Raw genomic sequence first — 55,228 nt, 5'->3', positions numbered from 1 at the left:
GGGCCTCCCCTCGCAAGATGGCCGCCTTCACCTTCCCGTAGTCCTCCCGGTCTCCAGCCTCCAGGCTTCGAAAGGCCTGCTCGGCTTCCCCGCTCAGTGCCGGCAGGAGCCGGGCCGCCCACTCCACTCTAGGCCACCGGCAGGACTTGGCCACTTGCTCGAAGGAGGCCAGGAAGGCCTTGGTGTCTTCCCACGGGGTGGCCTCTGGCATCCCTGGGTTTCCACATGTTGTGTGAACGGGGCACCCTGTCCGCAGGAACTCCACTCTTTGGCCTTCTCCACACTCCTCTTTTGTCCTTGAAGATTCCCTCTTGCCATCTTGTGATGTTCCCCATCCTGGCTGGTCTGCAGTATTTTCTGGCTGAATTGCAACGGTGGCTTTTCCTGTTCTGACCAGTCCTTCTTTGAGGTTTGGGCCTCTAGGTTTTTCCTCCTTCATGGCTTTTCCTCCTGATTCTACCCTCTCGAATCTAAAGTTAAAAGTATTTTCAAGTTAGATCACCTTATGCTGACTGGAGATAACAAACATCTGAGAGACCTAACAAAGTTTACAACAGCAATTCTGAAAAACAGCAGAAATTTACGTTTTGATCTTTATAATATTGAACCAGAAGAACTGAAAGATTTATGGTCAAACAGGAGCAAAATATAGGAAAAATAATCACAGGTTACTTAGAAGTATATTTGGACCAGGAGTCACATGCAAAGTAAAGGGGTGAACGATTGAAGGAAGGACTGCCTATTAACACAGATTGTATGCAGAAGGCCAGGGATTCAAATGATCAGATCAGAAGGAAGGGCTGAAAGCAGTTTTAATTAGGTCTAATTTTATTTAAACATCTAATTTTAGATGTTTGAACTGTCTTAAATTTTGTATACTGCAATTTTAGACTGTTAAATTTGCATACTGGAGCTTGTATACAGTGTTTTATTTTATCTATATTTTAGTTCTATATTTTTAAAATTGTACTTTGAACAAGTGTTGTGAACCTCCCAGAGCATTTGAGCTACTGGGTGGCATAGAAATAAAATAAAATAAATCTTGGCTTCAATTTGATAAATTTGGTAGAGATAACCTTTCATGCATTTGATGAAGTATGCCCTAGTGTTTGAAATATTCGATCACAATAAAGGCACCATAGTATTTTAGACAGAAGAAACACCAACAAATGTTAGCATGGCCCAGTAAGCTATGCCCCAAACTGGGGGGGGGGGGGAGCTTATATTTCCCAGCATGCTCCAGCCTGGCTAGGGCATAGTGGGAGTTGTAGGCCTTTGCTCTGTCTAAACTGGAATACTTGAATTTCTTAGGCTGAAATTTTGCATACATGCATTTGAGAGTGAAGCCCACTGGATCCCAAGAGTCATACTTCCCATGGCAGGGGGTGGACTGTGATTTGAAGTCGCAATAGTAGGGAATTATCCTTAGCAGTAATATCTGAAATATTGCCTGTTCCTGTATGTCCCATTATTAAAGTTTAAATTTTAATAATGCTTTGCTACTGCTGTATTGTGTGGCTTTAAATTTTTATATGGAGTTATTGCTGCTTGTATTTTGTAGTGATGTTTTTAGCATTTCATGTTTTATCGGAGTATTTTATTGTTGTATATTGGGTTTTCATGTTTGCAAACCACCCAGAGTGCCCTCTGGGTTATTGGGATGGTATATAAATGCAACAAGATCAATAATGATGATGATGATTATAATTTCTACTGCCTTTTTCTGTCTGAAGGTGCATAGGATTGCACCTTAAGTCTTGGAAGTAGAAATTCTCCCTAAATTGACTGTAATAAACCCAGGCAGCTGCTTCTCTGGGAATTTTATTCTACGCAAAACAAAAAGCAAAGGGGACATTCCTGCATCCCCAGTGTCAGATGCCCTTGAGTGGTAATAAAATATTGTTTTCTATCACAATGATACTAAAATGGGGGTGAGGGAATGGCCACAACTGAGAAGCAGGTACTCTGGATCCAGAAGGATCTGGACAGACTATGGAAGTGGGCAAGGGACAACAGGATGGCGTTCAATGTGGATAAATGCAAGGTCTTGCACTTGGGCCATAGGAATGGGTGTCATAAGTACAGGTTAGGGGACAAGTGGCCAGAGAGCAGCACTTGTGAAAGGGACCTCGGGGTGCTGGTTGACTGCAGGCCAAACATGAGCCAGCAGTGTGACACAGCAGTCAAGAGGGTGAGTGCCACCCCTGGTTGCATAGCCAGAAGTGTGGCTTCTAGATCAAGAGAGGTATTGCCACCACTCTACACGACTCTGGTGCGCCCACAACTGGAGTATTGTGTTCAGTTCTGGGCTCCACATTACAGGAAGGATATAGCCAGGTTAGAGTCAGTGCAGCGTAGGGCCACAATGTTGGTGGCCAGTTTGCAAGCGATGCCGTCTGAGGCGAGACTGAGGGAACTGGGTCTCTTCAGCCTGGAGAAGAGGAGACTCAGAGGGGATCTGTGGGCGACATACAGGTACATGAGGGGATGTCACATGGAGGTGGGTGGAGACCTGTTCTCCCCTGCAGAGGAAGGCAGGACCCGCTCCAGTGGAGCCGAGCTCAGAGAACCAAGTTTCAGTTTGGATGTCGGGAAGTGCTTCCTGACCCTAAGGACCCCAACGGTTTGGAACGGGCTTCCACGGGAGGTGGTTGCGGCCCCGTCGGGGAGGGTGTTCAAGGATAGGCTGGACATGCACAAGGTAGGCATGTTATGAGAGGAGCTGGCTGGAGCCAAGGGCCAGGCAGGATGGCCCGAGAGGCCCCTTCTGACTGGCTTTGTTTCTATTATTCCAAAAACCTTCCCTGCAGCAGGGGTTGTGCAACTGGCCTGTCCAGTAGCTTCATATTGCAGAAGAGGAAGACCAAGTCACAACGACCCTGTCGTGTAGGCAAGCCTTGTTTTTTTCCTATTTCAGGCTGCAGGGGGAATGGGATCGGCTATACAGAGCATTTGGGTTACAGGGCGCCTGTATTAATAGCTGCATATTGCACGGGGCAGGCTGAAGAAGGAGACTGGGCCGACGTGGGACACGCCTGCAACGCTAGTCCGGCGTTGTTCCCTGCAAGTGGGGGGTGAGTCGGAATCACTTGCTCTGCAACGCGGGGCAGGTCAGGCTTCCCCGCTGCTGAGAGTACGGGCAGAACCGCAGCCGCAAAGCAAGAGCAGGCAGCCTTGCACGGCAACATAGAGCTAAACGGAGATGTCGCATCATACCGGAAGTGCCGAGGAGTCCGGTGTGACTCTCGGCTGGCCGGTGGGTTTGTTGCAGCTCGGCTGCTGAGCTCTTTCCAGGCAGATGCGCGCGGTTTAGTCCGAGGGGGCAGATCCAGCGGGAATCTCTCCTTCTTTGCCGGCTGGTTCGCGGCAGCACCAAGCTGCAATCGCTTCGGTCCCGGTTTTCTCCTCCTCCTCTTCCTCTTCATCCTCTGTGGTTGAATGGTGGAGCTGCCGGGGGCGCCCGCTGCTGGATGACTCCATATTGCAGCGCTGCGGGTCCAACATTAGCTGCAACGAGGATGCCCAAAATCCTGTTGGCTCGCCAACAGATTTATTCTAACAGTTGAGCTTTCCTTAAGTTTATGAAGATATCTGAGGAAGCTCCTGCCCAGACTAAGGATGTTAATAGGCCCTTAAGGCACAATCCTGTGCTAGTTGAGAATGAAGGTCTATAGGATTAAGATCGGTTTACATGCCCTATCCAGCTTTAGTCTGGAATAAGTCTTGGAATCCAGTGGGAGTTGGCCTATTTCTGAGAAAACACTAATAGGATCAGGGACACACCACTGAAAAAAATGCTGGGAGCTGTAAGGCTTTTTTTCTGTCTTAAACCAGTTGCAGCACCCCAAACATAGCTGGCCAGAGGGAGACCACATAGTAACTTCTTTTATATCTTTTATTTATTTTATATTGTTAATTTTAATTTTATATTGTTATTTTTGTATTTTATTGTGTTGTAAGCCGCCCCGAGGCTTTGGCAAGGGGCGGCATAGAAATGTTCTAATAAATAAATAAATAGTGAAAACACCACAGCCATATTGAATTTCATGTCCCAGAAGGGAGGGGGGATAAGAACAAAAATTGACTTTGTGTAACCCGCAGCTAACAAGCTAGCTTGACCTCGAATACAGTAATCAAAGGGACAGTGGAAACCAGTTATAGCTACCATAAAAGTTGCAAATGTGCAGGGAGTAAGAACATGGCAAGCCTGTGTGAATCTCAGATAAGAAATAGACACGGGAAATATCTGGTCCTTGACAGAAGAAAGAACTCTTTAAAGCTAACAGCAGGGGCCGGGGCTGCATAATTTGATGCACTGGTGTGTTAAATGTGCATTAGGTGACCTGATTGCTTACATAGAGTATTAAACACCTGTACTGGGGTGCAACTTTTGAGACGCTGATTTGGGAAGTCTATTCCCTTCTGTATCAGTTTATTCTACAGTGCACTAGAATAAAACTGTTTTTTGGCTCAAAGTCTCGTCTCAGCCTCCTTTTGACTCAGGGTCTAGGGTCCACCTGGGCTTGCTCTGGCTGTTGCCTGGCTGAGTCCGCTAACACATGGGTAGGATTGTGCATTGTGAACGTAGGAATCAGACACATCTGAATAAACGATTGCTGTAAGTATTGCATTACATTGGGAAGGTCCCAGACTACATCAAGGATCACATGCATGTCAAACTCTTGTGCAGATTTACTTTGGAGTAAATCTTTGAATCCAGTGAAAGAGGAGGCAGTACTGAGAAAACTTTAATAGAATCAGGGCTGCATAGTTGAAAAGTTGAACGTAGTTTTGTGCTGTGTGAACCCAGACTGCTAACCCAATAATTGTCCCTGGTTTCTTGTTGGGTTACCTCTGGGTTGTCTAATATGAGACATTTGTAGGGGACAGGATAGAAAAATCCTTTAATAAAATAAATAAATAAATAATACAGGATTTCAAGATCTGCTTTGCTCACTCACACAATTATTTAGCTAAATCATTTAGGAGCTGCTACCGAGACATACGAATCAGGTCATAGTTTAATGTGCTACTGCATAGATAGATGCCCAAGAGTCACTAGAGAGACCATCAGCTACAGAAAACAATTCGGACTTGGAATGTGTTAAAATAATACTTTAATATTAGCTTCCCAAAAGCTCATCTGAAATAGCTGTACTGCTTCTGCAAAAAGAGATGTTCCCAATATGAATGTTTGCATGCTTGTTCACCTTTCATTGTTCATTGGCCTCTGCCTTCACCCTTCACCCTTTCCCCACCTGCTTTTTTGGAAGATGAAGAGCTCAGTTTCTGGAAAGTGAGCACTTTTCCCTTTTGACCCTCCAGTTGGCCTAATAAATATTCCAGAGATCTGAATATTTGCATTTTTCTTTTAGCCAGCCCAGCTACCTTTGCATTTTGAGAAGCAGAGAGTATCCTTGCTGAGGCACCTCCTTTGCTGCTTGGAGAATATTCACTGCATTCACAGGGAAGAAAACCAAATAAACCATTTCATTTTACCCGTAATTTTGAAATGACCAGACTACAAGGCTGCATGGCCAGCTGCGGCCTGGGAGGGTGCCAAGCTGGCGAAGGCTGCACCAAGGAATCCGTGAATTCTTCATGGAGTTAGAGAGGTACATTTCATTTTCATTTATTTTCCATCTGTACTCCTCTAGAAGAGGTTGCAGACCCTTTTTCTGTTGCCAGTCGGGACGGCTTTAAAAGGGAACTGGACATATTCCTGGGGAAGATTGCCAATGGGCTCCAGATCTGGCCAAATGCTACCTGCCACATTGGTATCCAAATGGCTGCACACACCAGTTGCTGAGGGGCTTGGGCAGGGGGAGGCCTTGCATCTGTCCACTTAGGGGATCCTGTCGGCAGCTGGGTTGCCACCATGTGCACAGACTGCTGGACTAGATGGACCCTTGGCCTGATCCAACACGGCTCTTCTTACGATAATCCTTTATTTAGCTACGGTCTCTGTGAAGATGCCCTTCTTGTCCATCCTGGATTTCTTTCCATTTGGGGTTCTAGTATTCCCTTGGTAGGAGAGAACTTATTTCTCTATTTCCTTTATTTAGCTACGGTCTCTGTGAAGATGCCCTTCTTGTCCATCCTGGATTTCTTTCCATTTGGGGTTCTAGTATTCCCTTGGTAGGAGAGAACTTACTTTTCTATTTGCCCACTTTCTTCACATGGTCCAAAATCTTACACACCTGTATCATATTCCCCTTTATTCACATTTCATTCTAAGCTAAAAAGGCCCATACATTCTAATTTTTCCTCACAAGAGAGCCGCTGTCGCAATTTGCTCTTGCTCAGTGCTATTCTTTTCCAACTCTACAATATCCTTTCTGAAGGGCGAACACAACTGCACAATTTTTCCAAGTGCAGACCAAAAGCACGCTGCCTTCCATGCATTCATGATGTTATTTTTAATCATGCTTTCCACAATTTAGCTAGAACAGATGTTGAGCAGCCCGACGAGCTTGGCAATGAAGACAGACGTGAAAGATTCATTCAGGTTCTTTGCCATCTCCTTATTCTCCTTGAGAAATGCATTAGCTGATGCAGAGTAATTGCACCCTGTTTTCATTATTTTCAGTTAATAATGGAGCGACTGCAGTTGCCATTTCACCCGTAACTTCACAGGGGTGGAAGCACTGGTAGTATGCAGCAGAGTAACTCATCTGTGTTAAATGAGCTGGAGGAAGAGTCTGTATCTGTAGAGGCAGATCTGAGTGTTTCCTGGAATGGACAATCATGACTCTGAATGGATTACATGGATTATTCCCGCTTCCTTTCTGGGGGAAATTATGAATGAATTTCCAGCATCCACTGAAGGCATCTTGGACCTCTTCAGCAACCTCTCCAATGGAAAATGCCCTGAACATGTCAACAGGGAATGCCTCGTTCTCCTAATGTCCACCGACTTCAGATTTCTCCAATGATCTAATTCCTAGAATTCCATCCAATGACATGACCCTGAAAAGTAGACCAGATCAACCATCCTGTTTTGTTTTTTTGGTCCCTCATGAAAAATAAAATCTGAAAGTTCTCTTGAGACAGAGAACCTCCCTTTAGTCCTCCTTCTTAATCTTTAGCATTCTCTGTGCACTGGGAACACTTTAGGGCTGCTCTCCTGCAGGAGGCAAGGGGGAGAGTGAACTCAGGTCCCGAAGACAGCAAAGGACAGATTTAAAGTAACTCTTGTGGAGCTTATGGCATCTGGTCCTTAGCACTGAAAACAGCATTGAGCAATATCAAAGTGCCACTTCCTGGCAAATAGATGGGAATGAAATGGAGCTAGTGACAGATTTTATTTTCTTGGGCTCCAAGATCACCGCAGAGGGGGACTGCAGCCAAGAAATTAAAAGATGCTTGCTCCTGGGGAGGAAAGCTATGGCAAATCTGGACAGCATACTAAAAAGCAGAGACATGACCCTGCCGACAAAAGTGCGTATAGTCAAAGCTATGGTTTTCCCAGTTGCAATGTATGGCTGTGAAAGCTGGACCATAAGGAAGGCTGAGCGTTGAAGAATTGAGGCCTTTGAATTGTGGTGCTGGCGGAGAGTCCTGCAAGTCCCTTGGACCGCAAGGCGATCCAACCGGTCAGTCCTAGAGGAGATGAACCCTGACTGCTCTTTAGAAGGCCAGATACTGAAGATGAAACTCAAATACTTTGGCCACCTAATGAGAAGGAAGGACTCCCTGGAGAAGAGCCTAATGCTGGGAACAGTAGATGGCAAAAGAAGAAGGGGGCGGCAGAGGATGAGGTGGCTGGATGGAGTCGCTGGGGCAGTCGGTGTGAGCTTGGGTGGGCTCCGGGGGATCGTGGAGGACAGGAAGGCCTGGAGGAGTGTTGTCCATTGGATTGCGATGGGTCAGGCACGCTTTGCGACTAAACAAAAAAAAGCTGTTGTGGCAAAGACATTTTCCTGAAGAGCTAGAAATGCACAGGCAAAGCAGAGCAACATAATCACTGTACCATTACAGTAACTGATAATCATGCCATTAAAATGCAAAACCAGTCTGAGAGTACACCGTGTAAGGAATGGGAAAGACGCCTGCTTTGGGCACACATTCTCAAAGGCTGCTGGCTGGTCTTAGGAATCAGAATCAGAATGGGGGAGACGCTCAGCTCAAGGCCAGGCTCCGTCCGGGGGGACAGGCAGCTTCTGGGAATCACGAAGATGTGCAGTTAGGGGACTTGGAGAGGGGACTTTCTCAGACACGGGTGAGATGGGCATAGCTCTTGAGCCCACGACTCTTCATCAGCAGAGGAGGGCAGCCCTATTAGAGGACGGCCATGCAAAGAGGAGGCATTGTTTTCAGAAGGCCCCTTCCAAAGGGATGGAGCCCAGGCATTCGCATCAGGAGAGTTCCTGGAAGGGAATACTAGACTGGGTTCAGCAACCACTCTGTGCATGCTCAGAGAGTCACTGTGTTTTTGTGTCTGGAAATTTGTGTGTCTGGGTGTTTGTGTGTCTAGAGAAAGTATAAAATCCTGAATGATTAAAACCAATATTATTTATCTTCTGCCTACTAAGTTTTAAAATTCACATAATACCAACAGGACTTAAAACATGGACTCCAGACAGAGACTTTCACAGAGTCAATTAACACTGTATTCCAGCAGAAACTCTAAATGAAAAAAACGTTATGGGAATTTTAAAGCACTTTCTTCAGAACCTTTGCAATGATTGCTCATAGATAATAAATTGGCTTTGGAAAGTCTACGTTTCCCCCTGGAGCTTGAGCTTCACCCTTTCTGAACAAAATGCTCCCCCCATTTATAAGATCTTTAGCCCTTGAACAACCTCTGACGTCCCACAACCACGTCGGCCCACAAATTCCAGGCATCTTCACTGTTCCTCTCCTGTGGGGACTTGTTCAGGATCATTCAAATGCCTTCTCTGACTGAAGCATTCCTCACATCGAGAAGTGCCGTATGGTCAGGGTGAATTTTCTGATGTCTCCTCAACATTTTCCTCCCAATGAAACATTTCCCACAGTGAGAACATTTGTACGGTCTCTCCCCAGTATGAATTTTCTGATGAGCCATTAACGTTCCTCCCAGTCGAAAATACCTCTCGCACTGAGAACATTTGTATGGTTTCTCTCCGGTGTGGATTCTCTGATGACCTGTAAGGGTTCCCCTCTGCGTGAAGCTTTTCCCGCACTGAGGACATATGTATGGCTTCTCTCCAGTATGGATTCTCTGATGTCTCTTCAATATGCCTCCCTCACTAAAGCATTTCCCACAGTGGTAACATTCATATGGTTTCTCTCCAGTGTGGATTCTCTGATGACCTATCAGGGACCCCCTCTGCGTGAAGCTTTTCCCGCACTGAGAACATGTGAATGGCTTCTCTCCAGTATGGATTCTCTGATGCCCCACCAAGTTTGCTTTCTGTGTGAAGCATTTCCCACAGTCGAAACATCTGTATGGTTTTTCCCCAGTAGGAATTTCCTGGTGTCTCACTAGTGCATGCCCAAAAGTGCAGATTTCCCCAAACTCAGGGCATTCATGCTTTTTCTCTCCAGAACAGAACTGCTGATCGGTCAAATGTTCTTTTGGACTGAAGCATTTGCTACAGGGAGAAGATGCACACGGGCTTGCTTCATTTTGAAATCCATGATCGTCTTTTAGCAATTTTATATGACTCTTCCCACACTCAAGCGAGTCATGAGGTTCTTCAACTGTGTGGTCACCCGGATCTTTGTTCACATTAACCATTTTCTGAGAATCAGACAATTCAGATTTACTTTCTCCAGTTATCATTCCCTGATGTTTCGGGGAGTACGAGTCTTCCGGGAAATATTCTTCTAACATGGGATGGTCATCGTAGTCCTCTTCGGTGTCACTCATATCAAGTTCTAGCCTGTAGCAATACTTTCTGCCGTACTTGGAGAACAAGGGCATTGGATCCCTTGTGGGCACATTGGAAGGCTGGCTAATTTTGGCATCTGTGGGCTCTCTGCATGCATCTTCTCTCTCCAGTGGCTGCTTCCCTTGTTCCTCTTTGGTCTCAGGTCCTTCCTCTTGCACCTCAGCTGCCTCCTGAACATCCACTTGGCTTATTTGTGGGGCTGAACTGGTTTTGTGCTCCAGTTCATTTTCCCCACACACAGATTGCTCCACCTTGGCTTGAAGGCCTTTCTTGACTCCTGAAGAAAGACAAAACGTAATTTTGCCAGTGCTCTGGAGCTTCTTGTCAAGACACCAAGAACCCTTTTCCTTTCCGAGTTCTTTCCCATTCTGCTGCACTCCTCCTCTTCCTCATCTCTCTCTGCCTTTGTTGACTTGTGCTGAAGTCAACCCTCTCCTTGCATTTGGGGTGGTCATTTTTAAATTATACAACATCAAACACTACTGCACAAATTTTAAGATAAATTAATTTAAAATATTAATTGCAAATAAGGGCTAGAAAGTGTATCTGCAGTTAAGAAACCTGCTATTGCCTTCCATGAACTAGAAAGATCCTCTGCAGGACTGCGGGGCATATTTGGTTCCTCTGCACAAATATTCCTCTGTGTAACAGCGGAGGTTGCCTTCTTGACAATAAATTCTAATTTTTAATCTCTAAACTCGTCAGTTCTACAGATGGTAAACTAATCTTTACTGGATTTACTGGACTTGGGAAAAGAAGCTCCTTACCCGGCAAACTGACATTTCCCCCATCCTCTTGCAAGACTTGCCAGATGACGGCAGGTTGGTCTGGCTGGGTCAAGCTTGGCTTGAACATCTGGAAGGGCAGGGCAGCTCCACTAGGGTCCACTGGCTCCTGCAAATAAGAGAACAGACATCCCTTCAGACTGAGTTGAGGAACAGAAGAACATCAGAAAAGCCCTGCTGGATCAGGGGAAGGATCCATCAAGCCCAGCATTCTGTTGACATGGTAGCTGGCCAGCTGTCCACATGAAGACATAAGCAGGGCGTGAGTGCAACAGCATCCTCTGGCCCATGTTCCCCAGCAACCGGTGTACACAGACTTCCCTTCCATGAAATTCATCCAATCCCCTTTTTAAGAGGTCCAAATTGGTGGCCATCAATACATTTCATGGAAGAGCATGCCATCGTTTCACTATACACGATGGGAAGGCCTTCCTTTGATCTGCCCCAGATCTCCCACCCAAGGGAGGACCGCTTTGGGTTCTAACGTTATGAAAATGCCTCCCTCTTCTCATTCTCTGCATCGGTTATAATTCTGTACATCCTTATCAAAGGAGGAAAAGCGAAAGAACCCCAGATGTTGCAGCTGTTCCTCACGGAGTGGCTCCAACCCCATGATAGCTTTAGCTGCCCTTTCAGAAGACCAAGTGTTAACGCAAATCCTGCACACACTGGAACCATTATTTCCCAAGGGTCAGTCCATGCCTAAATTCACTGAGACAAACAAAAGGAGAAAATTGTCCTCCCAACCAAACATTTACAAATATTGCTTTGCAGACCACCATATTTCAGAATACAGGCTCACAATGTTTAGTTTGGGCTTCTGGCTGCAATCAGCAATTCTGTGCTGACCGGGGAACATGCTATCCCTTAAACTTTCTCCCAGCTGCTTTAAGACGAGTAGATCCCACACTAAGGATACCCGGATCTAATGGAACCGTGTATGGCAGCAGCCAAGCGAGTATCTGCCACCTTGACTCCTTCATTGCCCCAGTTTCGCTCTTAAACTGACTGACTTGTTTCACAAGATCGTCACAGCTCACTGTGGGCTGCTTTTCGTTTGGGGGTGTTTTGTTAACCATGGTAACAACCCACCCAACATGGGTTTCGGACAGCACAATAAACCACGGGTTGGATATTCACAACTCACTGTGCCTGCAGCCACCGTGCAAACTGGCCCAAAGACTCACCACGGCGTCACGTACCTCTTTCAAAGCTGTCTGGACCATGTCCAGTTCGTCAGCGGGAAGTACTGAATTGCCTTGGCCGGGGTATTTGATTCCACTGCCTGCAAAGGATGAAATCAGGATTTTAAAAGGGGAATCAGTCCACCCCTGCATCCTTAAGGTGACTGCTTTTTATTGCTGATTTCTCATATTATTTATGAATTGTCCTTCCAAAAAGACGGCAGAATTACATTCTGATGCCTGGTAGGAGAAAAAGTTAATCACCCCTTGTGCTCCCACTGGAGGAATTCTCTTCAAAGAAAACGGCAGGTGGATTCAGCCTGGGGCAGGCGACTGGCAGGTGGGACAGGGAACAGCTACATGCCCATCCCTGCAGGTAGAGGGCAACTGTACCTGGGGCCTCTCTTGCCCTCCCCCTCCCCATCCTGAGGCATTTCCTTGCTTGCTTTTCTGCTACAGAATCATAGCGGTCTAGTGGCAGAGCAAGAACGCATCAGTAAAAACATGATTTCTTTCATTTTTACAAGCACATTCCACATTTTCCCTGCTGTAAAAAAGTGGCTGAAAGTGCTCTTTAGGCACAGAAACAACACGGCAGGGTCATGACTGTCTAAGGAACTGACTGGCCCAAAGTCACACAGGGAATTTTGTGGTCAAGTGGGGATTCCAACCCAGATCTCCTGGATACTAGTCTGACACTCTAACCAATATGCTACGCTGCCTCTTAGTAGAAATCTTCTTCCATGCTTCTTCAATCCTGGAAGCAGAACACAGTCCATGGTGGAAAACCCAAATACAAACACCAAGTTTGCCTTTTATAGCAGGCTGCACACAGACACAAAAACCACCTCCTCTCACAGAAATTCAGTGTTCCCAGTGCTCCCTCTCTCATTGTACTTGTTATCTTTCCAACACACTTTGCGATCTGCCGCACTTTGCTGTGCATGTGTAACCTACACTTCCTACTCGTTTCCCATGCGCTCTTGTTTGGACTGACGCTGAGGGGGCTCTGCTGACCATCCCTTCCAGCTGACTGGGGCCAACCCTACAGGCTCGCTCCCCGCACACACAGTGTAAGTGACCTGCTGGTGAAGAGCTTGGGAGTGCTGGCTAGCTTACCTGCATTTTGCACACAAATAAAATCTTGTAAGTAAGCCTGACGCTTCCTTGGAAGCCCCCTGCAAGGGCAACTCAATGGCATGCTTGGAACTTTTGGAAACAGGAATCATTGCATGGGATCTGCTTATCTTAAAAAGTTTATGGGATACGATGACCCCAGGTCTGCATTAGGATTACAGCCAGAAGCCCAACTAACCCTTGTGAGAAGCAACCTTTGTTCTGAAACAGAGAGGACTAGGAAGCAATATTTGTAAGTGTTTGGCTGGTGGGACAATTTTCTCCTTCTCTTTGTTTCAGTGAATATTTATCCATAGACTGATGGTTAGGAAATTAATTGCTCCCAGTTTGGGAGTGTGTGTAGTGTTTGCTTTAACACTTTGTCTTCTAAAAGGGTAATTAAAACTATCAAGGGGCCGAATCAACTCCTCTGTGAGGAATGGCTGCAACATTGGTGTTGGTGTTTAGCTCAGAAAAAAGATAAGGAAGGATAAAGGTGTATAGAATTATGCCTGGTGTGGAGAAAGTGTATTATGAGGTATTTTTCTCCCTCTCTCATAATACTGAGGGGGTCACACCATGAAATTGATGGGCGGGAGATTCAGAAGTGATTAAAGGAAGGATGTCTTCACACAACACATGGTTAAACCACGAAACTTGCTTCCATGAAATGAGGTGATGGACAACAGCCTGGGCAGCTTGAAAATAGGATTGGACAAATTGATGAAGGGTAAAGCTGCTAGTCCTGATGGCTGTGTGTGTCCTCAGTATGCACATGCTGGGGAACATGGGGCCAAGGTGTGCTGGTGCTCTGTTTGTAGCCACCCACAGACTTCTGGCCAACCACTTTGTGAACAGATTTCTAGTTTGGACAGATGCTTGGTTTAATATAGCAAGGCACGGGTTGTTATATAAAGATTCTGGATTTTTCCATTGTTTTCTATGGATGGAAGTCATTATTTTGCAAGAAGCCAAACAACGCCCCCAAACCAGGAAGTCCTTATATAGACACTAATCTCTAAGGTCAAATATTGGTCATGGCTGTGACTTTACTCACTGGCTAAACATACTGCCACACATCTCTGGTTGTACTAAGAGGTGGAGACCTTTGTTTAAAATATGGGGATCTGGGGCAGGTAATGGGCAGCCTGAGATGGCGAGCAGGAGCTGCAGCCCCCTTATTACAGCCATGCAGGAAACTCCCCCTTGTCTGTAATGGTTCCTTTTCACAATTTATGTGCCCCACAGCTGAATTGGAAGGAGCTTCTTTTGGATCTAGCTCTTGCAAAGAATATGTTATAACCTTGCTGAGGAACTGCCAGAAATAATGTTCGCGGAAGCCCTGACCAGGGCAAAATTGCTTCCAGAAGTGTTACAGAGAGCTAGTCAGCTGAATTAATCCCCAAAAGAAACAGAAGACTGTGAATCCGTACCCAGGACGCTGATCTCCAAATCACCATCTGGCTGGGCTTCTTTGTAGATCTGTCCCTTCGCAGCTTCAAACGTATCTTCTTCTGCATCCAGAGAATACACACCCTCCTCCTTCAGTTGCTCCTGAAAGAAAGGAGATGTTCCTACTCAAAACAGAAGGCAGAGATAAACTGCAACAGGCAGGGAAAACTCCCTAATCTTGTAGGTGAGCATGGATTATATTATTTAAGATATTAGAATAAAATATTTGCCATCATTTCAACCCATGATTAGATGCAGGGCGTGTGGGATGCGTGTGGTCACCATTCTGAATAAGCAACCACTGAATGGTGCCAGCAATGGGGAATTGTAGCGTGACATGTGGGTGAAGCCAGGGTTAAGCAACCCACACGTAGCACAATCATTCATTAATCCATGATAAATGTCATATAAATGGGGGGTCAATAAAATGTTTGCATTAGGAAAGGCATTCTGCACATGAAGTTCATCTTCATGTGCAGAAAGTAATTTTTAGCCTTTAATTTCACTTATATGTCCTATTCACAATTTTTTAACAGTGCATTTATATCACATTTGTTGAAAAATTGCAGGTGATTTACAACTCATTCTACATCTTTTTTTTTTTACAAATTCTGGGGATTCAGTATTAAACTCTCACCTGCCAATTCCCTCCTTCGGTCACTTGCTGGCTTATCAGGAAGTGCTCCGCCAGGGCCACCGCCTGGGAACAGGAGTCCGGCCCTCCCGCTCGGATCCAGCCCTGGAGGTCGGGCGGCAGGCTGGCCAGGAACTGCTCCAGGATCAGCAGCTCCAGGATCTGCTCCTTGCTGTGCCGCTCCGGCTTCAGCCACTGCCGGCACAGCTCCTGGAGCTGCCGGTGCAGCCGCCGGGGGTCCTCCACCTCCTGGCAGCAGAACTGCCGGAAGAGCTGGCGCTGCATCTCCATTCTCAGGGCCTCCCCTCGCAAGATGGCCGCCTTCACTTTCTCATAGTCTTCCTGATCTCTGGCCTCCAGGCTTTGAAAGGCCTGCTCGGCTTCCCCGCTTAGTGCTGGCAGGAGCCGGGCTAACCACTCTTCTCGAGGCCACTGGCAGGCCTTGGCCACCTGCTCGAAGGAGGCCAGGAAGGCCTTGGCATCTTCCCATGGAGAAGTTTCTGATATCACTGGGTTTCCCCATCCGGGATGAATAGGCTGCAGCGTCTCCAGGAATTCCTGCCATTGGGCTTCCCAAAGCTCTTGAATTCGTTTGGATGGTTCCTCCTTCTCCTCATGTGCTTCTCCCCATCTAGGTTGGTCAATCATATTTTCTGGCTGAACCGTACTAATGGGTTTTTGTGCTCTGACTGGTCCTTCTTCTGGTTCCTGTCTTCTCAAATCTAGAGTTTATTTTCAAATTAGATCTATTAAAGTACAATATACAATACACTAGATCACTAACATTTCAGAATCCTAACAGAGTTTGGAAATATTTAATTTTGAAAAACAGCAGAAATTTACTGTTCTCTCTTTACAGACTATTTTTAAAAATGTATTTTCAGTGGTACCTCGGCTCACGAACGCCTCAGTTCAAGACCAAATCGGATCATGAACAGATATTTCAGAGAAAAATTGCCTCCATTCGCGAGCTCCGCATTGGGTGACGACCACGATCGCGCCTGTCTCCCCCGCCCCAGCACGATCGCTAACACACGATTATGGTTTGGACTCTCGCTCCAAACAATAGCCTCCCTCCCATCCAGGTTAGTGTTCTCTACTGTACTGTACTCTGTTACTTTGTTTCACATTTTTGTGATTTAAAAAAATATTTACAGAACGGATTAACCTTATTTTCATTGAGCCTTATCGGGAAATTTGACTTGGCTCACGACCAATCTGGGTCACGACCAGAGTCCTGGAATGGATTAAGTTTGTGAGCCAAGGTACCACTGTATATGATATTAAAAAACTAGTCATTTTTAATCTTAATCAACTGAGAAAAAGACTTGGCAACTGCCAGTGTAATATTAAAATCTACCCCTGCCAAAAGAAACCTCAATTTATCCAAATCACATCTAGAGTCTGGAATATGAGGTTTTATCCAACTGTCTTTTGCCACATTAAGCAGGTTGCAATCAAATCAAGTGTTGGAGAGAATCTATTTGACCAGAACCAAATTGACACCCTTGCTCAGAAGATGGCACCTTATTTATGCGTCCGCTCTCAATACACCTATTGATAGTGCTTTTTTTGTAAGAAAAATGGTGCTGGAACTCATGAAATTATTTACCTTTCGCACATAGTCAATCACTGTACACACACCCACACACGTCAGTTGTGTAACGAACCATGATGGTCGCCGCCCACAGTAAGCACTCAGTGTGCAACCACACGACCAACCACAAGCCGAGCAGCGCCATCACAACCAGTGTGAAGTACGCGTGCATCGGATTCGACACACAAGCAGCCTGCATGCACCGTTTTAATGATTTTGCCGCCGACCTGCTATGCTCGACAGGGCGATTCAAATCCACATGGAGCAAACATCAAATTTTCAAAAGTTACTTTAAAAACTTGGAAATTCTGTCAAAAAAAGGTGCCGGAACTCCGTTCCAGTGCGTTCTATGACAAAAAAAAGCACTGCCTATTGATAAACCTTTATCTTTAGTCTTAATGTGACATTGCTCAGAGCAGAATTGGTTGTATTAGCAGCATCTTTAAATTACAGTAAAATACAGCAAGGAACCAGAGCAAGTAAAGTAAAAAAAACATCCTCAAATGAGTGAAAAAATAACCCTATAGCTATTCTTTGGACTCTTTGGAAGTTAATTCACATGCAGTCAGATAAAACCACTCAAACAAATATTCATGCAATCTCCCTTATGAATGGTCTTTCTTTGAACATCACTATGTATGTTCAAGAAGAGAGAATCTGGCAAAGAAACTGAATCAGAGCCCATGCTTCAAAATATACCCCCGCCCTTCAGTTTCACTTGAGGCTTTTAGCAAAGACACTCAACCTTTTCTTTCAAGAGGCTCAGGAAAAAATGGAAGTTAAATGAGAGCCAGTGTGGTATACTGGTGAAGAACATGGGACTGGGACTCAGGAGATTGTGGTTCTAGTTCCCACTCGGCTATGGGGCCAACTGGGCGACTTTAGGCCAGTCGCAGGCCCTCAACACAACCTACCTCACAGGGTAGTTATGGGGATAAGTTTGAGAGCAGGAGGAAGAGTATCATGTAAGCTGCTTTGAGTTCATTGTATGAAAAAACCAGGATGTGCATCTAATAAATAAATAAAATCTAATTTAAAAATGAGTGTGTCCTGTTACATCGCTGCGTTTTCCTTTCCAGCAGCAGGCCAAGTTAGGCAAAGCTATTTTTCTCAGGGCCTGCCTGAGGAAGCCCTCAGCTTTGCAATGACTTCTGACTTTGGCTTCTGGCGGTAGATTCAGGGTGGTCTATACATGCAGACAAGGAAGGGGTGTATAAATGGGGCTTGGAGAGGAAGAAAGCAGAAGGAAAAGTTTGTTGGGATGCAAAAATGGGATTCTAGGAGGCAATAGCACTTGAGTTTATTCTTATATTTAATTCTCAAGAGTGCTTCAAATACGTTACCCCCATAATCCTTCTTGACGCCTGTCCGGTGGGATAGTATATTCATCATACAAATGGCAGATTGATGTTTAGGGCAGAGACAAACTTGGGCCTTGCCGGAGCTCTTCTCAGGGTGAGTCACTCAATTAAAATCACGGAAGCATGCCATCGTCTTCATATTGTGTAATCACTAGCTTGTCCATTTAAAAACTGGCTAAGCAGCTCTATGCTTCCCTAGCTAAACACCCAGGGGAAAAAATGTTCTTCCCATCATTTTCTTTCCGCGTTGGGGAAAAGCTACACCGACTGAGTTTCTGCCTGCCATGTTAAGGGCCTAGAAGCTTCGTCAGAATGTAAGATGCCTCCTGCGAGTGCCAGTTCAGAAAACTGGCAATCCCAAATACATATCCAGGGAGAGTATTTTTTCAAGCATCCTAAAGTCTCCTTGTCGTCCCGAGATATTTGTAAGCTTACTTGTCTGAAATTGGTTTTTCGCCGAGTAAAGGACACGAAAAGACGGGTATTCCTGCTCTCCTGTCTTTCATATAGGATTTTCAAAATAGCCCGGAAGTAGTTTGCACTGGGGGAAGAGATTAGACTGGCCAGTATTATGATGCCCGGCAGAAGGGAGGCCGAGACTTTATTAGGATTCGGATTATTCCCACAGCACAAACCACACAGGGAACGCGACGCTTAACTCGGAGGGGGGATTTATAGCGAGCTTGCAAGGCGGGGGGAAAGTGCCGAGCAAGCTGTTTGGAGGCACCGCTGCAACCCAAGCCCGGTTTCGTGCCCCCCGTGGTGCAGGCACAGAATGCCTGACCGAGCAATCCTGTGCATGCCTCCTCTGGAGCAAGTCTCCTCGCGGGAGTGCAACCTTTGGGGCAGCCCTGCACCCGCCACGGCGACGGGGCTCCCCGATCCCCGCGCCCGGCCTCAGAAGCGACGGGGAGGCCGGTGAGCCGCCTCGCTGCCCCGTCACCCACCTCGCCTCCTACCTGGCTGCGGCCGGAGCTTCTCGGATCGAGCCGCAGCGCCTCGCGAGGTTGCACATGGCCGGCCCCCACCGACGCGATCCTCGCTGCGGCTCCTCCTCTTCCACGATCCGCCCGCGACTCGCCCGGGCGCGCCTGCAGGGGGCCTCGGAGGCGCTTCCGCGGCGTGGATCGGGCACGTCGGGGCTGGGGGGCGCAAGCCTCTGATCGGGTGTGCCGCAGTCACAGCCTGGGCACCCCGCAGATCCGATTTCTGGCCCCTTCTGGGCCAAAAAGCCCAATGGGCGACTTTGGACTCGCAGCCCCACCTCCCTCACAGTGGTGGTGGTTGTGAGGATGCAGTGGCGCTTTGCAAGCCGGCTTGGGTTCCTCACAAGCAGGATATAAATACAATGGGATGATAGTAACAAAATCCAAGCCTACACAGGTCTATTCAGGCATAAGTCTCATTGCGTTCAATGGGGCTTACTCCCATGTACATAATCCCATGAATTAAGTCTCTTAATGCAGTTGGAGAGAACTCTGAAAAATTGCTCTTTCAATCAGCTCAGGTATTATGCACTGTCAAGATGCTTCTTATGGCTCAGGTATGCTTGTATGTAATTAAGGAGTGATTATATAATAAGTGACTTCCTCACACTCAGATGAATTGGATCCTGTGGTGCTGAAGGGGCTGGAAATGGCATTCTGTAACCTCTGTCCATCACCTTTTAAGAAATCCTATGAAAAGACTTCAAAAAGGAAGATCTGAAATAAATACCTGGGAACATGTAACACGCTTTACGTGGGGCTTCCCCTGAAGACGGTCCGAACACTTCAATTGGTGCAAAATAGAGCTGCCAGGTTGCTGAAGGGGACGGGGCATTATGCTCACATGACTCCAGTCCTCCGTCAGCTCCACTGGCTCCCCATTGAAGCCTGGGCCCAATTCAAGGTGTTGATTATGACCTATAGAGCCCTAAACGGCTTGGGTCCTGGCTACCTGAACGAGCGCTTACGTCTGTATTTGCCCGACCGCCCTTTGAGATCTGCGGGAGAGTCCCTTCTCCGGGAACCCTCCATGAAAGAAATTAGGAGAGTAAGTACTCGGAGGAGGGCTTTCTCTGCAGTGGCGCCCAACCTATGGAATTCACTCCCCAAAGAGGTCCGCCTGGCACCGTCGTTACTGGTTTTTCGGCGCCAGGTAAAGACCTTTTTATTTAAACATCATTTTAATTGTTAAAACATATGATCTGGCCAGGGCAACTTCTTCTTCCTTCTCTTTCTCCTCCTATATTTTTATTTACTTATTTTATACTGATAATTTTATATTTGTAAATCAATGTATTTTTTGTATTTTTTATTTAATGGTAATTTATTATGTACTATTGTATTTCAATGTATTTTATTGTGTTGTAAGCCGCCCCGAGGTTTCGGCAAGGGGCGGCATAGAAATGTAATAATAATAATAATAATAATAATAATAATAAAATAATAATAATAATAACATTCCAGAGCAGACTGTAAAGCTGTACTTCTCTATGTACCTTAACAGGAGTACAGCAACCAGCAGAAGCTGGAAGGCTTGTCCATATGTCCTTCCAAACTGATCTTTTTTCCTTTGGGTACCATGTTTCCCCAAAAATAAGACTGGGTCAGGGATCGGCAACCTTTAACACTTAAAGAGCTATTTGGACCCATTTCCCACAGAAAAGAAAACACCGGGAGCCACAAAACCCTTTTGACATCTAAAATGAAGATAACACTGCGTATATCGTTTTTTACCTTTATGCTATGTATAAAAAAACTATAGTGTGTTGCATTTATGAAATCAATGAACTGCTACAGAGAAAACAATTTTTTATTTCTGCATGCAACTAAAACATTTTGAACTCCGAAAAAAAAGATGCCGGGTTGAAGGTTAGTTTCAAATAAAATAGTCAATGTCTATCTGAATCCTCCTCGTATTTATGATAAAAAATAAGTTATCCACCGGCAGCAAACCAAACACGCCACCGGCAGCAAACCAAAAATGCTTTCTGCTTCTGTGTGCCCTCATCCTTTTATCACGTGTCCTGGATAAAAAAAGGACTAACTGATACTTTCATATAAAGTAGAGTTTCTGCAATACAACAAATATAAATAATAGTCTGGTGAAATATTGAACAAGCATCCCTCTCCGAATGTGATAATGTCACTGGAATTTTTATAAGAATCTTCTTAAAACAAGGAAGTAGATCTATATCTTCATTATGATTTAGCTGCAGCTCTTGTTCAGTCACTAAGAACGGTTATTTTTAACCTTGCATTATAAACTAGTAGGACTCCGTTCATATATTTTGAATAGGAGAACTGCTTCCTGCAGAGTCAAAGTCAGTGCTAAAGGGCTGCATGCATTAAACAGCAAACCCCAGAAGTTCGTCAGCAGTAAAAGCAAATGAATCTTCGGTTTTCTTCAGAAACTTTTCTTTTCTTTGATTTATCCATGGTTGGCCTTGGTGGGGAGGAGGGAAGCTCAGTAAATTGGCGCGGGTTGCAAATATAGGTGCGTTTAGTGACTGATTACCAGATAAACAGTCAAGTGCTGTGAATTGTGACAGGTCCCAAGTGCAGCTTTTATCATTCAGAGGAAGGAGATTACATTGGGAGGAAGAGAATCCTTTCAGCATTGTTTTGTGCAAAGTGAGAGCCTGCAGGAAGCTTGTTCCACTCTTTCCCTGCACAATAGCAGAGGAAAGTCGCAATTTACTTAACCAGCTAGCAGGGCGTTCCTGGGTGGAAGCCTCATCATCACCGATTGGTATTTTGTAACTCGGAGCCTCGGTGGTAGATCGGCGGCTGTCACGCCTGTTTTGAGCGACAGAGCAGCAGCAGAGGGATTCAAGAGCCACGTGTGGCTCCAGAGCCGCGGGTTGCCGACCCCTGGACTGGGTCTTCTATTAATGTTTGCTCCAAAAGACTCATTAGAGCTTATTTTCAGGTGATGTCTTATTGAGAGCCAGTGTGGTGTAGTGGTTAAGAGCATGGGACTGGGACTCGGGCAATCTGGGTTCTAGTCCCCGCTCAGCCATGGAGCCACCTGGGTGACTTTGAGCCACAGACTCTCAGCCCAACCTACCTCACAGGGTTGTTGTTGGGATAAGATGGAGGAGGAAAATGATGTAAGCTGCCATGAGCCCTTTGTAGGAAAAAGGCAGGATATAAATAAATAAATAAAATAAATTTTTTCTTACAAAAGCTGTAAGAGTCTTGCCCCGAGAGTCCTCCATAATTCCTTTCTTGTACTGGATGGAATAGCTCTTTCTTTTTGCACTCATCTTATCTGGGGGTCAAAATATTTAATATTATAAATCAAGTGTTAACTGTAGACTTACGAGACAGAGTGGCAACACACAAGTGCATAGGTACGTCTGTTACAACACATGACGTATTGAATTATGAAACACATCTGTTGTTTGTGCATTGTGCAGGTACTCTGGTCATTTGGCAGTAAGTCTTGAGTCCATCTGTTTACATAAGTGTTTACCTCTTGTCCAAAGCTGCCCGCTTGGGTATTTACAAATACTTAATTATAATTTATATTATCATTTATCTTAAGTATTAATCTCAATAATTTTATTTATTTATTTAAAACATTTCTATGCCGCCCCCATCGCAACAAAGCCTTGGGGCGGCTCACAGCATACCTTTTATCTATTTATATCTAATTATATATTAATATTATTATTTTATAATCCAATATGTCCATCATGTGTTGATGTACTAAATGTGTCCGTCTGGTTGACCATCTTAACTGATGCTTATTTTGGGGGTAGGGCTTATATTACGAGCATCCTGAAAAATCATGCTAGGGCTTATTTTCCAGTTAGGTCTTATTTTCGGGGAAATACGGTAGTTTCCTTAGGAAAATGTGCCCCATGATATTCTGACAGGAAGCTAATTAAGTGGGAACTTGATGGCATTTCTATTAGATGGATCTGGAATTGGCTGGAGAACTGGATTCAGAGGCCAAGGGGCTTTGGCTTAAAGGTGACTTAGCACATCATCCAAATTTGGACAACACACTAAGCCACGGAGGGTTTACCAACCCTCGAACAAGTTTTTGGATGCTTGGTGGCTTATAAACCACCCCAAGGGAAGGGAGTGGGTTTCACACAACACACTTTGCTCCCCGCTCCCCTTGCTCACCCAGTCAGTTTCATTGCACAGTTGCTGACTCCCTGCCCTCCAGCAGAGCCCACTAATTAAGACATGGCATAGGCCCCATTTAAAATGGATCTAGGAGCTGCCATTAATTTCCCAGAATGCCATGGAGCAACACTCTATTGGGGCACTGTTGGAAATGAAAATGACAATTCATTCCAACTTGGTACTGCTTCAGAGGCCTGCTGCAGCCACCAGGTAAGCCCACTGAGATGTAAGAATGGGTACCAGAAGGCATTTTTGCAAGCAAACCTGATAATTAAACCCTGGTTTGATCACCTAACTATAAGAACCCCATAGGATCTTTCCATTAATCAGCACTGGCATATGTGGGGGCAACTGGTGAATCTCCGGACGTTTGGAGCTACAAATTCTACCTGCAAAGACAGTGATGAGAAGAAATGAGGGCCAAAACATCTGGAGAACCACAAGTTGATATAGGAAATATTTGCCAGTTTTAACCATATTTTGACTTGCAATAGAGGGTACAGGTTATGTTTCCATGCTCCGAAAAGCTTCACCTGCCAATTCTTTCTCCCTGCTGTTAAAGACAGATGCTCAAGTTAATGGAACCCGTTAACTCTACAAGACAGGTGAGCTATTTGTGGACTGGTAGCCATGGTGGAGTCATTGAACCGTGCACACCACCCTAAGCACCTTGGAAGAGGGGTGGGATGAAAATGGAATAGCTTATGATACTGAGAAAACGGTGCATTATTAAAGAGAACTGAGTGGACAAATTTGAGTACTGGTTTCAACTCACCACAGTATTAGCAGAATGTACCAAATTTGAGTACTTGTTTTGACTCACCACAATATTAGAATGTACAAGTTTTATTAACAAAATGAATCATATTAACAAAATGAAAAAAGCACCGAAGTATCTTCATTCCAAAACAGGAGATGTATCTGCATGAACGGCATCTTCTCTCCACAAGAGAAGGGCAGTAAGAGGGGATGCCAAATGTTCCTTCTACAGGGTAATTCTTTACTAATAGAGTCAGCAGCGGGAAGCATATCCTAGGGAACATTTTAGACCTTATAAGAAAAAGTGGCATCCCCGAAATGTCCCACTGTTGATGAAGCGATAAATTTTATTTCAAATTAAAGAAGTCCATTGTTGGAGGGAATCAAACAGCCTGCACACAGCTTGCCTAATGGAGGTTGACTGGGCACCTGCCCCACTTCTGGATTCGATCTTGCCTCCTAAATGGTGACTCTGGAAGCATAAAACAATTGAAGCAGAGTCCTTTTGTCTCCAGACTAGTTTTCTGGAGGATTTTGAAGGACTGGGCATTTCCGACCTTAGGGCAGTAAAGAGGTCTGCTCATAGCAGAAATATCGCAATCAAGGTGTGAGTAGCTTCGGGGTTGCGAACTAATTCCCAGGTGTTCTGGCTGCGCTAAGGAGTTACTGTGCCTGCAACCATCATCCAATTCCATATAGGCTGAACTGTCTGATGCTGTCTCATCTTGGAAGCTAAGCAGGGTCAGGACTGGTTGAAAACTGGATGGGGGACTTCAACATTGTGAACTGCCCAGAGAGCTTCAGCCATGGGCAGTATAGAAATATAATAATAATAATAATAATTCCAACCAAGAGCAAAGAACTATAACGCTTTTCTTATTTCCCACGGTAATCAACTAGAAACACAAAATCTTGGTTTTCCAGACCTTTACATGGGACTAGGACCACATCAAAGTGGGCTGATTCCAAACAGGTCTGAGCAGCAGTGGGATATTTTTGAAAGCACCAAATTGGGATCTGAGTCAAATCAGGGCGGGAGGGTATGTCAGTGCACACCTGCATATACACACAAGTCATTATAGGAGCCAGGAATGCCCCTGTCCAACAGGCTTACTCATAAATATAAGCCTTATTAAACCTGAACAAGTTTTATATTGCAATGGGCAGCGTGGTGTGGCAGCTCTGGACCAGTTACAGATTCTCGGCAGGGTTGTTCTGAAGATAAAATGGAGAGGAGAACCTTGTAAGCCACTTGGGTTCCTTGCAGGAAGAAGAAAGGCAGAATATAAGTGTAATAATAATAGTCGTAATAAACACTTAGGATCATAGCCTAAACTGGCTCATTGGATATTAATAAACTGATATATTCTATGCAAACTTTGTGGCTAGAATTTAACCTATTTATGGCTAATAGGGGACAGCAGCTAGAGGTTCTGGAGAGATGGCTTCTGGCTGCCCACCTGCTGATCTGGAGGCTACAGAAGTTTTGCAAAAGGTGATTCTGTAACAACAGAATCTGGTGGCAGTCCAGTTTAGATGGTGGTGGGTTGGTGCAACTAGAACACCTGTGTCTCATTTTTCAGAAAAGCCATGTAGGAGCGTTCATAAGGTCTCTGTCCAATGAGTTCTCTGATGCCTGATTAATATATCTCTCCGGGAAAAGTCTCTCCCACACTCTATGCATTTGAATGGTTTCTCTCCTGTATGGATTCTCTGATGATCCTTCAGATGTTCTCTCCGACTGAAGCTTTTCCCACACTCAGGACATTCGTAGGGTTTCTCCCCTGTATGGATTCTTCTATGCCTTTTCATATCACCACATTGATTGAAGCATTTTCCACAGTGGGAACATTCATACGGCTTCTCTCCGGTATGGATTCTCTGATGTCGTGTTAATACTTCTCTAAAAGTGAACCGTTTCCCACACTGAGAACATTCGTGTAGTTTCCCTCCAGTGTGAACTTGCTGATGGTTCATCAAATGTTCTTTGCGACCAAAACACTTCCTACAGTGAGAACATTCGTACGGTTTCTCTCCTGTATGAATTCTTTGATGTTTCTGCAAAGGTTCTTTCCGACTGAAACATTTCCCACACTGGGAACATTTGAACGGCTTCTCTGCAGTGTGAATTCTCTGATGTCGTTTCAGGTCACCTCTCTGACTAAAGCATTTCCCACACTGGGGACATTTGTGTGGCCTCTCCCCAGTATGAATTCTCTGATGCCTTGTTAATACCTCTTTAGAACTGAACCTCTTCCCACACTCGGGACATTCGTGCCGTTTCTCTCCAGTATGAAGCTGCAGGTGATTTTTCAAACGTTCTCGCTGACTGAAGACCTTCCCACACTGTGAACATTCATATGGTTTTCCTTCACTTTGAATTCCTTGACTTCTCTTTAGTGACTTTTGAAAGCTAAAGCTCTTTCCACACTCAGGAGAATTACTAGGTTTCTCTTCGGTGTGGTTACTCTGATGGCTGATGATATGTCCTTCCCCGTAATCGGAGAGCTCACCCTCACCCTTTATAATTCTCTGAGGTTGATCAAAATACGAGTTTTGCTGGAGGTTTTCCTCTGACATGGGATATTCATCACGGCCCTCCACACTGTGCATCATCTCAAGTTCTGATCTGCAGCAATATTTTCTGCCATACTTGGAGAACAAGGACATGTTTTCTTTTGTGTATATTTCAAATGGGTGGCTAATTGCAGCTGGAAAGTCTCCTGCGAGCTCATTGCAGCGATTCTCTCTCCCTACTGGCTGTGCCCCTTGTCCCCCTTTAGACAGGTGTCCTTCCTCCTGCATCTCTGCTGCCTCCAATACATTCACTTGGCTGATCTGTGCAACCATCCGGGGTGTCTCCTCTGGCTCATTTCCTGCACACTGAGAATGCTCCATCTTGACCTGACTTCCATTTTCATCACCTGCAAGAACAGAAAGAATAGCATGTGTTTTCCTTCTACTCCGTTTTCCTCTGCTACATCCCCCTTTCTGTCTCTTATGATACTGATCACTTGTTCCTTTTATATGGGACTGTGGTTTTTAAATTGCAGAGCACCAAGCAAAACTTTAAAAATATATTAAATAATTTACTGTGTCCAAACGAAAGAAAAAGTCTACAAAGTTTGTTTATTTTGAAAAGAAGGAACCAGCTGCCACATTCAAAACTCTCCCACAGAACTGCAAGGCATCTGAGAACTAGGAAGACTTCAGAAGAAAGACATGCAATGATTCATCAGAAATACTGGTGGGATATTAGGCACTAGAAGTTAATATTTATTTATTTATTTGGGATATTTCTAGGCTGTCCAATCACTCTGAGTCTCTGGATGGCTCGCAACAAAATCAATAAATACAACAGTATAAATATAAATATCATCATCATATCATAAATACCCCAACAATGATAAAACTAAATAACCTACGACTGAAATAAAAATAATTAAAATCTATTAAACATTAAAATATTGGGTAAATAAAAAGGTCTTGATATATCTATAATTATATAGGAAAGGCAGAATAAAGGGTATTTAAAACCTGAGGATAAAGTTTTGTTATACTGGAATAAAAAGCGAAGTAGTCATAAATATAGACTAAAATGTAGATATTCTGAAGATCTGAGGAATACCTTGGCGATTGCCTTTGTGTGGTTTATTCTCTGTTTTTGTAAAGCTGTATGTTCTCGAACAACTTTTAGTTAAAAGTGCTGGTATCATAACGCAAATCTATGGTATGCCTGTATTTGATACTGTGGGTACCATTCTGTTCAACCCAGGAGCTGTATCAGAAGAGCATGACCGGGAATCACCACAAATCTATCTATCTATCTATCTATCTATCTATCTATCTATCTATCTATCTATTTAGCAAGCTTCTATGCCACCCCATTTGCCGAAGCCTCAGGGCGGCTCACAACAATAAATAAATACATATTAACCATAAAACAATATAATTGGAGACGTCCTGGCCAAAGTGAATGACAGGCAAAGTGAAATGGAATAGTAGGTAGAGAATGTGACAGCTGTTAAAATCTGACGGAGGACAGAAACAGATTCTGTCAAGGAAAGGGAGTTAAGTAATAGAGAGAGGTCGTAATAGAGACCGTGAGAGGAATTTGAGGACAGAGAAAGCTAGTCAGCATGACCAACTGGGGAATGCTGGGAACTGCACAGAATTTTTTCTGTCCAGAGAGACGTCCAACTGGGCCCCAGTGGAATTAGAGGTATGAACGAGAAGGGAGAGAGAAGGCTTGCAAGGGCCTCTGCCCTGAAAGGCTGCCTTAGACATATTTTAAATAAACAAAATAAAAAACAGTGGAAGCATCTATTGTGTTAGATGTTTAGAACAATTATTACCACTACTTGACAGATACTTGATTCTGAATGTTATCCTGTTATATAAGTAAATGTTTATTCTTTTAAATGCCTTTGTTCTGGTCTAGGTGAGATGTGGGTGGTGCATCTCAGCTCACCAAAACTAGGTTTGCGCAACATGGCAGCCCATCGTGGGCAATTTGCCACAGTAGATTTCGGTGTCTTCCAAATTCCAACTGCTTCTTACAGGGCGGCTTATCTGGGGGCAACAAGCCATCCTGACAACCCCTAGCTTGCTCTAGGGGTAGTCAAATCCATGTTGGTTTGTCGAGTCTTCTGAATGCAGGATGTGAAAAATGCAGAACAAGTGCTTTCTTCTCTTTCATAATAGTGAAATTTGAGTCTTGGGATGTTTAGAAGAGGCACATCAGATCAAAGCAGGTTCTTCATACAATGCCTGACAGATTTATGGTACTTGTAACCACAGAATGTGATGGTGACTTTAAAGGAGAATCGGCCAGATTTGTGGAAGGCATCTCTGCCAGTGGCTGTGAGTCATGGAGAATCTGTGGAGAGGCAAGATGCTATTGCATTCTGCTTTCTGGTGAGGCACAATGTGCTTGCAGACATTTGTTTAGCCACTGTGGGAAGCAAAACGCTGGATCAGATGGACCAGTCCATGGGCATCGTCACACGTTCTTCTGAACTCTATAATGGAATTATCACTACCAGGATATTTGTGGTGCAGGTGCCATTTTACTTACATCTCAAACCTACTCATACAGTGGTACCTCGGCTCACGAACTTAATCCGTTCCACATCTCTGGTCGCGACCCAAATTGGTCGTGATCCAAGTCAAATTTCCCCATAAGTGTCAATGTAAATAAGGTTAATCTGTTCTGCAACTATTTTTTTTATGCACAAAAATTTGAAGCAAAGTGACAAAGAACAACAAAGATTGTGGCCTTCCCCCCCCCCACCAACGATTGTGCGGGGGGTGGGGGGAGACGGGCACGATCTCGGGTGTGCTGGGGGGAGGCATGCGCAGGCGTGTGTGGCTGGCATGCGCTCAAGCAGGGAACACAGGCGCAAATACAGCCATCTCCCCGCCATCACAAACTTGGCCATCTCCCCACTCCCAGCATGACTGCAATCGCGCCTGTGCAGGGAAGGCGGGCACGATTGCGATCATCACCCGATGCGGAGTTCACGACCTGCGGCAAAATTTTCATGAAATTTCTGTTCGCGACCCAATTTAGTTGTGAACTGAGGTGTGCGTGAGCCGAGGCACCACTGTATGTCCACCAACATTACAGAAAAAGCCCACGTCTCCCATGTGTAACAGTCCAAACAAATATCCTATTTTTGGAAATGAATTCAGCTCCATTTATGTCATTTTTTCCAGACACAAGTATTTAGAAATTGAAATATGCCTTCCACCTCCATTGTCCTTCTCTCTATCAAGATTTTCGCTTTACAAATAGCAGACTGGATTTACTGAACACGAGTAGAAGAGGTCCTTACCCAAAGAGCCCATGTTTCCACCATCCTCCTGCAGGACTTGCCATACCATGGTCTGTTGGCCTGGCTGGGTCAAACTCTGCTTGACTATCTGCAAATATACACCCGTTTCCTTGACGTTCACAGCTCCCTGCAAAAAGGAAAAAAGAAAGCCACCATTCTTCATCAGTTTTCGCTCTGGAAAGGAACAGTGACAGCAAAATTATCACTCATGCAGTCAAAACTTCAAACCATTATATTCATCATGCTTGGTCTGTGCTGTCCCGAATTTGAGAAGGCAGGTCAGTGTTTGCAACATTTAGTCTGGTGCTCTGGCTGCTTGGACACATAATCCTACTTCAACATACGCATGTCCCACGCAGCTTGCAGTCTAGGCCGACCTCTGGAGGCCTGAAGGAGATGTGGGTGGCATGAGGCGTCACACCAGCTACTTGTTCATTAGCCCCATGTCCATCCCCGGTGAGAAGCGCTGCCAAAGAAGCCCTGGCCAGTTGGGTGCTGGAGGCTGCAAAAGCATCTCTGAAAGACGGTTATGCTCCCATCCCCCTAAAAGAAGCCATTTCATAACTGCTGAAAGGCCACCCAGTCTGGCCCTTGCTCCAGGCAGGACACCCTGTTAAAGCTTCCTGAGAGATGGCTGTCCGACTGCCTCTTGAGTGAGTGCTCCTCCAATGTCTTCTTTTCCCAAGGCTAAGAACTACAGCTTAGAACTTCCCATGGCAACATTCAATACCACCAAGCCTGGTACTCTTCTGGGCTAACTGGCTGAGTTAGGACTTGGAGGCACTGCACTGCTGGCCATTATCTGGCTGGTGGTGCTGGAGGACTGTGGTTCAGCCTTGTAGCCATTCATTTATGGGGCTTCCTGGGATGCAATATTGTCTTCTGTGCCTCTTAACATGTTCATGAAGCTTCTGGAAATCAGAGTTTTGGGTTGGGTCTTGCTATTTCTCTCTCTCTCATTCTCTTTCTCTCATGTTCTTTTATCAATGGAAGCTAAAGAAGTCCTGAGCAGGCGCCTAGATCCTGTGAGGGATTGGATGTGGGTGAACAGACTGAGGCTCTGCCTAGGCAAAGCTGATGTCCTGTTGGTGAGGAGACAATTTAACCAGGGATTGGAGGTGCCAACTTTTCCGAATGGGGCTCTGAAGGACCAGTCTGAAGACTGGGAGTCCTCCTAGGTTGCTCATTGCTTCTGAAGGGCCCACTGACTGCTATCATGAGGGTCACCTTTGCTCAGCTTTTGCCCTGGGGAAGACCTAGGAGCCAGTGTGGTGTCGTGGCTAAGAGCGCGAGACTGGGACTCTGGCAACTTGGGTTCTAGACCCCACTTGGCCATGGAGGCAACTGGGTGACTTTGGGCCAGTCACAGACTCTCAGCCCAGCCTACCTCACAGGGCTGTTGTTGTGGGGATAAGATTGGCAGCAAGAGAAAGGGAGTGATGTAAGCCACTTTGAGATTGTAAGAAAAAAGTGGGATATAAATCTAACAAATAAATGACTGACTGACTGACTGACACCACAGTGATCCATGCCTTAATTATCTTTCATTCAGATGTCTTAATGTCCTGAATGCACAGGGCTGCTCCTGAAAACCATGAAAACTAACTGCAGCTGGTGCTAGTATGCCCTTTAAAGACTGCATATCATCAGTTCTGAATTGCCTGCAGTGGCTTCCAGGCTGCTTGGAGCCCAATCCAAGGTTTGAGATTGGAATGACAGGGACAGGGTAACTCAGATCCCTTCCCTTCAGGGGTTGCTCATAATGAGATCTCCACCAGAGGCCCCGTGATGTGTCCCGCCACCACACAAAGTTAGGATGATGGGCACAGAAGACAGGCTGTAGAAGCACCTCAAATTGGCATCCTTCTCACAGAACGTCAAGCTTCCTACTGAGTTGGAGAAAAGTAGTAAAAAAAAAGCTGCTTTGCTAAGCCATTGACTCTTAAAATTGGATTTGGCCTGTTTTTAAACAATGTTCTACTTTTTTGTTGTGACTTGTCTGAATTATATTATACATCGGTCTGACAGACACGGTGAGCAGAGACACGATACATAAATGAATAAGGAACTGACTATATGGGTTGTCAAGAGTATATGCATTACCTTGGATACTAAATACCCCAACTTTGCACAGAACAACCCATCTCCCCAGAATGTCACATACTTCTCTGAGACCTGTTTGGCACCTTTCTTGTCCTTCGGCTGGGAAAGATGAGCTAGAAAGTCTTGGGCATTTGATTCCACTCCCTACAAAGATGGAAAAAAGATTTCAGAGGGGAAACTAGTCTGCCCCAGCATCCCTGGGGCTCACAATAGTTAGTTTCAAGACTCCTGTCTTCCCATTGTATCCCCAACCCCGAAAAGGCTCCTTCTCCATCAGTCGTCACCACCACCAGTCCTGTGCTGACAGAATCAGAGGAGAAGCAGAGCATTCACCTGCCCAATTGAAAGACATGGTTTTTCCTATCTTCCGTCTCCATTATTTTTCCTTGTGCGCCAAGTCTTTCAGAATATGCACCCATGAGCAGGAACTGATTCTTTATAAGCCGCTCTGAAGGGTCCTTGTGGCGGATAAACATACTCTAAATAAATACATGCAAATAAAACCAATGGTTGCTGGAAATACTCGCTTTGCTTTCCTTGTTGGGCCTTGTTCAAAATTCTGTTGCACAAGAGATGAGGTTGCCCTCAGTATATGCAGGGCAGCTGAGATACTGTAAGGAGCTCAGTTTGGATTTAGCAGGTCTGGTCTTTCACAGTTTGTTTCAATGATCTTATAGTAAAACTGCTTGAATTTTGTAGGGGAAATTGGTCAGGAGAAAGACAGAAGTATTGGGTTGGCAGGAGTCTTAGATATGTAGAACGCTGTTGAAAGATATGGAGGTGCCCGTTGATTAATATTCTAAGGTCTGGCATATTCAAACAGATGTAGAAAGATGCCAAACATCTTGCAGCTCTTGCAAGAGGCTGATGTGAGAGGGCTGGCCCTACTTTTCAGCAAGGGAGTATCGAAGAAATCCACAATGGATTTGAATGAGTTTGGTGTATTGCGATTCTGCCCTGTAAGTTCCATGGCAGAACCACCTTCTCCGAATCAACCAGATTCTGGAGACTTGTAGACCATTCTTCCCCAAGGGTGGGGAGATTTGCTGATTTCCATTTGCACTAATGCTCATTTACACAAATGAACGAAACCATATTGGATAATCTGCATTAGCACCAAGATGAATGAGAGCAAGGAGAATGAAATTCTGGTTTAAACAAACATGAGTCCAATCTGCAAAACACAAAACATAAATGGAATGGATTTCCTAAAATATCTGTGCATTCTTAGTGCAGCCTGTGATTCCCATTGCACTAAAAAAAGTGGCAGAATATTTTACCATGAAGTGCAATCTTACCCAGAATGTTGATCTCCACATCACTGTTTCCCTTGGCTTCTTCATACATCTGTCCTTTCACAGCTTCGAGAGGCTCTTCCTCAGTATTCAGGGAATCTTCACACTCTTCCTTCACTGATCCCTGAAACAGAGAGGACGATCCCAGTCAGGATATGGCTGAAACGACTGTTCTCGTGTGGCAGGGTCTCATGAGATAACTGCTTTTCAGTCTTTTCAGCCTTGAAAGGAGGAGACTCAGAGTTAGCGACGTACAGGTATGTGAAGCGGTGACACGCAGATGTAGGACACAACCTTTTCCCCCCTGCAGGGGAGGGCAGGACGCGTTCCAATGGAGCAAAGCTCAGGGATCTAAGATTTAGGGTGGATGCCAGGAAGTATTTCCTGATGTTTAGGACGCCCAGAGTATGGAATGGGCTCCCATGGAAGGTGGTTGAAGCCCCATCAGTGAGGGTGTTCAAGGATAGGCTGGGCATGCACATGGTGGGCATGAGAGGAGCCGGCTGGAGCCTGGGGTCAGACTAGATGGCCCGGGAGACCCCTTCTGACTTGCTCTGTTTCTGTGTTTTGTGGCCCTCTCCCTGAAAACACAGGCCGAGAATTTTAAGATGTGCAATGCTCTCACAATCATAGCATCTACATCCTGCCAAAACCGTATCTGTGGATTTTTAACCCATTATGGATCTCTTAAAGGAACCATTGCCGTAGTTGAAATAAAATATGTCAACTTCAATCAACCTTGCATTGTGACGATGAGAGAGGTAAGTATTTTAGGGAATATCCTTCACATGTTTGGACAGAAATAACGTCCCAGAATTCCCAGTACTCGCCTGGCAGCCATGCTGAGTGAGGGGACAGCTCAGTTATAGGACAGTTTCTTGTATAAACATGCATTGGACTGTACCCTTAAAGGTTCTGACAAACTGAAAACTGGTAGAAGACTCACAGAGCAAAGAAGAATCATAGAGAAAAGAAATATCAGAGAATATTGAGGCTTCATGATTAAGAAACAGAGATGATGAATTCAATGACAGTGAATCACGACTAATTTCTGAGAACAACTGTAATAGCTTCATGTGTCTAACTATCACTTCTCACAAATTTTTAAATATTCGATATTTTATAATATATGATATCTAGTTCTTTACATATTGTATACAATTAGGCAGCAGATTAAGACCTTCTTCTAGCAGGTATTTAATTTTTAATCTGTTATTCGGTTTACAACTTTTACTACTGGGTCTTCAATATTTTATTGCTTATTTATTGCATATATTTTATTATTTAGATTATTTAGGTATTTTGTATATCTTTCAATTATTATTTTGTTGTTTATTATAAATAACTCTAACTAAATCTTGACTTGGAATAGGTTGCAGTGAGGTGGGATGTAACTATAGTAAATAATAATGCTGAGAGTGATGATGACAATGAATGCATCTAATAATGCAAAGATACAGGTATTATGTGCGGTACTATAGAAGAGTGGAACTTTATTCACTTGGAGCGTTTCTTCATAACATCATAAAGGCTCTTTCATCATAAAGAATAGGATTTGGCTCATTCAGAATTCTTTAGCCTCTCCTGTTTGTTATCAATTCCATTTATAACTAAGCAACTGGAACCGGTTTCAACAAATTAATTCACATTCTGTGTCCTGTTACACACTTTGGGGATTGAGTGTTAAAGCCTTACCTGCCATTTCCTTGTCTTGGCCTCCTGCTGGCCCATCAGGAAGTCCTCTGCCAGGGTCACCGCCTGGGAACAGGAGTCCGGCCCTCCTGCTTGGATCCAGCCCTGGAGGTCGGGCGGCAGGCTGGCCAGGAACTGCTCCAGGATCAGCAGCTCCAGGATCTGCTCCTTGCTGTGCCGCTCCGGCTTCAGCCACTGCCGGCACAGCTCCTGGACTTGGTTGTGAATCCTTCGAGGGTCTTCCACCTCTTGGCAACGGAACTGCCGGAAGTGCTGGCGCTGCATCTCCATTCTCAGGGCCTCCCCTCGCAAGATGGCGGCCTTCACTTTCCCATAGTCTCCTTGTTCTCTGGCCTCCAGGCTTTGAAAGGCCTGCTCGGCTTCCCCGCTCAGTGCTGGCAAGAGCCGGGCCGCCCACTCTCCTCTAGGCCACTGGCAGGCCTTGGCCACCTGCTCGAAGGAGGCCAGGAAGGCCTTGCCATCTTCCCAGGGGGCGGCCTCTGGCATCCCTGGGTTTCCCCACCCCGGGTGAATAGGTTGCAATGTCCTCAGGAACTCCTGCCATTGGGCTTCCCAGTGCTGTTGCATCCCCTTGGACGGCTCCCCTTTGCCCACTTGCAGCATCCCCCAGCCTGGCTGCTCAGCCACATACCCAAGATGAACTGCACCAATGGCCTTTCTTGATTGTTCTGGTCCTTCCTCTGATCGGGCCCTCGCAGACATTTTCTCCTTCATCACTTTTCTCTTCTGACTCTGCTTCTGAATGCTAAAAGGGAAGAGCAAGCAGGATGCCTTCAGGAATGTTGGGTACTGCCTGACAAGGTTTGCTTTCAATCCTCGGAAGTCTCGCCAGAATCACAGATGACGGAGGAAGTTACAGGAATTCTGCCTTCTTAGCTGATCTTCGATCAACCGAGTGTGTGACTCAAAGCTAGTGAGATTCACATGGGAATGGAAGAGTTGCAGTCGTCAGAGGCTGCCAGGGAGCATTGCTGGAGCTAAAGAGGAGGGGTTTTTATCCTAGTAAAAAGAGAGACCAATGGAATGGGATGGTTAAAACATAGAGATGAACATGTACTTTAGACAGTGGTCCTCAAAAATATGTTCTCATAAATCCCAGTATGAAATGCTTCTATGTACACCACAAGGAGCATAGGAAGAGAGAGGCTCCCGAGGGCCACCTAACTCAGCATTGTCCACACAGACCGGCAGCAAAAGCTCAGGCAGGAATTTTTCCAGCTCTACTTGGAGACAGTGGTGTGGTGGGAACTTTAGAAGCGGGGGAAATTCCTTCATGATAGTCAGAGCCATGCCTCAAAGTCCCACCTAATTCCAAGATTATGTAACCTGTGATTATGCAATAAAAATGAGCTTTGTCGCTTTCTTTGAATTTCTGTTGAGTAATGAATGCAAGATGAGGGTATCTCTTTTTCAGCTTTTAGAAGTTATGTCTTATTTATTATGAATGAATGATTTTTAAAACTGGAATCCTAGAATCATAGGAGAGTTGGAAGGGGCTATGAAGGCCATTGGGTCAACCCCCTGCTGTTGCAGGACACCACATTACACCATCCCACTCAGATGGCTGTCCAGTTTCCCCTTGAATATCTCTAGTGTGGGAGAGCCCCCCACCTCTCTAGGCAGCTGGTTCCACTGCTAAATTACTCTGACAGCAAGGAAACTTTTCATGATGTCTAGCCTGAATCTGGGTTGCTGCAACTTGAACTGATTATTCCGTGTCCTACACTCTGGCATTAGCAAGAAGAGATCTTGACCTTCCTCTTTGTGACAGCCCTCGAGGTACTTCTAGAGGCTTCGGCGAATGGGGCGGCATAAAAATGTTATTAATAAATAACATGTATTAATAAATAAATAAATAAAAATATCATGTCCCTCCTCAGGCTTTTCTTCCCAAGGCTGAACATGCCCAGTTCTCCCAGTCTCACCTAAAAGAGCAGTGATTCCAAACCCTGGATCACTTTTCTTGCCCTCCTCTGAACCCTTTCATGCATCTTTCTTAAATCTTGGTGCCCATAACTGGACACAGTATTCCAGATGTAGTCTGACTAATGAGGAGTAAAAGGGAACTACTACTTCTAGTGATTTGGAAGTAATACTTCTATTAATCCATCCCAAAAGACACCTCCGCTCTTAACCTGTTAAATTCAGGACTCCAACACCATAGCATCTGTCAGCCACAAACCAGCAAAATTAAGTCTCTTGAGAGGTGTGGGGAGGAAACAGTGATGGTGACTTCAGGGATCCAGCGACCCCCCTGAAGGCCCCCTCCAAAATATGTGGGGGCAGTCCAACTCCCAAAGGATCCCCTCCACCATACCCTTGCTTGGAAATGGGGGGATTGGAACTTGGGGCCTTTAGCATGTGAAGCAGGGGCTCCACCACCTGGATCCAACTCCCCCCATAAGTGTTCAAGGAGAGAGAACGTGGTTACAAGATTAACCCATTATTTATTTATTTAAAACATTTATATGCCATCTATTGCACCAAAGCATCTCTAGGTGGCTCACAATCTTTTATGTCCCTTGTTCAACTCTCCCTTCAAACATGAGTTAATCCCCCCACCAATCAAAATTAATTTTAAGAATGTTTCTTCTGATTTTATGAATGATTGTCACGAGCAAACTGTTTTGGAATGGAGTAGTTTGTATGCTACAAGCTGGGATAGAAATACATCTAATTAAATAAGTAGACAGACAGGAAGTCTTAAGCAACATGCTTTCCTTCAAGCAGGATGAAGAGGAAAACAGAAACTGTTTACTGTTTATCCCAGTAAACAGCGCGTGTTCCATTACATCATTCACTTCTAGCAGCTGACCAAGTTCTGGAAAGCCATCTCCCTCCTGGACCTATCTCTTAACAACTACTCCTTAGGGAAGTCCTTTGTAACTAAGTTCCCTTTCTATAGCCTCTGATGGTTTATCCAGGGTGGGCTTGACAGGGGGAGAAAGCAGAGAATGAGCATATTTCGATGCCTGTGCTGTGGCATAAACAGAGAAGGCAGGAAGCAAAGGATAGGAGGAAATTCCGCCCAGGCAATTGCATGCTCAAGCCTGTCATGAAGAGCCAGTGTGGGGCAACAGTGGGGGTGGGGCCCTGGGACCCCAAAGATCTGGGTTCTAGTCCCTGGTCAGCCATGATGCCCAGTGAGTAACTTTGAGCCAGTCAGAGACTCTCTGCCTAGCCTACCTCACAGGGTTGTTGTGAGGATAAATGAGGAGGAAAAGGATTAAGTAAGCTGCGTTGGGTTCCCTGAAAGAGGGGGGAAGGTGGGAAATCAGTGTAAAGGCACTTAAAGTAAATTAGCTTATTTTGACCTTCCAAAACAGGGATGGGGGATCTCTAGCCATTGGCTGAATTCAACTGGCCAATGAACGTCTCCAGTGAGGGACCATCCTCCTGCCAAAGTCCCACCCCAACAGAGAAGTGAGAACAGCTTCCAAATGTGAAAGGTAAAGGAGTAAAGCTCACTGTGGCTGGGTTCGGACAATACTATAACCCACACTCCTGGACTGAGTTGTGTGCGGGTTGTGGCTGAACCTCGAGGCAAGGGTTGTCTCTACCCCGCTATGCTAACCAACCACGGTTTGTTGATCATGGACAGACCATACTTCAGAATCCAACAGTGAGCCCTGTGTTTTCTTCATGGGTTGTTCATGATTTGCACACTAGGCTTGTTAGCACAGCGGCATTCAGACAAGACCATAACCCACCCTTCAACCAGGACCCAAAGTTCACTTGAGCGTGGGATATTGATACCATCGACCATGGTATCCTTCTGGACAGGCTAGCGGGATTGGGGGTCAGAGGCACTGCTTTGCAGTGGTTCCGCTCCTATCTCAATGACCGATTCCAGAAGGTGGTGCTGGGGGATTGTGGCTCTGTGCCATGGCAGCTATGCCATGGGGTTCCTCAGGGCTCCATTTTGTCCCCCATGCTCTTCAACATCTACATGAAACCACTGGGAGAGGTCACCTGGAAGTTTAGGCTGCGGAGTCATCAGTATGCTGATGACACCCAGCTCTACCTCTCTTTTACATCTAGTCCAGGTGAGGTAATGGCCGTCCTTAACCGGTGCCTGGCCAAGGTAATGGGCTGGATGAGGGCCAATGCATTGAGACTTAATCCAGATAAGACAGAGGTCTTGTTGGTTGGCAGTTCTGCCTTCCAGGCAAGTGACTTGGGCCCTGCCCTGGATGGGGTCGCACTCCCCCTAAAAGACAGGGTCCACAGCTTGGGAGTGCTCCTCAACCCAGAGCTGTCCCTGGAGTCCCAGGTGGCGAGGAGCGCTTTCTGTCAGCTTTAGCTGATCCACCAACTGCATCCTTATCTGGAAGAGCATTGCCTGGCAACAGTGACCCACGGTCTGGTAACTTCCCGGTTGGATTACTGTAACGTGCTCTACGTGGGGCTGCCTTTGAAGACGGACCGGATACTTAAATTGGCTCAGAACAGAGCTGCTAAGATGTCAATAGAGACTGGCTGGTTTTCACATATAGCGCCGGTCCTCTACTGGTTACACTGGCTACCAACTGAAGTCTGGGCCCAATTTATGGTGCTGGTGATGACCTATAAAGCCCTGAACGGCTTGGGTCAGGATGGCTGAGGGAGTGCCTTCTTCCCTATGCGCCCTCCTGCCCCTTGAGAACGGAGGTGGAGGCCCTGCTCCGGGAGCCCTCCTTGAAGGAGATGAGGAGGCAGAGTACCCAGAGGAGGACCTTCTTTGTGGTGGCACCTCGACTGTGGAATGCGCTCCCCAGAGAGGTTCGCCTGGCACCAACATTATATTTTCAGTGTCAGGCAACCCCCTTTTTATGTTCCCATTATTTTTATGTTTAATTGATTTTAATTGGGGTTTTAGTATATTATGGTCAGATGCTGTGGGTCTGTTCTATTCTATTTATTTATTGTAAGCCGTCCCGAGATGTTCTGTAGGGAATGGGATAGAAACGCTTTTCATAACTAACTAAATAAATACGTCGCCAAACTTGGTCCCTGGGTGGGAGAGTGAATGGGTTGTGAGAAACGCATGCTGGAACCATTGCCACTTCATGCTCCATCATTGCTTCAAAACAGAGCATGTTGTGTGTTTTAACAACCGCATCCCTGCTAAAAACGTTAACAGGTTTTTTTCTCCTCAGTTAACTTCTCATGTTGGAAAATAACACCCACTGAAATCCCCTCTGTCATGCTTTACAGCAGGGGTCCTCAATTTCTTTTAACATGGGGCCAGTTGAAAGGCTGGCGTGGGTGCAGCGAGGCAGCGGCAGGTGTGGGACCGGCCGCCCCGGCCTGGCTGCCCCCAGGCTCACATAACTAAAAGGCAGCCCAGATAAATGGGCATGGCAGGCTGGATCCGGCCTGCGGGCCATAGTTTGAGGACCCATGCTTTAGAGACCTGTGAAAGCATAATATGTAATATCAAGAGTGACAGAACAATTATTCAGCCTGGTATAAGAGCATTTCCTATTCTTGGGTCGTAGTTTGTTTTTAATTTTTAGTGTACCACATCTTGGTCATGATTCTATTACCCAGAAAGAAGGTATAAATTCCAAATCTCCCAAGATAACCCTTCATGAATCTAGGGAAGCAGGCCCCAGTCCACGAAGCCCTTAGTCTTGATAAATCTCCTCAGAAGGAAGTCACATCAAAATGAGCAAAATATGAGGTGAGACACAGAAATAATTGGATTGCGCTTAGGGCTTTCCTGGAAAATCGTCTGGAGGTTGGCTAGACGGACAACATAGAACTTTATCTCCTCCTACAAACCCTATCAAACCGCCGACCGGCTAGGTATATCCTATGAATAGCCCGGTCAGTATTCAAACTACACTCGTTACCCGTGTTGCTGCGATAATATTGGAGGGGAAAATCGAACAGAGAATCATCATACTCCCGCGCACAATGCTTTTTCCTTAAAGCAGTGTTTGAGTGGAAGAAACATTCCTGTCCTTGATCATCCTCCTTATTCACCCGATTTAGCTCCCTGTGATTTTTACTTGTTCCCGAAAATCAAAAGTGACCTGAAGGGAACACGTTTTGCGTCAATGGATGAAGTGAAGACAGAGATGGCAAGCCTATTGAAGAGCCTCACGCAAGAAGACTTCCAGCACTGTTTCAATCAATGGAAAATACATATGGAGCGGTGTGGAGATCGGGAGGGAGAGTATATAGAAGGTGACCACGTTCAGAATGCTGTAATTCATCAATTAATATTTTTTTATTACTAATCCGGTTATTTTTTGTCACACCTCATATATCCCACCATTTTTCCTTCTAGGGAACTCAAGGCAGCTTACATAATTCTTCTTCTAATCTTATCCTCACTACAACAACCTGTGAGGTCGGCTGGGCTGAGAGCCTGTGACTGGCCTGAAGTCACCCAGTGAGTTCTATGGCTGAGCAGGGACTCAAACCCAGATCGCCTGAGTCCTAGTCCCATGTTCTAACCCACTACAGGTGGAAGCCCAGGAAACCTGCCCAGGAGTTTTCCATTGAACACAGTGGGGATTATCTGCAAGAATCAGATGGTGCTTGAAGTTTTGCAGGTGCCGCAGGCGAAAAGTAATACTTGCATTTGATGAAGGAAGCTCCAGGGCAGAAGCAGGCGATTTGTGCTCCTCCCCAGATGGGTTGGCCTCCGATTCCCACGATCCCTCACCCTGACTGTGCAGGCTGGAGCTGGTGAGAATTAGTGGCCAACATTCTGGAGGGCTACAATTTGCCCACACCTGTTGCAGTAGATGGAAGATTTTTCCACAATATATATCTAGGGCTGTAATTCTACACACATTTATCCATTGAACTGAATGGAGCTCGTTTCTGATGAGCATAGAGCTGCACTGTTACTGATCAATCCTAAGCACACTGACCTAGGAGTAAACCCCATTAAATACAGTAAGACTTAGGTTAGTAGCTGGACATTGATTATGCTCACAAAGAAGCCTTACTGTGTTTCATGGAGATGACTCCTAGGTGAGTGTGCCTAGCATTTCAGTCTAACAGTTCAGGAGTAAGCTCCATTCAGGTCAATGGGTAAGTGTGTGGAGGGTAAGAAACATATCTTGGAACTCCAAGACATTCTCTTGTGTTTGCTATAATAAAGATGCACAGATCTCTCCCTCTCGGATTTCTATTTGGCTGCCAAAGACAGGAAAAGAAAAGGCAAATATTCACAGTTCTTTTGTCCTGAGTCGCATCTTCTTGAATGGGGTAAATTAATGTTTTTGCTTCATACACAGGCTAGGGCACACGTGCACACACACAAAACCACCCTGGATATTTTCTTTCAAGATGGGGAGGAGGTTGGGCAGAAATCAGTCCCTCTCCGCGTGTTACCACCCCCAAGTTCCAGATGCGAGGAGAAGAAGCTGGGGGAGGTTTATGAGAACGCTGTCATATATAACCTTATGGTTATTATCCTAATATTACACATTAAACGGGAGGCACCGGCCGCGGGGAGGGCGGCCGCATCCAATGCCAGGGGTGGCTTTTGCCAAGCCTGTAACGTGGATCCCCCCCGACTGCCCCCCCCCCGAAATCGGGCAGGGGTCAGGAGCACGGCGGAGCTGCTGGGGGCGCCCCGGATCCCAGCCACGTTGTCTTGCCCCCTTTTGCAGGTGGGAGCCGAGGCGGGGCAGCTGACCGAGCATGCGTGTCTCCCCAGCAACAAGCCCTATTGTTCAGTGGGGCTGCCTCCCAGATGCGTGGGGAGAGGGCTGCGGGCTGCAGCCATGCGGGGAGCCCGCCCGCGGCACCGTCTCCACGTCCCCCGCCGCCACTGCACGGCGCGACCGAGCGCCCAAGGCATACCGGAAGCGACGAGGAGCCCCGTGTGACCCCCGGCTGGCTTTCCTCTGCTGCCCAGCTCTGCTCGGGCGGCGGCGCGGAAATCAGTCCGGCGAGCGGGAATCTCGCCCCGGACACCCTCCGGCTGCACGCCTGGCTGGACGGGAGGGGCAGGCGGGCTGCAGCCGCCCTGTGCGCTGGCAGATCCCCGCCTTCCTCTCGGCTTCCTCCTCCTGCTCCTGCTCCTCCTCCTCTTCCTCTCCGGACTCAGGGCTGAGCTGAAGAGGCAGGCGAGGCTACACATGACCGCCCTCTACTGAAGGACTCGATCGCTACAGCTCCTTCCCACACACACCGTCGCCACACCGAGGGGAGCACCCCATGGCATGCTTGGAAGCTCCCCCCACCCGAAAAAATCCCCAAGCCCTCCAGTTCTCAGAGTGCTGGGATGTTCTTGCCCCGTCCAGACGTGCATTGCACTGCGCTTTTACGGGCTACAGCAAAAAAGCCTGGGTCGAATCATCTGATGAAGCTGCCCGGGACTGCGCTTGCCGCAACGAAAACGGAGTCCCATTCATTTCCGTGGGGTTGACGCCCATAGCGGTGGGAATAGGGCCGCACTCAGGACAAGCTCCTGTGCAGGGTTGCTTCAGAAGAAAGCTGACAGCGGTTTTGTACTGAGCAAATACCCACAGAGTATGAGCAAACAAGCCCAACTATACTTCCACCGGCTTCTTCGTTGATTCCAGTGTGGTGCTTTGTGGTGCTCCACTGAGCTCTGTGGCTACTGGGTAACACCAGAGCACATGCCCAGGGTGGGGTTGCCCTTAAACTTGCCATCCGGTGTACACAATTACTTGGAAATAAAGCTTATGTCTGAGTAGACCTGGATAGGATTGCCCTGTAAATTACCGTGCTTTAGTCGCAGCCTGGGTGGGATGAGAAAACCATAAAGGTCAACTCTGTGCATGTTTAGGAGTAAGCCCTGCACCTCCCAGCTTCTCCCCCAGGCTGGCCTTGGAATGCAGGGAGCTGTGGGACTTCTCTCTGACTAAACATGAAGTCTTTCAGCCAGGCTGATGAAATAGTCCAGGTTCTTCTCTCCATCAGTACTGGAATGGAATTCTTTGGTTAGCTTTAACAGTGAAGTTTCTACCAGGTGGTATACAGCATGTACATTACAAAAGTTTACAATTAAACAATTCTTCAAAATTAAAAGAAACATCAAATATATCGTCCCTTTCTAGAAGAAAATTAGTCTTCAGAATTGTGTTCAGTATCTGGGCAGCAGAAAGAAACTTCTATTTTATTCCAGTAGTGTTGATAGTGACATGATTTAAATGATTTTAAAGTCCAAAAGTACACCAGCTAAGAGTATCCTTAAAAGAAAAACCAGGATGTGCACAGTTGTACATTGTGAGGAATGTTAATATGGAACCTCACGGCTGAAGCCATGCGCATTGAATGTCCAAAGCAAGTTCCAGCTTGGAAGGGCTAAAAGCATAACAACATAAACGGCGGAGTTGCATTGGATTCAATGATGAGGCACCTTGTCCAGCTCGTCTAAGATGCTGTTGTGTGCATGTCTCCCCCCCGCCCCCCCCCCCGTGAGATGCACTCTGGAAGAGTCCTCATTGCTTAACTACCTGTACCATTTACTAATCAGTCCTAAGTGGAGGCAGCATGAATTGGCTGTGTTGGCCACTGTGGGCCAAGCAGAACACGAATAAGTCTGGTGGGCCCACAGAGAATAAAAAGCGGGCATGCGAGTTGCCTTAGTTTCTCAGCAAGAGGACGCAAGGTGTAAAGCTATGCAAAGAAAGGAAAAGAAACTCTACATTATCAGGAGACTACAACGTGGGAACACTGGGCCGGGCCCAGTAAGTTCGTGCCCCAAGCCGCTATGGCAGAGAAGGCTGACCTCAGGACGCGCTGCTTTCGGCCGGGGATACCAACGGGCGCTCGGCTTGGGGACTTGCGGGCCCTGCCCTGCCCTGCCCTGGAAGGTCCCCGCAGGGAGCGCCGGTGCAGCCCGTCCCGGAACACGCGCCCTGCCGAGCGTCCGAACCGGGCTCGCCTCTCTCCGGCCCTGGCGGGCGTGCAGCATTCCGGGCCCTCCAGGCTTGCTTCGGGGGGCGCCTCGGCTGCTGCTCCGTGCATGCCTTGGACCGGGGCTCTTCTGGCGCGCCCCGAAGTGCGTGCAGGGGGCCCGTCGGCGCCGCGGCGCTGCAGGGGCGGCGAGCTCAGGGCTGCGAGCCTGGGGCGGCCCAGGAGGGGGCGGCTCGCGGAGCCTCGCTTCGCCGCCAGCAAGGAGCGGAGGAAGCCGACCGGGAAGGGGGCCGGTGGCTGCCGCCACCCCGCCGCCCGCGCCCCTCCGGCGGCCCCCGCTGCCCCACATCCCGCTCCGCCAGGGGCCCGCGGAAAGCACCTGGAGGACGCTTGGCCGGGCTGACAGGTCCTCCCGCTCGAAGATCTGGCTTGCAGCCGGTGGGCTGAGAGTCCGGCCAAAACCCGCCCAGGCTCTGGCTGCCCGGGGCTCCCTGGGGAAGCTGCCCCGGTGAGTCGCTGCTTGAGTTGGAGCACGCAATTCCTCTTGGCTTGCCTCTTCGCAGACACTGGGGTTGCCTGGATTCCCTGGTCTAGCCCGGACTCCGGCCTGCCCATTTGCTGGGCTTGGTACACACGCTTCCAGGTTGTTCACAAGTTTAAAATAAGTTCTGAGAATGGGCCCATCCATGTTCCTACAAAAAGTAGGCCTAGGCCTGACTTCTCCTGTGGCGACTTTGCAGAGACCTTGAAAAAGACCGGGAAGTTACTGGCACTCTTTCGAGGAAAGAAAGATAGAAGCGGGCCTTGCACCCTGGCCCTCCTCGCAGATGAAGGCCTACTGGGTTTGTCACATTTAAGCTCAAACGGAGGGCTAGAATGTAGTTTTATATCCACTCCAAGCATTTCCCCATCTAGGTCAGCTTTTCCTATCATGGTGCTATCCAAATACATCTGACTACAACTCCCATCGCCCCAAGCAGTACAGATACTGAGCAAGAACCCAAAGGATGATTAGAGGATGCTAATCTTTCTGTTTCAGCCCCGTGGCAAAATGGGACGCTGCAGAATTTTGGAAAAATTAGTGTGATAACATGTTTGAAACACCTTGTGACTGAGTCACATGGATAATCATATTTTATTTGTTCCATTAGGGTTTTAATGACTGAATACTTTTCAAGATTTAATACATATCAGATCATTTAATAAACTAATGTTATCTGGACATATCACAAACAGAATTACCTGTTCCCTTTTGTAAATATGATTTCTGTATTTTATCTTTTGTACCCTGGACATCTCTCCATAGGTGATCATAATTTCAAAACAATACATTTCCATAGGAAAACATTCCCTTCTTACAAGGAAATGGGTACTTCTGAAAAATATTTTCCTTTGCAAAATTACTACCACCATGGCATGAATTGTATATGGGGAGCAAATGAGTGACTCTGATTCCTCAGATTTGCCCAGATACCCATAATGTTAATGTTGCTGGTGTTTCTATCCATTTGATCATGAAACCTCACTAGTTCTGCTTCCATACCATACTATAACTTTTAAAACCAATACCTTGTAAAGTATGTAGATAGGAATCTTTCCTTGTATTTCCAAATTAATTTCTTAAACACTTACTAATTGCATCTCTTTAATATGTTCCACTCAATGGCTAATTTGAAAAAATAGATCAGAGAGACAAGGAGAAAGCCATGAAGGCAGAAAAGCCTGCAGGCACAGAACAAACAGAAGGGTTAGTCTGGCCAGGAAACGCCCCCAGCGTGGAAACCCCAGAAAATATGGCAGTCTGACCAGGATGGGCGACATCACAGGGCAAAGAAGAACCATTGGAAGAGACGCAAGAGCACTGGGAAGCCCAGCAGCAGGAGTTCCTGGAGACAGGGCGCCCCGTTCACACAACATGTGGAAACCCAGGGCTGTCAGAGGCTGCCCCCTGGGAAGATGCCAAGGCCTTCCTGGCCTCCTTCGAGCAAGTGGCCAAGGCCTTTCGATGGCCTAGAGGGGAGTGGGCAGCTCGACTCTTGCCGACATTGAGTGGGGAGGCAGAGCAGGCCTTTCGAAGCCTGGAGGCCGGAGATCAGGAGGACTACGGGAAGGTGAAGGCCGCCATCTTGCGAGGGGAGGCCCTGAGAAGGGAGGTGCAGCGCCAGCTCTTCCGGCAGTTCTGCTGCCAGGAGGTGGAGGACCCCCGGCGGCTGCACCGGCAGCTCCAGGAGCTGTGCCGGCAGTGGCTGAAGCCGGAGCGGCACAGCAAGGAGCAGATCCTGGAGCTGCTGATCCTGGAGCAGTTCCTGGCCAGCCTGCCGCCCGACCTCCAAGGCTGGATGCGAGCACTTAGCAGGCCCTTCAAAGCCTGGAGGCCAGAGATCAAGGAGATTATGGGAAAGTGAAGGCCGTCATCCTGCAAGGGGAGGCCCTAGGCCTGGGAATCAAAGATACTGCCAGCCCTTCACTACTTTCTGTAGAGCAGGAGATGAACCCCAGTGGTGGAAAAGAGGCCAGTGGCATTCCGGTGAGTTCATGTATGTTTAATGGCCATACAGCGTATGTTTGCATAGGCTTAGCCTGTTGAGAAATTTGCATTCAAAACTCAGGTTAGAGAGAAAGTTACAGCACACTAGTCCCCCAGATAGATAGGACTGCAGCAAGAAACAGACATGGAAACTTTCAAGCAGCAACTGATTTCCTCCGATGTTCTTCAAAACAAGATTTGCAAACTTCGGGCTGGGAGGGGGCGTTTATCCTTGATTTTGGTTTCACTGAATACTGATTGATGCAGCTAGAACTGTAAGACTCTTGATTTGGTGAGCTAGCTTGCTTCTTTCCTAGTTGCTGGGAGCATGGAAACCCAAGGAACAGAGTCTGCCTTTGCAGATCGGCAGGCAGATTTTCCAGCAGCCCGTCCGAGGCACCGTTGCCCAGCCAGTCATGCAGAATGACAGTGAGGATGCCACTTTAGGTAAGATAATCTTTCCTTTGAGTGGCAGGACTCCAGGAAAGAAGAATGGCTTCTCTTTAGCATTTTAAGTCCTGAAAGGAGTTAAAAGACAGAGCGGTGTTAAAATGTCAATCAAGAGCCCTTGGAGTGAATGAAGGAATTTGCAGATATAGGTAAAAGCATCTTTCATGAAAAATAACAGTGCTAGCCCACATATATGGTTTACATTTTAAATGAATTCAAATGCCTAGTGTTCTGGTCACTATTCTGTAATTGAAAATAAACGCTTGAGGAAAAAGGGAGGAGGTAGAAATAGGAATAAAAAGAAACATGCCGCAGAGAAAGAAGGGCCTCAGATAGAACAGCTGAGCTGAGAGAAAAGGCAAGAGAGAAATGGCAGAAGTATACAAAGACCTATTTCTCCACATGAAGCTGATGGGCGGAAGATTCACAAGGGATAAAAGGAAGGGCTCCTTCTCAGACCCCACAGGCAAACTACGGAATTCACGTCCACAGGATATAATGTGGGTCACCATCTGAATGGCTTCCACAGGGGACAGGACAAAATCATGGAGGAAAATGGTCCCCTGGGCTATTAGTCCCTGTGGTGACACATCACCTCAAGGGTCAGGGGCAGGGTGCTTTTGTAAGCTAGTTGCTGAGGGCTTGGGCGGGGAGGGGCTTGTGGGTTTCCCGTTTCTTCTGTGTGAAGAAACCGCTGGACTAAACAGATCCCTGGTCTTTTCTAGCATTACTTTTACATCCTGAAACTACAGGTGTGTTCCAAAGAGGTCACCAGAGCATGGCCAAAATTCCCCTTTTATACCTACAGGTGACAAGAAAGGAGGAAGTCAGGGCAAGATGGAGAATTCTCGGCGCAGAGGAAATGAGGCTGAGAATACAACCACGACTGCAACAGAGACAAGTCAAGGGAAACTTCTGGAGACAGCAGAGTTGCATGAAGAAGCAGGCAAGTCCAATGAGGGTCAAAAGCAGCAGCATGCAGGGAGAAGGAATAAACGGAACGAGCGATCAGAAGGCACTGCAGCTGCAATTAGCCAGTCTTCCAAAGTTCACACAAGGGAGAACATACCCAGGTTCTCCAGGTATGGCAGAAGATATTGCTACAAGATAGAGCCTGGTGCGTTAGATACCAGCAGTGAAGACTACGATGACCATACCGATGATGAGCATGACCGTGGCTACAGTGATGAGGATGACGCATGTCCCTCATCAGAGGAAAGTCTCCATCAAAGTGCACGGACTGACCACCTTCAGAGAAAGGTAAAAGAAAGGAGTAGATCTGAACCCTCTGAGAATGGCCAAGGGGGTAATTTAAGCAGACCTCAGAATAGCCACCCAGGACAGGCACCTCATGTTTCCAACAGGCCTGTGAAGCGCGTCAGTCGTGCAAAGTCCTCACACAGTAATCGAGGAATTCCTCAAAGTGAAGGCAAACCGCACGGACAAGCTCATTCTAGCACATGCTTTAGTCAGAAAGAACATTTGCTGGATCATGAACAAGGCCATCCTGGTGAGAAAAGACTGGAATGTCCCCAGTCCGAGGAACTCTTTACTTTTAGTCAACAGGAGATTCCTTCTGGAGAAAATCCACATAAATGTTTTCACTGTGGGAAATGCTTCAGTACGAGAAAGGGGGTAAGGAAACATGAGCTTATTCATTCTGAGGAGAAATCACACAAATGCCTTGTTTGTGGGAAAAACTTTGGTCAGAGGACCCATTTGAAAGAACATCGAAGTATTCATACTGGGGAGAAACCATACAAATGCCCTGACTGTGGTGAAAACTTCACATGGCATAACCAGCTGAGAAGACATCGAAGAATTCATACTGGGGAGAAACCATACAAATGCCCTGACTGTGGGAAAACATTTATGGACATTGCAGATTTGAACATACATCAAAGAATTCATAGTGGAGAGAAACCATACAAATGCCCTGAATGTGAGAAAAGCTTCAGACGGAGTAATACTTTGAGAGAACATCAAAGAATTCATTCTGGAGAGAAATTGCACAAATGCTTAGAGTGTGGGAAAAAGTTTGGACGAGCGTGCTACTTGAGAGAACATGGGAGAATTCATACAGGAGAGAAACCATTCAAATGCCTTGAATGTGGTAGAGGCTTCACATGGCTTATCCAGCTGAGAAAACATGTAAGAATTCATGCTGGAGAGAAACCATTCAAATGCCTTGAATGTGGTAAAGGCTTCACATGGCTTATCCAGCTGAGAAAACATCTAAGAATTCATGCTGGAGAGAAACCATACAAATGTTTTCAATGTGGAAAAACTTTCAAATCCATTGCAACTCTCAAAGCACATCAAACAATTCATCTTAGAGATAAATCATACAAATGCCTTGAATGTGGTAAAATCTTCCATTGGAGTAAGAATCTGAGACAACATCAGAGCATTCATACGGGAGAGAAGCCATACAAATGTTTTGAGTGTGGAAAAAACTTCAGGCAGAATGGAAACTTCACGTGTCATCTGAGAATTCATACTGGAGAGAAACCATACAAATGTCTCGAGTGTGGTAAAAGTTTCACAATGAGTAACTCTCTGAGAATACATCAAAGGGTTCATACTGGAGAGAAACCATACAAATGCCATAAATGTGGAAAAAGTTTCCGATCAAGTGGGTGTCTGATGAAACATAGAAGAATTCATACCGGAGAGAAATCATACAAATGCCTTGAATGTGGCAAAAGCTTCAGAAGGAATAAGAATCTGAGAGAACATCAGAGAATTCATGCTTGAGAGAAGCTGACCAAATGCTCTTAGCATGGAAAAACCTTCAGGCACAGTGGAAACTGGATGTGTCATCAGAAAATTCATACAAATGTTCTCAGTGTGGAAAATGTTTAAATGGGATATGACATATAAAGAGACATCAGAGAATTCATGTGAACCATATGCAAGTCCCAAGTGTGAGAAAAGCTTCAGCCGGAAGGTGTACTTGTGGCTCATCACAGAGTATTTACAGTAGAGTAACATTGAAATATGTGATACTTCTCTTGGATTATTATTATTTCATTAAACTTGCAAGAGACGTAGACTTGATGTTTCCACAGAAAGTGGGACACATTTTGTTCTGCAGGATGCAGTGATTAATTTTCCTAGAAAATCCCAATGAATGTTACTTTGTGGGCCCGGAAGGGGAGTTAGGAGCGTAAAAAGGCCAGGCTGGGTCCATCTTAGTTCAGCAACCTATCCATATATTGGCTGACTGGCTGGCTGGCTACTCTTGGGAAGCCCACAAACAGGGCATACCTGTTGTTTCTCCCTTCTTTCAGCAACTGGTACACGTAGCCAGCTGTAGCGTTTGTATAAACTAGCAAACCTTCCAGAGAGCTCCAGCTATTCGATGGTAGAGAAATGAAATTATTTTAACTGCCCAGAGAGCTTCAGCTGTGGATTGGTGTAGAATCAACCGATATTCACACTACCCCTGATACTGGAGAGAGCAAATAGCCATCCAGACTAGTAGCCACTGATATGCCGATCCTCCATGAATACATCCTGTCCATTTGAAGGTCACCCGTCTCGGTGCCCATCATTGCGCTTTGTGGGTGCTGTTTCCATAGTTTTGCTGTGCGGCGTGTGAAGAGGCAAGCCATTTTCTCTGCCTTGAATCTCCCGCCAAGCAGCTTCAGGGGGCAACGTTGGGGAAACAGGCCTTCCTGTCTGCGCCTTCCACATCCTGTGTAATTCTGCACACCTTCATCACGTTTCCACTTGCCTTTTCTCCCAGCTAAGCCATCCCAGCTGTTTCTACCCCTTTGTAAGCAAGCTGTTCCTGCCCCTCCTCTTGCTGAAGAGCTTGGAGGGAGGACACTGCTTCTCTCCAGCCCTACTTATGGGTCCCATGGGCACCTGGCTGGTTCTTGTGGGGACAGAATGCTGGACTGCATGGACCCACACATTGACCTAGCAGGCCACTTCCTATGTTCTCATGCTCCTAGGATCAAGTTAGATGCATTTTTCTGCTTTTGCCAACATTGCATTCACTTTTTTTCAAGTGTGGTACCCAGAACTGCAGGCAGTATTTGAAATCTGGTAGCACTGCAAATTTCTATGAGGGGAGTGTGAGCTTGGAAATTTTATTCTGAATTCCTTTCATATTTATCCCTAAAACAGGATTTACCTTCTTCACCGGGTTGATAGTTTCATCACCCCAAACCCCAATATCTTTTTCTCGTTCAGTCCTGCTAACTCATGTGGCATCAACATATAGTTGTTTGTTCTTTGCCAGGGGAGGAATTGTGGAGATGCAGAGGGGGAAAACCCACCTCCAATCCTCAATGCACCAATCAGAAAGAAGCAGTCCAGGTCCATAGGGAGCAATGCCATACAGATGGGGAGTCTGCGTGGGGGGCGGGCTTGTGTCATGCATGGTGAGAGCAGGACAGAGTGGGGAGCCCAAACCCCACATGGCCCAGGGAACCAGGCGATTGTTGGGCTGGTGAGTTCAGGCAAAAATCTGCACGCTTCACAATCCTGCAGGGTTGTTATCATGCTCTCTGCACCCAGTTCATGCAAGGGAGCTCTCTGTGTCCCTACACCTAATTATACTTAATGCTGCTTACAACCAAGTTAACCAGAACAGAAATTAACCAGCCTGTAATGTCCCAGATCCATCCATGATCTCAACTTCGAAATGGGTGTTGGCCTTTCTCCAGTCCTCCAGGAAAGAGGCTGATCTTAAGACCAGTTGCATTATTTTTGTTAGCAATTTCATAATGGAGATTTAAGAATTTTTGCATGGACACCACCCGGGCCTGGTAATTAATTAACGGATGGGTGGAAGTGCTGCCTTACTGAGCAATCCTATCAATGTTTCCCCCTCCCCCTTTTAGCAAATACTTATTTTTCAAGGGTGAAGGAATTCTTTGCCAGTATAAGAGGCTGATCTTAAAACAGGTAACTTATTTTGTGAGCAATTTCATACTGGACATTTAAGAATTCTTGCACGGACATCTGCTGGGACAGGTGATTTATTAATAGGTGAAATTGCACCCTTACAGAGCAATTCCACCTATGGGTTTTACTTTTGTTTTTTAACCAAATGCTTGCTTTTCAAGGATGAAAGAATTCTCTGCCAGTGTGAGAGAGCCCACAACCTCCCTAGGTCATTGGTTCCATTTTCGTACTGCTCTACCGGTCAGGAATCTTTTCCTGATTTCTAGCCGGAGCCAGGCTTCCTGTCACTAGGTCCTGTTCTTCCGTGTCCTGCACTCTGGGATGGACAAGAAGAGATCGTGTCCTTCCTCTTCATGATGAAGTGCCATCCTATCTCCTCTCAGTCTCCCCGTGTTGCCCTCCTCTGAACCCTTTGCGGCTCGTCTGCATCTATCTTGAACTGTGCAGCCCTGAACTGGACCCAGGACTCCAGATAAGGCCAAGCCAGGGCTGAGGAGAGGGGAACCAGTATCTCTCGTGATCGGGACGTGAGCCTTCTATTAATGCAGCCTCAAATAGCAGTTGCTTCTTTCACAGCCATATCATAGTTTTGACTCATATTCAACTTGTGAATACAACAGTTCCAAGATTCTGCTCACTCGCAGTATCGTATAGCCAAATATCCCCATCTTGCACTGATACATTTGGTTTCTTTCTCTAAGTGTTGAGCTTGGAGTCTGTCCCAATTAAAGTTCATCCTGTTGCTTTCAGCCCAGGGCTCCAGTCTATCAAGATCACTTTGAGTTTTGTTTCTCTCCTCAAAGGTGCTATCCCACTCAATTTTGTGTAGTTTAATGTAAAGGGTTTAGCGGTGAGATGGGCACTGACAGAGGCAGAATAAACTATTAAACAAGCTAATTGATTAAAGGTATATTTTGTACATGAAATGCTAATATTTTGCAGGTTTCAGAAAATGCTTGTAGACACTTAAGGGCTTAAGACACTGTTGCTCAAAGAATCAATGTTTATTATACAGGTACAGACCCAAAAATATTAATAAAACAAACTCATAAAAACAGTAAAATAAATTAGAGGGGGGTGACTTAAAAACAAGTAAGAATTATAAAATGGAAGAAAGGATCATCTTGTGAATTCGTTGTGCTACTAATTCTGAGCTGAGCCTTTTATTTTTTTTATCTTCTTGTTATTGTGAACCGTCCTGAGATGTCTGATGGGACAGTATACAAAAGTTTTAAATAAATAAATAAAACCTATTCATATCAGCTAGGAAATATGTTAAATACCAATCCAAGGTCCTACCTGGGAAATCATCCATTACATGATTCAGGAGCCTCGTATGCTCATCCCTGTAAGAATGGCATATGAGAAGGACGTGCTCCAGAGTTTACATTTCTATGTTGTTATATGGGCATGGTCCATTTCCATATGGCAAATCATAAGGGCACCCATCTAAGATTGCAGATGGAAGGCAGTAAAATCTGGCTCTTTGAAAAGGCTTGCCTGTATTTTGGGGTGATCAAATTTCCCAAATACCTAGCCATTTGAAGGAATTTGAAATTTAGGCCAAAATGCATAGGTGAGCAGGTCTTGCAGGGATTTGCTATGGAATATGGCAAATCAGCATCTTTAATCCACTTTTCCAGAATTTTCAACTGCCTTGAGACATGAATGCTAGTGCAATGCGCTTACAGCAAAATCCTATGAATGCCTACTTAGAAATAAGTCCTACTGAGACCAGCAGGTGTTGTACCAAGTATGGGAGTATAGGATTGCAGAATTAATAACCTAACCCACGACAAACTTTCCTACCTTCATAATCAGCCCCAGCTCTTGGGTACTTCTGGCTGCTTGGACTGTCTGGGTTGCCTTATCTGCTGATGTAACCTGGCAAGATCTCAAGGCCATCCCCAAAAGTATCTCAAAGTCAGCGATTAAACAAGCTGTAGTGGTTAAACTGTCGCACTGGGACTGGGTTCATATCCACATGAGCTATGGAATCATAACTGACTTTATGCCAGGCAACAACTCAGTCCGCGACCTACCTTGCAGGGTTCTGGTGAGGATAAAATGGAGAGAACCGGAGCATGTGAGCTGCCTTGGTTTCTCGGCAAGAGGAAACAAGTGGGTTGTACGTGTAAAGCTATGTAAAGGAAGCAAAAGAAATAGTAAGTTTTCAGAAAATTACAACGTCGGAACACTAGGCCAGGCTCCGATGCCCCCAGCCGGCCCCTTCGTACCCAGAGCCAGTTCGCATGGCACGATCGGACGGCCGGGGGATGCCAACGGGCGCTCGGCTTGGGGGCTTGCGGGTCCCCGCGGGGAGCGCCGGTGCAGCCCGCGTAGCACCCGAGCCGGCCTCCCCTCTCCCCGGCCCTGGCGGGCGGGCGGGCAGCATTCCGGGCCCTCCAGGCTCGCTTCAGGCGGCGCCTCGGCTGCTGCTCGGTCCCTGCCTTGGACCGGGGCTCTTCCGACGCGCGCGGGGGGCCCGTGGGCGCCCTCCGCGGCTGCGGCGCTGCAGGGGCGGCGGCGAGGCTGGAGCGGCCCGGGAGGGGCGGCCCGCGGAGCCTCGCTTCGCCGCCAGCGAGGAGCGGGGGAAGGCGACGGGGGAGCGGGGGAGGACCGGGGGCCCCCGCCGCGCCGCCCGGGCCCGCGGAGAG

The 55,228-nt window shown here is 46.3% G+C and overlaps 4 protein-coding genes across 5 annotated transcripts; 2 read left to right on the top strand and 2 right to left on the bottom strand.

The window, feature by feature from the left end:
- Positions 1 to 8,313: 8,313 nt before the first annotated feature.
- On the bottom strand, positions 8,314 to 19,018 carry LOC123035046 (zinc finger protein with KRAB and SCAN domains 7-like). Of its 2 annotated transcripts, none has more exons than XM_044452884.1 (6): positions 18,955 to 19,018; positions 15,053 to 15,771; positions 14,397 to 14,517; positions 11,866 to 11,948; positions 10,646 to 10,772; positions 8,314 to 10,155 (listed from the first exon to the last, which is right to left on the bottom strand). In XM_044452884.1, the coding sequence occupies exons 2-6, from the start codon at positions 15,695 to 15,697 to the stop codon at positions 8,888 to 8,890; spliced, it is 2,244 nt and encodes a 747-aa protein (XP_044308819.1). In that variant the 5' UTR covers positions 15,698 to 15,771; positions 18,955 to 19,018; the 3' UTR covers positions 8,314 to 8,887. The 2 variants fall into 2 exon arrangements, with proteins under 2 accessions (XP_044308819.1, XP_044308820.1); XM_044452885.1 differs by lacking the exon at positions 18,955 to 19,018 and adding an exon at positions 18,443 to 18,481 and having other exon boundaries at positions 8,315 to 10,155.
- A 4,945-nt stretch (positions 19,019 to 23,963) lies between these two features.
- On the bottom strand, positions 23,964 to 35,600 carry LOC123035044 (zinc finger protein 383-like). Its single transcript, XM_044452881.1, has 5 exons — positions 34,823 to 35,600; positions 33,131 to 33,251; positions 31,894 to 31,976; positions 29,730 to 29,856; positions 23,964 to 26,816 (listed from the first exon to the last, which is right to left on the bottom strand). The coding sequence occupies exons 1-5, from the start codon at positions 35,552 to 35,554 to the stop codon at positions 25,495 to 25,497; spliced, it is 2,385 nt and encodes a 794-aa protein (XP_044308816.1). The 5' UTR covers positions 35,555 to 35,600; the 3' UTR covers positions 23,964 to 25,494.
- An 8,928-nt stretch (positions 35,601 to 44,528) lies between these two features.
- LOC123035058 (neurotrophin receptor-interacting factor 1-like) lies at positions 44,529 to 47,079 on the top strand. Its single transcript, XM_044452899.1, has 2 exons — positions 44,529 to 44,819; positions 46,501 to 47,079. The coding sequence occupies exons 1-2, from the start codon at positions 44,529 to 44,531 to the stop codon at positions 47,077 to 47,079; spliced, it is 870 nt and encodes a 289-aa protein (XP_044308834.1).
- Positions 47,080 to 47,162: 83 nt separating this feature from the next.
- LOC123035057 (zinc finger protein 708-like) lies at positions 47,163 to 50,409 on the top strand. The gene is made up of 3 exons (XM_044452898.1): positions 47,163 to 47,201; positions 47,519 to 47,648; positions 48,460 to 50,409. Exons 1-3 carry the CDS (start codon positions 47,163 to 47,165, stop codon positions 50,406 to 50,408), a joined length of 2,118 nt encoding a protein of 705 aa, XP_044308833.1. The 3' UTR covers position 50,409.
- The last annotated feature ends 4,819 nt before the right edge of the window (positions 50,410 to 55,228 follow it).

Source organism: Varanus komodoensis, unplaced genomic scaffold, assembly GCF_004798865.1.
Source record: "Varanus komodoensis strain SLA01 unplaced genomic scaffold, ASM479886v1 scaffold76, whole genome shotgun sequence".
Classification (NCBI taxonomy): Eukaryota; Metazoa; Chordata; class Lepidosauria; order Squamata; family Varanidae; genus Varanus; species Varanus komodoensis.
This window is presented reverse-complemented; position numbering and strand designations above follow the sequence as displayed.

What these genes read in the sequence shown, in the direction of transcription:
- LOC123035044 (XM_044452881.1), bottom strand. Translation starts at nt 35,554, where the DNA reads ATGAAGGAGAAAATGTCTGCGAGGGCCCGATCAGAGGAAGGACCAGAA. An exon ending in TGTGGAGATCAACATTCTGG is followed by an intron (nt 31,977 to 33,130) that starts GTAAGATTGCAC and finishes CCATCTTTGTAG; the next exon opens with GGAGTGGAATCAAATGCCCA. An exon ending in TGGAAACATGGGCTCTTTGG is followed by an intron (nt 26,817 to 29,729) that starts GTAAGGACCTCT and finishes CTGTTCTTGCAG; the next exon opens with GTGATGAAAATGGAAGTCAG.
- LOC123035046 (XM_044452884.1), bottom strand. Translation starts at nt 15,697, where the DNA reads ATGATTGACCAACCTAGATGGGGAGAAGCACATGAGGAGAAGGAGGAA. An exon ending in CCGAAGGAGGGAATTGGCAG is followed by an intron (nt 14,518 to 15,052) that starts GTGAGAGTTTAA and finishes CCTTTCTTTCAG; the next exon opens with GAGCAACTGAAGGAGGAGGG. An exon ending in TTTGGAGATCAGCGTCCTGG is followed by an intron (nt 11,949 to 14,396) that starts GTACGGATTCAC and finishes CATCCTTTGCAG; the next exon opens with GCAGTGGAATCAAATACCCC.
- LOC123035058 (XM_044452899.1), top strand. Translation starts at nt 44,529, where the DNA reads ATGGCAGAGAAGGCTGACCTCAGGACGCGCTGCTTTCGGCCGGGGATA. An exon ending in CTCTTCTGGCGCGCCCCGAA is followed by an intron (nt 44,820 to 46,500) that starts GTGCGTGCAGGG and finishes GCGACATCACAG; the next exon opens with GGCAAAGAAGAACCATTGGA.
- LOC123035057 (XM_044452898.1), top strand. Translation starts at nt 47,163, where the DNA reads ATGAACCCCAGTGGTGGAAAAGAGGCCAGTGGCATTCCG. An exon ending in AAGAGGCCAGTGGCATTCCG is followed by an intron (nt 47,202 to 47,518) that starts GTGAGTTCATGT and finishes CTTCTTTCCTAG; the next exon opens with TTGCTGGGAGCATGGAAACC. An exon ending in CAGTGAGGATGCCACTTTAG is followed by an intron (nt 47,649 to 48,459) that starts GTAAGATAATCT and finishes TTATACCTACAG; the next exon opens with GTGACAAGAAAGGAGGAAGT.